General features: G+C 31.7%; 1 protein-coding gene across 2 annotated transcripts; it reads right to left on the bottom strand.

Moving 5' to 3' along the window:
- Nucleotides 1–8,480: 8,480 nt before the first annotated feature.
- On the bottom strand, nt 8,481–64,849 carry Nup54 (nuclear pore complex protein Nup54). 2 transcript variants are annotated; one of them, XM_035370683.2, is made up of 11 exons: nt 64,661–64,849; nt 63,767–63,893; nt 46,380–46,610; nt 43,145–43,228; nt 35,986–36,191; nt 32,149–32,336; nt 27,734–27,930; nt 26,594–26,742; nt 17,971–18,198; nt 17,640–17,750; nt 8,481–9,123 (listed from the first exon to the last, which is right to left on the bottom strand). In XM_035370683.2, exons 2-11 carry the CDS (start codon nt 63,828–63,830, stop codon nt 9,007–9,009), a joined length of 1,575 nt encoding a protein of 524 aa, XP_035226574.1. In that variant the 5' UTR covers nt 63,831–63,893; nt 64,661–64,849; the 3' UTR covers nt 8,481–9,006. The 2 variants fall into 2 exon arrangements, with proteins under 2 accessions (XP_035226574.1, XP_035226573.1); XM_035370682.2 differs by lacking the exon at nt 64,661–64,849 and adding an exon at nt 64,128–64,649.
- Nucleotides 64,850–69,201: the final 4,352 nt, after the last annotated feature.

Below are 69,201 nucleotides of genomic sequence, written 5' to 3'. Positions count from 1 at the left end.
CTTCTTGGAAAATTTTCAAATTGAAATTGGATTGAACTCGCATAACGCATGAGGAAAATTATAAAGACACCAAGCCGCTAACTTGTTTGGTTGCTAGCGACAAATCCAGAACAAACATCAACATCCAGTACTCTTATTCACTCTAGTGAACGTAAATATTTGTTTGTATATTAGTAATAGTATTAAAATAAAAATATTTATTCCAATAAAAGCTGTTGTTCAAAAATACACCCTTGTAAGGCATTTTCTTTGGTTAAGGGACTTCATGTGAATAATTAATTCTACGTTGAAGCAAGACAATTTCTTAGAACTTAATGCTTCAAACAACTGAATGCTGGGATTCCTAGGGAAGAAAATATCCTCAAAAAGTATATTCCACAAAAAACATTGAATTATAATCTTATAATGACTTATTAAATAATTAATAATTGTCATAATTATTAAATATAAAGCTTACTTATTTTTTACAAAATGTACAATAATACCCTTTATTTACAAAAATACCATACTGAACAATTATATTATAAGCTAATAAAATAACAACATGGTATTGTTTCTTATTAACTATGTGACATCTTTCCTTTTCAGCTTTCTATTATAGGATAATGTTTTTAATCCTATTTCAGTCAAAGTGTACTGGTGTTTCAAGGACGGGAAGGCAAGAGTTTTTAAATTTAGTCAATAAATTTATGATCAACTGAAAATGCATAAAGAAAAACTATTTCAGGTTAAAATTCAATTTCAGAATATCTTGAACGTATATAAAAAAGTGAAATGCAAATTTGACACTGATATTATCACCGTTTCAGCCTAATGTTCCATAACTCCTAAATGTTTTGTTTATTGCTATTAAAAACAGATCAGGTGATTAAAAGTTAATACCATAATTTTTTTATTAAAAAAATCTCGAAATTATTGCTAAAGAAAAAGCAGAAACAAAGGCATTATTATTTATTTATACCTAGGGCAAATTTAATTTCTTTGAGATTGAGAAGATATTTAAAACAAACGTTTATGTTATATCCTGAAATCACCTAATTTTTTGTTTTCATAAATCAGATGAAAAAGTCACATTTGAAACCCATCCCTTTTTCAAATCAGCTAGCTATCCAGGTATAATCATGAAAATCTTGTTCCGTTCTTGAAATTAAGAGATTCAGTTACCAAATCTTAGCTCGCTGAATAATTAACTTTACTTAAAAAAACATATTTGGTATACATTACGTACATATTGTTCATTCAAAAAACGAAATCTTTTCAGAAAATAACATCCGTTTTAAAAACTAAGTAAATTTCAACATTAAATATGCTTTAAAAGTTTAAATTTTGAAATCTCCTTAATATTTAACTATAGTTTCTCTAAAAGCAAGTTTAAAAAGTCACATTAAGTTAAGTTGATTAAATTTGCCAGAAATAATAAAACAGATATTTTTCATAGTAATTATTCAAATATTATGCTAAATATCTTAAATTATAGGTAATATTTAAGTAAAAAGAAATTTAAAATAATTATTATCTGCATGTAAATGCATTTCTAATTTATGACAAAAACATGGAAAATCAGAAATAATATCAAATGCAATCGAACTAAACATTGCTTTTCAAATATTTCAGCAATCTCACAGAAGGAATGAATATTGCACCAGATATTTTTTAATATGGATTTTATTAATAGCAGTTTAACCAATCTGCATTGAAATTCTGATGATAATCAATGACCCAGAGATTTAGGTAACTTAGATTAAACATGAAAAATAATAATAAAAGAAAAGCGGGTAAATTTTAAAATCAAGTTATTTCAAAACAAGAGTCTTTTAGGAAAGAAAAACCTTTAAGATAGTATTCGCACCTGTACCCTGCGGCATTCGGACGGTCATCACGGAGAAGCTATTATAGTCATTTGCAACTTTCTTGACAACTCACATCTACAGGTACTAATATTTATGGTAGTAATCCATCTTACTTACAGTCGGAACCCTTGATCTAGTATTCAGGGAGGGGAAAGAAATAACAATAGCAGTAGTTGTCATTTTTCAGAGGTTTAGGGTTATTTTCCCGACATTTTAAGGGAAGCTCGGTACAAAATTAGTGACAGTTTTAAAGGTATTTGTAGAAAATAACTCGACAGGCTAAGGGTTAATCACGGCCCCATGATGGTAAGGGCCGATGCTATTCGCACCAGTGGTGCGATTAGCCGCTTGAGCTATTCGCACCCAAGATCCGTAGAAACGGACCTTGATTCGCACCAACATTAACCACGCATGCGCATTGAGTTTTCGGATCCGTCATTTGAACCCAATCGAAAAGAACGGACCAAGAGTTGTAGTGAATCTTTTTTTTAAAAGGCGGGTTACTACCTTGGTGTAGTTTATCATCTTTTAAGCGTTGGCGACTTTAAAAAGTTTAGAAAGGAAAATGGGTTCTTTTCTTTTATATATTAAAGGAAGGAACACATATCCTTTTATTAAAATATATATAAAAAGAGGCAGATTTTTATGTTCACAATGTTTATCGTTTTCCTGAACGGTTGGAATAGTTTGAATGACTGATTTGGGGAGGGGGAACAAAATCTTGTTTAAATTTTTTGTACTTATTAGACTACATTTAGCTTTAAAGATGTGTTTTGTACAATCAAGACTTTAAATCATATCCTCTGAAAATTGTTTGAGAAAAGATAGTAAAAATTAAACAGAGGATTTCTGTATAGAAAATTTAGACATGAAATAAGTTAAAAGCGATTAAATCAACTATTAAATGAATAATTAATCATATAATACTGGTTATTAAAATTTTGTATGCCTGTTTATATTTTTATGGATATACTTCACAACTTCTTTTTATGGATATACTACTGAAAAGGACACAAAAAGTATTTCAAAGAAGTTTGAAATATTAGTAAATCCACATTAATGAATTAAATTGAAATAAATAATGGGATGTAATTTAAAAGACAGAATAATTTAATGTAAGAGATTTAGATTTAAAAATTTGCACACACAAATGATTTATCAGATTTTATAAGGTTTTATTTCATAAATGAATTTGATTATGAAATATGGCATTTAAACCTATAAACATGTGTGTATACTAAAAAGTGATGAAAATATAAGAATGTTATAACGTTCAGCAAGTTTCGGCGTAAAAGGCTAGTACTTAAGCCGTTCATGCGCACGTGGGAATATAGGTGGTGTGAATAGCCTTTTAGCTATTCGCACCGGTGGTGCGATTAGCCACTGCGTGATGGTAAGGCCAGATTTTTCTTGGAGATATCAAGCAGACTTGTACGTACGTGTTCAGAGGAAGCACTGTGACAACAGAAAGATATTCGCACAAGTTCTTGAACCATTCAAAAAGATTATGTTGCAGTAGTGGATTCAAATTTTCATTTGAGGGACAATGCGCTCATCTAAAACAGGACTAATAGACAGTATTTAATGAACAAAGTTAATACTTGTATGCAATAGTTAGTGTCATTCTCTGGACCTCAATACAATTCAGAATGTTTAGAATGCACAGGGAAACATGCTGCTGCTCGTCAGTACTCTCTAACTGCTTTCCAGGCTGTAAATTGCCCTTCTGTAGAGATTGCCCTGTGCTGAGTTGGATCCATTGATTGGAGATTTGAAATATCAATGCAAAACTTACAACAAAGTCACTGCAGACTGCATCCCATATTACCCATTAATTCTAAAAGCTTTGAAAAGAAATTTTATCAAAATTTACAAATCAAAGTTTGTGTTCCTAGAAATTTGAACGTTTTAAGAAGCTGATTTTACTAACCACTGAATTTAATAAGTGACAGGTTCTGTAGATTCCCCCTTAATTTTTTTATACTCATCATGAATATATAATTGTTGAGTACTTTCTTGTAAAACTTAAGAGTCAAATCAATATATAACTAATGAATAAATTATGAATAATTTACTGCAGTGCACTCAACTTCTGACAGCAGTTCATCATAAGACAAGGCATATTTAGAAAACTGATAACAGTCTTTTAGAATATTATCTAGTAAATGTTTCTTAGAATCTTATCTATTCTTTGCTTCTGAAATAATAAGTGGCTAATCTCTTACTAAGCCTTCTTTCTAACTGTGACAAAAATTTTAGGTAACACAATACAATAACAGAAATGTCTATTAAGGAAGGACATAATTTTCTTCGAAAGTGGATGATTAGGTTCTTTGAATATGGTAAAACATGCAAGGGATATCTCTCTAAGAAGAGGGATGCCTTTGCAAAGGACTTTCTAAAGTGGCTTGTATTCAAGTTACACATGGGGAAAAATCATGAAAACCAAACATGCAGCCAGCCTGTTTGCATGGTGCCAAACTTTCAGTATTCAGTGATCTTAACCACTGGTGGAGCTCTTTGAAGGTAGATATAAATAATAAATATACTTTGACATAAAAAATTCAGACAATCAAGTGGTTTAGATGACATTCTTTTACATCAGAGGCAAAATAAAGTGCTCAATTTCAGATATGTAGACATGAAAATTAAAATGTGAAGCACATTTTGTTCAAATAAATATAAAGATTAAAAATACTATAGGGAGAAAAATTGTAACAGAATAATTTTTTGGGCAACTGATAAACTGTGTTTAGCCGGTAATGCCAGCTTTTACATTTCCTGTTAATTTATTTCAATCTTTAAAATACATAGCAGTTTCAAAGTGATTTTTGAAAATATAACTCATATCCATTAACATAATTACCTGACTATAATGTTTACATAATATACAGCTCAACACCAGTTTACATAATTACTTGAACATAAATTTAAATGATGAACACATTTAAGGATATCAAGTTACACATGGGGAAAAATCATGAAAACCAAACATGCAGCCAGCCTGTTTGCATAGTGCCAAATCTGGATAAGACAAGTTTTATGCAACTCATACAAATATTTCTTAAAGTTAATAAACTACAACAACAAACGTTAGATCTACCAACGTTTGTTATCCATACCTGAAAAAGTATTTGAGATAACATCACAGAATCCTTCTTGGCATGGTCCTTGTAAACATTATTTTTAATGCAGCTGTCACTAACTTAGTCACTGTACCAGCACAGTATACTTTATCAATTGGTAATGTTTATACACTTACTCAGCAAAATTTTACTATCAAGTTTGAAAATTTACATTTTCAAAATGTTTGATCTCATAATTGGACATATTTGCAGGAGGGCATTAAAAGCTAATTCTTGGTACTTTGTATTATCTAATAACATATACACTTTAGTTAAATTATGCATTTAACTCTTTAAATACCAAGCTATTTGTAAAGTTCTGCAGTCAAAATAATCTATCACTTGAAATTTCCTGTAAGAATTCTCTCTATATATTAAAACTCCCCTTTAACCCAATAAAGTGACTTGGCAGTTTATTGGGGTTGATGACAAATGGCCAGTTTCCTACAAGTTCCCTCTTAGCCTTTAAGGAAGCTGAAAGAAATGGTGCTTTTTTTTTTTTTTTTTTTTTATTTATTAAAAAAAAAAAAAGGAACAGAAAAGAATTGCATCTCAAGTTCAAAAGTGAACTGATTAGCAGGATCAATGGAATTCATTGTTGAAAGAACTTTATCTAAATCATTTTTATTACCTTCAAACAGGGTAAAAGTATCGTCTACGTAGCAGAAACATACTGGGAAATTTAAAATTTCAAACAATTTTGATTCATAAGAATGCATTATAAATATCAACCAGAATGGGACTGAGGAGGCTTCCCATATCTAATCCCTCAGTTTGCTTGTAATATTTGTTTCGGAAAACCCTTAGTCGAGGATTCTAGATAACATTTCTCTAAAGAGAACCAGCATGAACATACATATTTCAATGTTTTTCTTATTTCAATATTATGCACCTGTTGGAATTATTTAAAATTTTTCTTCCTTTCAAAATTCTTTCCAAGATAATAATAAATATCAATAATGTACTCATTCACACTTATTGGCAAAGAAGATGCTCCCTTTTCAGTTGCTAAATTTAAGAGGTGACAGGAGCAGCCATAGTTTGGAAATCTATGTTTTTGTTTTATTAACATACTTGCAACACCAGTCTTCCATCCTACCATTACTAGTCCAATGTCGACACCGAGTGCTAAGTGATTATCCAGAGGAATTGTATTTTTTTTTTTAAAGTTTTATTAATTAGCTGTGCTACATTAAAGCCTGTTAAATCTCGTTCTAAAGTGAGGACACAACACTCAATTTCTGAAGACTCTGGATTAAAGAACGAAACAATTTGATACAGTTTTATCTCTGTATTATCCCTTCCATTCACAGACAGGCAAAATGGCACTATTTTAATGCTATCAGTAACTGAAGATTTATTTTTTGTGCACATTTCTTTAACAATTACAGCAATTTTTTTCCTTGCACTTGAGCATTTTTTTTAGCGATTTCGATATCAGAAAACTTTTTTCTAAATAAAGCTGCAATATGATGCAATGCATTCAGTGGCAGGTTGTGTTCCAGTAAAAAGGCAGAAAAAACCAAAAGGTTATTAATGCAGAAAATAACTTTTTGGTCCTTTGTTTCCACAGAAAAAAATTAATCCTCCCCCCCCCAATACAACTCACTTTGTTCTTGTGTTTTTGCGTATGCTTTCTCAAAAGCACATGTAGCTCACAAAGCTCAGCGGTGAGATGAATGAAATAACAACCTCAATCTTGCTTTGTGCTTTATTAGCTAATGTATAGCAGATGATCTGCAGTGGTACTTGATGCTCATTGGAAAACTGGAACATGATATTTTTGGATACATGTGCTGTCATGCACAAAGCAGAAGCAGGCCATAATGTCTCACTGATAATACAACATTGGTTTTCTTTTATATATACTCTAGAGAAAAGTCAAACACTTCCAGAAGACAATTTTTTTTTGGGGGGGGGATACAAACAATGAAGTATTAAGCCAAGTTACATAAAAATTGTAAGAAATTTTAAGAATAAGAGAAAGATGTTATAAATTGGGTTAGTGAGAGTATGGTCTGAATTCAAAAGAGTTGGCAACTCAGGAAAATTACAGCAATGTACCATTACAGATCTGCATCCTTTAGGTGAAAGCAGACATGACAACCTGATCCTAGGTTGCTAGTCAGTTGCTGGATGTTTCTATAATAAATCCTAAGAGCTGTTGAAGTCATAAAGATGTTAATTACAAAAAAGCACTATAAAGCTATTTTTTTCAGATGAGATGAAATTAGAAAATAATTTTTATACAAAAAATACTAAAAAAATTTTTATATATAGAGAAAACCAAAAAATCTCATCTAACTAATGATTTCATTAAGTACAAAACCCAGGATCAATGTAAAGTGTTTTGCAGCTTTAGCTATTTGGTCACTGGTGAATTAGATATATGAAGGAAGATTTTCAACTTAGGTTTTTTGTTTCTGTTTTTTGAAAACCTATTAAATGTCAGCTATTGTCATTCCAAATATACTGCATTCCACTAAAATATTGCTTCATACAGAGAAAGTTTTGTATATTTATTGGGGGGGGGAAGAGAGAAAGGACTAAAGGATAATCTTTGTATGCATATAACATTAATCACAATGGCAAATATTTATAAAAATGTTTAATGATAAAACATGAAGTACATTAGAAAGTAGCATGTCTGTGAAAAACATATAATATACAAATAAAAAAACAGCCAGATTAATCAAAGCTTAATAAGAACTAAATGAAGAAAAAATTTAAAAAAACAAAATTGAAATAAAATTATATATGAAAAATTTCCAACAGAAAGCAAATTTTACTAAAATTAATATTTAATGGTTTTTAGTTTGGAATTTTCCTATTTTTAAATGCTTCTACAATTAATTTAAATTAACTGTTAGTAATATCATTACTATATATATTAAATATATTCACAAATTCGAAAACAAATCTGCGATCGTGTCAAACAATCTTCACTTGATTTTGGTTTGATTTAGCTGATGCATCTTAAAAGGTAATTTTCTCAATGTAATGAAACATCATCCACTTTTCATACATATATTTTTAATGATTTTGGATGAAAACAAGACAAAAAGTTTGCTCCAATTTTATCAAATTTTAGAACGACACTTTATAAAATGATTTTATAATAAAAACTTTCAGCTCATTAAATTTATTTCACATTGCCTTTGTTTTTTAAATGCATTTATATATAAAAATGTTAGGGATTTAAATATTTTATTACTTTGAATTTAAGTCACATGCGAGATTTTAAAATTTGAAAAAATAACTTTGAATTTAAGACACACCATAATTTTATGTCTTAAAAATTTGAATAAAAAGTATGATTTAAAGTCAAAGCAATATAGTAATTACTCTTTAAGATTCAAATTTTTATATGCTCAAATTAAGGAGTTAATGCTTATGCGTCAAATACATATAAATATTTGATGAAATTTTGAGATATAGAAAATAAATAAAAATTAATTTTTTTAAAGAAAACCAACCAGATTTCTGCAGCTACATATGCAAAATGTTCAGTCATATATATTTATTCTTCAGTATTTTGTTATTTTTCAATAATTTACATTTCATGATAAGTTCCATATTATTCCATATCAGTATCACATTTTTAAAACCAACAAAGCACAAATGTGTTCAATAATTTATCAAGTAACAGATAAAAGATTCCCAGCAGTGCAATCAAATGTGTAAATTTGCCATTGGATTACTAACATTTTCAAAATCGCTTCAATGAAAGGAACAGTTGTAAAAAAGTTGACCAGGATGCAACATAATGCATCTGAATATATTTAATTATCTACATTAAATTTCATTCTGTATCTTTCATTCTTTTACAAAACAAAGTAAACAATTTATTTACAACGTGTGTTATTTCACAGACATAGGTGTAATTAATTTTCACCACCATAGTAGGAATAATATGGATTTAAAGGCACTAGTCTTCATGAAATCTCAGCTAGGAAACATATACAAATGAGAATCTCTATTTTATAGCTATTGGTTAAGATTTTTCTTCTTTTATTTATTTTTAAATAAACTCATCGCCTTCTACTTGTTTCTTCTTTCATGATTTCTTCAATTGTTTTCAGATCAGCAGTATCTTCCTTTATAATATTAATTAGAAGTGCTATACCTTCTTGTTGTGCCAGCAATTGCTAAAACAAAAGGAACTCATTAATTGAAATGCAATGAATATATCCACTGAACAGCCAAAACATTATAACCACTTACTCAATAATGCAATGTACGAACTTTAGCCTGCAAAACAGCTACAACTCACCTTGGCATGGATGCCACACATTCTTGAAAGATGACTGGAGGCAGTCATCTACCAACACTGCTTAGACATTTGGTAAAAACCAAATACCTAAGCAGCTATTCAAGCAAAGTCAAGATATTAAGACATGGTGGTGTTTGAGTTTTGAGCTTGCTGCTCCATGACAACCCAAATGTGCTTAAGATCCAGAGAGTTAGGTGGCCTGGCCATTAATTAGAACTTGTGCTTACGCTCCTCGAACCACTCCAACACAATTCAAGCCTTGTGACATGGAGCACTGTTCTGCTGGATGATCATTTCCAGTTGGGAAGACAGACGCTATGTAAGGGTGCAACTGATCTGCAATTATGTTCAGATAGTCCACAACTTTCATGGTCTATTCTAAAACAACTAAGGATTCCACAGCCCCATGAGAAAGTCCGTCCCCCAAAGCATAATACTGCCACCATCCACCCGTATATAACCTGTTGTATGGGTGGGGAGTTTGCCTGTAATATGGTGTACCCTGACATGACCATTGGCATGATGAATGAGAAATCATGGTTCATCCAACCAGGCAACTTTCTTCCACTTATCCATGGTCCAGTTTCAATCTTCTCAGGATCACTGAAGGCATAGTTGATAATGATGCTTAGTCAACAGAAGCATATGAGTGGGACATCTTCTGCACAGTCCCATATCCAACAGTGTCTGCTAAACTGTGTGTTCCTAAACACTTGCACATGGACCTGCGCTGTATTAGGCTGTCAGCCAAACCACTGTCTGGCACCAATTTTGCTGTACCAAGCGCTCTTTGAGTTTTTTTTTTTTTTTTCCCCCTCTGATGATGTGTGGACATCCAAAACATTGGCATCTACTGCTGGTTTCACCATCAGTTATCCACTTTGCATAAATATTAATGGCAGATAGTGACAAACCTACCAGTCATGCAGTTTCAGAGATACTCGTTCCGAGTCTTCAGGCCATTACAATCTGCCCTCTACCAAATTTACTTAGATCAGCAGCCTTTCCCATCCCTTGCGAAAGTAACTGCAAAAATGATTTCTTACCTTCTCCAACAGCAGTTAAATACTATTCTCACTAAATTATGTGCCCTCCAGGTCATCCAGATAAGTTCATTGAAAAATGTGGGGTATGGTCATAATGTTTTGGCTGGTCAGTGCATACTCATTTTGTAAACAATACATATATTTATTTTTGCAAACAATACAACACATACATACTAATTTCATTCAGCAACAAAATTCATTAGTTACTTGACATTAATTTTAATAAAATCAATGCATTTTAAATGATGGCACAAGCACTGTTTATCATGTCCATAAATTATTTACCAACAATACACTATTCCAACATTATAAAACACAAAATGCAATTGATTAAAGACAAATGAGATTTAAAACAAATTTATAAGATACTGTATATAAAAACAATGAAAGGAAAGACTAAAGTTATAAATGATAATTAATGCTAATGGTTTCAAAGAAATTTAACTTACTAATATTAAACTTTTGCCATACTACTGGAAAAAAAAAAAAAAAGAGTTACAAAACCAAGCCTGACCAGAAATGAAAGATTCAAACATTTGATAATAAAACACACTGGCGTTGAACATCTAAATGGCTATAATTCAGATATAATATACAGTCTTTAACAACTGCATCATAAATTCAACTGATGGAAAAAAAAATCTTCAATGAATGAATATAATGAATTTGATGATGAAAAGAAAGGGAGAAAAGATTGCCATCTGTTATGGCAAAGGGAATACTTTCATATGCTTTATCAAAAATGAAAGCAATTTTGCTTCACAAAACAGATAATGAAGAAGCTATTTTTTGTTTTGTAGAAATGGCAGTAATTTGCTTGCATAGTAAGTAAATAGAAAAGATTTCTAACATATTACAGTTTTAAATTTTAATTTAATGCCAGTTGTGCAAATTAAGATCAAATGATTTAAGTTTAAAACAAAACAATAATAAAATATAATGATTTCATTTTGGTATGTCATAAGTTAAATTTTCTCTTGCTAAAGTGTGACCTTAGTGAAGAAATTATATTACCTAAGCATGAGCCAATAAAGATAGCTATACAAATTTTTCTTCAAGTTGTAAAGATAACAGTAACTTATTTCCTTTAAAACAATAATGATTTGAATCAAACTTCAGAGCTACAGTACAAACTCCAAAATCTGGACTCGTCAGGACTTCGTTCATTCCGGATTTGGGATTTTTCCGGATATTAGATAATTGGTTTAAATCTAGTAAGATGACATGTAGAAATTACAAAATTAAAAATATGAAATTGTGATTTATGAAATAATGAATTATTTATCATCTAAAGGGTAACAAAATTAAAAAAAAAAAAAAAAAAAAAAAAGCCTAATATTTATTTGTTTACCTTATTAAGCATTTCTTTCAATTTAAGTTGTTTTGTTTTTTTTTGTGCTCATACTTTCTCTTTAATTCTGTAGACAGACATAATCTCTTGTTTAGTTACATTGTTGAAGTCCTGTAACTGCATTCCGACTAACTTGTCAATGGAAATTTTTTCGTTTTCAGTAACTTCTCCATCACTTTCTTCTGGATCTAAAACCATACTACAGATTTCGCCATTCATTAATTTATTGAGGATTGAGAAGCATTGTCGTCATCACCATGAAAAACTTCTTTTATATCATCTCCATTTATTACCGCTTCTCCAAATTTCTTTACAAATCCATTAATTGGAAAATTTCACCTTTCCTTTGCAACTTCCGAAAACCTTTAAAATTAGGGACTATCATCATCAAATTTAACTATCATTCATTATATACATATTTGGCTATGCATCATGAGCTTGGAGACTAATGACAAGTTGTTCCGGTAAATTTTATCTTGCTTCTATCGTGCACTGAGACAATTAAGCCTGAATTGTATTAATTTAGTTATTTATTATACTTATGTCTGTTTCTTGCACATACTTAAGGCTTATCAGAGTTCTGAATAAATAAATTCCCACATACACTTAAGCCTTATTGAGGGCCAGCGCTAGATATCTTACCGCCTGATGCAGTCTCTGTCGGTCCTAAATTCTGCCGCGCAGTGCAGCCATACAAGCACTGGCATTGGTTCTGGGTTTATGCGAGTAATAAATCAGTTATTCTTAATTCAAATAGCCTTAAATGTAGTCTTTTGGCCTATGAGTATCATTAAAAAATCTATTTTTAGCATATAAAAAAATTTGTTAAAGTTTTCGTCATCAACACTTTTTAGCACATTTAACTTAAATCTGTAATTATCGTCAAGCGTAATGTCAACATAAAAGGTTACCATACTCCTTTATTATTCAATTACTAACATAAAAAAAAATTTTAGGCATTGCTACATGAGTTATTACTCAAGTTGTCATGTGTTGATAAACATGCGTTGACGAAAGGAAAGTATAATAAATAAAGATTCGCCATGTTGGCATCAGGTGAATGGTGAATCTATGTGGAATGTTTCGGTTTGAAATGTGTGCCAATGCAGATACGCAGCAACGGAGCCAATTTACTGATCGTACAAGTTTTTGCTAAAATGATTGTTTCTTTAATAACAAGTTATTTTATTTAGTACCGAAGTGAAATTAAGAATCGGGATTCTGCAGATGTTTTATTATGCACAGAGGGGGGAATCAAATGCGCATGCAATAAAACCTATGAGAAAAATGGTTTTGAGGTCTGTATTTTAGATCATTCCGGATAATGGACGTCTGGGTTTTGGACTTTGTACTGTATTTATAAATTTACGAGGGCCATCCAGGAAGTAGATTACGTTTCCGTCTGTGTCCGCTAGGGGTGGGGCTAGCGCGGCCATCTTGGGGTCAGAGCGTTGCGCAGCTCAGTCTGCATCTAGCCGTGCTAGTGAGAGGTTCGTGCTGTGCTCCGTTCAGATACTGTGACGGTTTGAAATGTCTGCGTTAATTGAAAATCCCGCGAGCTGCGCTCAGTAATAAGGTTTCTGACTGCAAAAAACTGTAAACCGATAGAAATCTATCGGCAGCTTCGTGAAGTGTATGGGGACAACATTATCACTGAAGGTGGAGTGGGTCATAAGATTTCAAAATGGCCGAACCAATGTTCACGACGAAGATCGAAGTGGGAGACCCAGCATATGTGACCGCCGAACTTCTCGAAAAAGTCGATGCTAAAGTCCGTGAAAATCGAAATTTCACAATAACGGAACTTTCTTTGAGTTTTCCACAAATTTCGCAAAGTTTGTTGCACGAAATCATCAGCGAAAAGCTTGGTTACCACAAGTTTTGTGCAAGATGGAAGGCAAGAAGAGGTAACGAAGTGGTTGAAGGCGCAGGCGGCCGAATTTTTCGACGAAGGAATTTCCAAGCTCGTACATCGCTACGATAAATGCCTTAATTTGTACGGTGACTATGTAGAAAAGTAGTATTTGAGTGTGGCTTTCATCTGTATATAATAAAATTTGTTTCCTATACTTTGTTTATTTTTTTATTCCAAAACGTAATCTACTTTCTGGATAGCCCTCGTATAAAATGGCAGCTCACTTAATGAAAGTCATTAAGAACAAAATAGTATGTTTTTAGAAGTGTGATAAGAAAGAACCAAAATTACTACATTTAAGCAACACAAAAATAGTCAAATTATGGAAGAAAAAAAATGACTGCATTTTAAAACTGTATGAAAAGCATGAATATGGTGACAAAAATCAAAATTTTGGAAAAAAAGATTCTACCCCCCCCCTCCAAAAAAAAATCATGGAAATGACTAAAGTTTGTTAAGAAACAAGGCATTTTGATTCATCAAGCTGCTCAAAAACTACAGATATCAGAAACAAGTATTCATTAAATAAAGACAGATATGTATTTAAAATTTCTAAAATGAAAAGCATACGTTTAAGGTAGTTCAGAAAACAAGGGATTATATTTAATTGGAATTGGGTTAAAACTTTGCACTGATGATGATTCGAATGTTATATTTGATTTTAATCTCAGAGATGGCATTAAATGTTATAATTCAATATTTTCTAACTCTATCCACGTACATTTCAGGATAATACTTAAAGAAAAATTCACAAGAAATGGAAGGGTATAGCACGCAATAAATAAAGATTGTAAACATTTCTAAACCAGTCTTTTTTTTTTTTTTTTTTTTAATGAAATTCAATGCACAAAAGAAAATTTTGAATCTTTTCATCAGCTGGATTCAGCTACCTGCCATTGTTCAAAAGATACTGTTAACTATTTGAAACCACCACAAAATCGAATTTGAGTCCAAACCAGATAATACTCCAAACTTAAAATTAAGGCTTTGGGGTAATATTAAAGTCAACTATCCCATGGGATAAAAAGGAAAGGGAATCTATAATTTGACACATTTGAAGAGAATTTACCTTCAGAGTTATCATTTTCTAAAGAAACAGAATTGATGCACACAAGGACAGCTAAATCTTCATAAAGTGTATTAAAAAAGTGATTTATGCAGTAACTTTAAATGTGTAACTCAATGAATTAACTAAATAGTACTCTGATTAAGTTTTAATTTTATAGGAATTATAACTTTCAAAGATCCACGATAGGAAGAGAGAGAGAGACAGAGAGCTTTTACTTGCACATAGAGTCCAAAATTAAGATCGTTTTTCTTTATAATTTGGAATTAAAACAGTATTAGCAATAATAGTATACCGAGAGGATTTCTCATTAATCTTCATATATGACAAAACTAATTATTTTGGGAAACAAAGTGTCTGATTTAGAGAAAGTTTAGGACAGATTATCAACTTCAGAAGAATTACACTGTCAATAATGACTAAAGATTAATAATTTTCTGTACATCAGAAGAAAATTTTGCAATAACTGGTTTTGCTTACTCAAATGGAAGATTTCTCCGCAACAACTCATTAAAGGAAAACATGATTGAACTAGGCAGAAAAATATTATCAACTTCAGGAGGAAAAAGAAAATACAGCACAAGTATGGTTAAAATGCAAAGGAAAAATTAAAATGCCTATATATTTAGTGCACAGAAATACGTGTTAAATTATAAACAATGCAGTAAAGCAGAATGATAAAATGATATTATCTGCTCTTGCAAATCTTGGCAAAGGTGTACACAAATTTACAAAATTAACAATAGGAAGTAATAGGAAGTATTAATGAATTATTTTTAGTGAACTGAAAGAATAAGTGATGTTAAAAAAAATTTTTTTTTTTTTTTAACTACACTAAAAAGAAGTTGAATGATTTTTGGGAATCAAGCAGTATAGCTTTTATTTTAAAGATCTGACATACCAGCATTTAGGATAATGATTTGACAAAGTTTGACTTAGCAATAATTATATCTAGATTTGAATGAATTTCTTATAAAAAATTGTTTTTAACTACACTAAAAAGAAGTTGAATGGTTTTTAGGAATCAAGCAGTATAGCTTTTATTTTAAAGATCTGACATACTAACATTCAGAATAACGATTTGACAAAGTTTGACTTAGCAATAATTATATCTAGATTTGAATGAATTTCTTATAAATGATTCTTCCCTTCTGGATTAAAATTAAGAAACAATTACTAAGTATTGAAGACAGCTATTATGAATAATTAGATAATGGATTGTTTGTTTTCAGATATTTTGTTAAATTTAGAAGCTTTTTTAGCTGAAGCAATTATTTTGTAAAGCAAGATTTTAATACCTGGGGAGGGGACCTGAAAGCTTTCAGATTTTATATTATGCCCAAAGGGGTGTTTTTTTTTTTAACATTTTAAAATAAAATTCAGTTCAACAGCAAATATAAATAAATATCACAAAATATTTAAATATAGCATACCTTTAGAATTTCCTCTCATGTGGTCTATTTTTTTGGGGGGGGGGGCACATGAGAAGAAATAGACAGTCTCCTGCGGTGGAGATAAAAATGCTATTTTCCGTACAGTGTTGCCATTGCTTGCTTTGAAATCGTTGAGTTTGTTAGTCAAAAATTCCTTACAGTTTTACAAAATATGAAATGGAAAATAGAAAAAATTCGAAATTTGGGTGTTCGTGTGGAGGATTATATTATTCAAAACTGATGGCTCAAAGTACTGTCTTTTTTATTCCAATGCGAGAAACATACATTCATACAGATTCTTCATTATTTAATTTCTTTAAATATAACACAGGGCGATAATATTTGGTGGCAACAATTTGAAAAAGAATTTGAAATGGGCATTTACAGTGAAACAATGCAAAATGTCATTTTGAAAGTAATAATCCTGGGGTACCGCCCGTTTGGATTAAAATGAGGAACGGGAAAAGAGATTTCAATATTTTATTTTGATCTTCTGATTAATATGAATTAAGAGATTTACCTACATACATATATTAACTAGGAATTAATATTTAATATCATTAAAATTTTAAAATAATGACAAAAATGACTTTAGAATGAGGATTTGAAATTTGAAAGCAAAAATTGCATTTTTAGTTTCTTGGCATTTGGTTGTTCCAACACATTTTCATTACATTTATTACACTTTTTTATTATACATATATTTTTTACAAGAGTGTGTAAAAGAGAGCAAACTGAAAATTAAATGCAACAGCTTCAATTTATTTTCAGATTTTTTGAAGAAATTGATGGCACTGGACATTTTATGATTCCATTGGCAGCAGCAGCTGAATCATTTTCAAAGCAATATAATTTTTGCTCCATGAAATCTAAATTCATTCTTAATTTTTTTTTTTTTTTTTTTTTCTGTTTTAAATATGCTTAGGTACTTGGTACTGATTTTGTCTTAATTTTTTTTAAAATTATCATGTATTATTTCTGCATTAAAATTCTTTTTTCTCTTTATCTATGCAATGAAAAGTGGTAGAATTAGGAAAGACATCTTTATCCATCATTGATGAAGATTAATTATACTGCACAAAACACACTTTATTGTATAATGAATGATTAATGTTTGAAATTAAATTAGGAAGCATGCAGAAAACAACAATGGTGTTCAAGGCACCTATATTAGGTACATTATTTTATTTCTGATTATATTATTGCGATATAAATGTTGGTTTAAATCTCACTAGTTTCATCTGCTTTCATGTTTTTGTTGCTGAATAATTCTGATACTTGGCAATTTAAAACTAATGTTCATTATTTTTTACCATTTCCATTTATTATTATTAAAAAAGGAACTCAATAATAACATGATGATATATAGGATGAAATAGACATATTATAAATGATGAATAAAGAATTTTCATGCAAATAATTTGCACAAATTTTACTAGTTTTACTTTTTTCTTAAAAGACAATCTTTTTGTTCCTTTTCTTTTCCTTTTTGGGTATGTGTGTGTACGAGTGACAGAAAAAGAGAAATCAGCTAAGCCTTTCAATAAAAATATTATTCACATAAAATATAAAATTATTACTTCTTTTATTTCTTCTCTAGAAACTTCATCCATACTATATCGCTCTCCCTCAAATGTTGATGTTTGATAATTCTGCATCCGAATCTGTGATGTGAGTTCTTTTAAATGACCCTATGAAATTAACAACATATACTTACATTTAGTGAAAATAATAACACCACAGAATAATGAACTTACATTATGAATTTTATTAATTGCATCATTCAAGTTTTTTGCAGGAACTTTTTAGATGAATTTTATTAATTGCATCATTCAAGTTTTTTGCAGGAACTTTTTAGAGTTAAAAAAAAAAATAGATTTGATACTTTTATTCCAAGATATATTTCAATACCTTAAACTGAGTAGGTGCACTAAGTTCTGCTTGAATAGCTTCTAATTTAATTCGTAATTGTTCCTCATCTGCTTGAATAGCATAACCCATTTTCCTTATAACTTCTTGGTGAACTAAAACTTTAAGAACTCTATGCTGTAACTCTAAAAGTTTTCTCTTGTGCTCAGCAATCTTGGCAACTGTTGTTGTGTGATTACGATTCAATTCTGCAATGTCATCAGAAATAATCTGAAATGCAAAATTAGTTTGATACATGCAATATACTTACTTATGATCTTACAATTATGTGCATTTATACCAGAAACATTTCATTATATTCTGCTTGAATAGGCAAATAGTAATAATCTACCTCAGTAAAGCAAATGGGAGCTATTTGATTTAAAAAGGTACCTTACTGAAGGATGTTTTATGATGAACTGACTTGCATGCACATTACTGAATAATAATAATAAAATGAAAATCCAATACAGCTAACTTATTCAGATACCAAGAATCAAATTTGGAATAAACTATCAATATTCAAAGGTTTTATATATTCAACTACACTGAATACCAATAAGTATTTGGACACCTATGCAAATGACGATATCTGCGATCCCAAGGTACGTCACGGACTCCGCCGGTGTATATCGTGTAGGAAACAGCATCGCATGCAAGCTGCCTCACAGTTCGGAGCTCTCTGATTTCGAGAAAGGTATAATTATCAGGCATCACAAATGTGGCCGATCCTTAAGGGACATATCTAGCGATCTGAAGTACCCAATATCGACAGTGGCCTATGTGATTAAGAAGTGGAAGGTGAGCGGTGATTGTCGGAATGTGCCCCCGAATTGGCAGACCAATGAAACTGGAGGATAGAGACCGACGAGTGCTCTTCAGAGAAATTCGGAAGAACCGCACCCAACCGATAGCCCTCATCCGTGAGGAGTTTCAACAGGCATCCGGGAATATTGTTTCAATGCATACCATCCGTAAGGAAGCACATGTGCTTGGTTTTCATGGTCGTGCTGCTACCCATAAGCCTTTGATCACAAAGCCCAACCGCGCTACTCGGTTAATGTGGTGCAAAGCACATCCAAATTGGACCATAGATCAGTGGAAACGGGTTCTTTGGAGTGACAAATCAAGGTTCACCCTTTACCGTTCTGATGGCAGGGTCTGGGTCTTGCGTCTACCTGGAGAACGTCTCCTGCCAGAATGCATTGTGCCAACAGTCAAGTTCGGCGGAGGTGGAATTATGGTCTGGGGGTGTTTCTCCTGGTATGGGCTGGGACCCTTGGTCCCTATTCATGGTAAGCTCAACTCCGATGCCTACTGCACTATTTTGGATGACAATGTGCTTCCTACATTGTGGCAGTTTTACGGGTTGGACACCTGTTACTTTCAGGACGATAATGCCAGTTGTCATGTTTTGACGTTAACCAAGGCTTGGTATGGTGCCAACGGAGTTCATTGAATGGACTGGCCTGCTCAGAGTCCAGACCTGAACCCTAACGAGAACCTCTGGGACGAGTTGCATCGCCGAATTAAGGGGTGCACTATCCGTGCAAAATCGGTGAAGGAACTTCTATGTCTTCTCCAAGCTGAATGGAAGAAAATACCAAAAAGACTGTGGAAAAAGACAAAGACTTGTGGAAAGTATGCCCCAGAGGGTCCATGCTGTAATTACCTCTCGTGGAGGCTCTACCAACTATTGATTTTGAATATAGTTTTTCTTTTCTATCACAGGTGTCCAAATACTTATTGGTAGTCAGTGTATTAGATAGATTCTAACACAGTTTAAAGTTTTACAATCCATACAATTAACTTAATTTTAGCTTATTGCAGAATCAATGCAAAAAATTTTAAATTACATATATCAAAGAGAGAAAAAATTATTACTGAATATATTTAAAATTAGGAAGATAAAAAAGGGGGGGGGGAACTTTGTTATAAATTTTAAATAAAACTCTATTGATTTTGATGATGACTAGGCCCAAGTCCTCTTCTTTAGTGGGTAATAAATTAAAGTGGTGCAACCAGCAATGGGTGAAGCAAAGTGAAAATGAACATAGTGCCATCTGTTGAGGAAAACATGGGATATTACGATTTTATAATTCTAAAATCGAATTAAAGAAGTCTATTAAAGGAGATAAATTTTTGAAATGTGAAAAACTTCACGAAAATCCAATTCACCAACTGAAAAAGCTTTATGAATAATTTTGGCAGAACTAAAATCAAAATTGTGATTTAATGCCCAACTATGATCATCTATTGAAGATTTGTTTATTTTACCTTTTTGAACATACAATTCATGTTCCACAATATAAAATTTTAATGCTCTTTAGTATCGCCATTATATCTCAAACCACACTGATAAGATGTACTCTAAATTACCCAAGAATTTAAGTAAGATCTGGAATCGAATAATACATTTTAGTAACTACTAAATCAAACAACAAATTTTAATGAATTTTAGGGAAAAAAATTGGGTTTTGATGGATTGATTCTTATGGTTTTATTAGCCCCTAGATTCACAGTTTTTAAATTAACCCAATATATATATATATATATATATATATATATACATATAATTGAAATAATAACAGTTTAAAGAATTTCTCCCATACAACAATTTTACAGTGTGCTGTTCTGCTTGTAGCATCTAGAAAGTCTCTGGTTTGAACCCTAGCTAGCACACGGATTTATTTTTCAAATTTCTTCCTTCTACAAAAATAATACTTCTAAACTGATAAAAATAGAAACAACAGTCTAATGCTCTTGATGCTTATTTTATCTTATTTAACTTAATTATAATAAAGCAACTGAGGGCTATCTGCTTAAAATGAGGGATGCCTTCATTGAGGACTTTCTATATGAAATAGCTCATACACATGTTACAGATGGGAAAACCTTGAAAATACCCATGTGCTAGAATTCTAAACCCAGACCAAGTTACCAGTATTCAGCTATTTTACCGCTCAGCCACTGGTGCTCTTGATGTATTATAAGAACATGAGTTTTGTACTTGCAGTTGGAAAATTGAACATATTTTTCCAATTACAGTGAAAAGTCGTTAATCCGGACTTGTCGGGACTTTGGCGATTCCGGATTATCGATTTTTCCGGATTATAGATCATCAGTTTAAATCGTGTAAGATAGCATGCAGAAATTCTAAAATTAAAAATATGAAACCATAATTTATGAAATAAAGAACAATTATGATCTAAAGGGTATCAAAATTTACAAAAAAAAAAAAAAAAAAAAAAAAAAAAAAAAAAAAAAAAAAAAAAGCTTAATATTTATTTGTTTATTTTATTAAACATTTCTTTCAATGTAAGTTGTTTTAGTTGCTTCGTTTCATGTGATAATACTTTCTCTTTAATTCTATAAACAGACATCATTTTTTGTTCACTTACAAAGTTCTGCTGTTCAAGTCCTGTTAATTGCTGTGCCGAGAATACTGACTAACTTGTCAATCGAAATTTTTTCGTTTTCACTAACCTCTCTTCTGTCACATTCTTCATGTCTTTATCCATTTTTTGCAGCAATTCCACTTTTTGTTTGATGGACATCTAAACATACTTTTGTTTTGTACGATCCTTTGGCAGCTCCAGAATCAAAAATTCTATTTGACATAATCGAAAGTTCAAGTTTACTTGTTTAGTATTGCTCTTACAGTCTGCAAAAAATAATAAGCCGGATCCAATTCGAAAATTAAGGAACAACACAATCAACAACATTAACTGAAATAGATAATTAGATAATTTTAGCTTACACCGTCCGTTATACATAAAACGCGCACGTGAAAACGTATTCTGCGCTTGCGCACACGCAAATGCGCAGTCGTAAGAGGTCTTACGCGCACGCGTAAACGCCTATGCACATGTGTCAACGCGGAGCATGCGCAGAAAGTTTTTAGCTTTGAGGTCCGGATTATAGATCATTCCGAATTATGGGTGTCCGAATTAACGACTTTTGACTGTATTATATTTATATAGAGGTATTGTACACTTTTTCATATAATATTTTCAGTCAGTGTTACTTTTAGAGTAGTTACCTAATAAAAAAATAAAGTTTTATAAGTATTTACATACATAAGTTAGTTTTCAGTATTAAAAAAAATTTCGTTTTTCTTTGATTAGAATAGTTAAGCATGTATATATTGATTTCATACTTCACTGAATTAAGATTATTTCCCATAATTCATTGCAATCTTAAATTTTATTATTTTATTATTCAGTGTAATAATACGAAATTATTTTTGAAGGATAGAATTGGTAAAAGTTTTGAAATTTGAAAAAAAAAAAAAAAAAAAAAAAAATAATGGTAAAGAATTTTTAAATAAAATTGTGCAGAACAGTTCACAATTACATTCATATTTACTCAGCTATATTTTCTCAAGAATGTTTATGGATCAATAGACATGCTTAAAAAGGCAAATATTAGAAATCATATAAGAAATTACTTTAAAGTAGAAATAAGCTTTTTAATAGAACTTTGAATATCTGGAATGATCTGATCACAGTCTGGGCAACAAGTTTGCTAATTCATTTATTGTTATGCTCACATGAGACCATTATTTTTTTATTCACAGAATGTTTTTTCATCTACGGTTTTACAGCTATGAAATTTAAAGATTTTAATCTCTGTAAAATAAAATACAAAACAGATATTCTGTGGAAAAATTGAAATGTAAAATTCTTTTTATTTACCAAAATGCACAACCTATTTCTACTTCAACTAAAAAAAATATTAATTTTTGTTCATATGGCTGGCTCAGTCAAAAATAAACATAAACTTCTCCCTCCCCCAGGAATAAAAATTAAACAGTATACTTTTTTGCATAAAACAAAACATTTATTTTTCTGAGTTCAGTCAAAAATAGTTAGCCTATTTGAACATTCCAAAGCAAACGAGGGATAGTTTCATGAAAGGCTTTTTAAGGGAAATTGGCTTGTGTTCCCTTTGCACATGGAAGAAAGCTTTCAAAACACCTATGATGCAGCTAGGCTGTTCACTTATATTCAAACCTAAACTAAACTATTAGTATTCAACTGTCTTCACCATTTGGCTATTAGCAAAGGTTCGAAAAATTGCGAACACATAAATGAATAAATAAGTTTAATTTTCAATATTAGGTTTGAGAGAAGATCAAACAGTTCAGATAACTGGAGCTTTTAATATCTGCAGTAAGACAGCCCTTACTATAGTTCTTGCGTTCTGCAGTTTTAGTTTCCCATTTAAAAATATACTTGATCGGTTTTTAGAAACAGACATAAAATGTTTCTCAGTATCGTTGGAGAAAGTCGTTCAATGGAATGTAACAATACATTCTGTGCAAAATTATATGGGGGGGGGGATCTTCTCTTACAAAATGCTTCAATTTTATGATACATATGTGCATAATATATACAAAATTTAAATTTAAGCATGGCTTTTATAATTTATTGATATTGTGATTTTTTTTTTTTTTTTTTTTTTTAATACTGAACCCAAGTTTTACATAACTTTGCAATCAAATGGTTTATGCTTACACAATTTTGTCACATTTTAGAAAAGTACTTAAAATAAATAGATGATATATCAGGCTAAAGAAAGTGGATAACTCTCATAAGAAAAACTAAAGGAGAAAGAAAAAAAAAAAAAAAAATTCACAGATCACATTTTTAAAATACTCTAATTAGCTTATTATAAACTAAATACTATTAGTTCTCTTTTTTTTAAAAAAAAATTTATGGTTATTATAATAGAAAAATAAGAGGAATAAAGATGTGATTATAGACCATCTATTTCAACGTTCTGTACATACAGTATTATATTTATATTAAAATAAATTTCGCAATCCTTAATTTTACCAAAAAATAATTATATTCGTATGAGTTTTGCATACTTCATAAAAAAAGCATGCACATATTGATATTCCCTAAAATAATTTGTTAAAATTTTAAAAGGTGTTTAATGAGCTCCAGATACTTCATTTCATAAAATAACAAGCACACACTTATATTGTATACAACAATGTCTTCAAAGTTTACGTTACTTCACCAAATGCAAATTATAAGAATATTCTGTTTTCAGAGCTTTTATAAAAGGGGAGTTCCATTTAGTATAAATGAAACATTTATTGCTTTTGTTTACATTCAACTGATTTTATAATGATGAATTCTGCTGCAATTTCCAATTCTTCATGTACAAATGAATTCTAAAAAATAATTATTTTTTCTCTTAAATTTATTTCACAGCTCTAAAACTATTTTCGATTACGTTTTCATTAAATAAACAGTTTGTTTTAAGAAGGAAAATTTATATCCCAATTGAACTTAGTATTTCTACTTTTCTAATCTAAAAATTGGTATGTTATTTCAGAAGAATACCTATTTCTCCATGAAAATGTTAATAACCAATTATCACTTTTTCTTAATGACTTAATAAAATATCTTATACAGACAATTCTACTTAATGTTTTAATTATTTTATGCTTTTTCACAAATTATATTATTGAATGGGCATTCAGTCATACAAAAAGCAAAATTACAGAGCTCAGAAGAAAAAAATGGTCGCTAATGGGCACAATAGTACCTTTTTGTGCTTTCTCTTTTCATTCCCAGCTCAAAATAGTGCCATTTCGTCCGCTGCTTTCTCCCATGATTCTTTTTTTCCTGTTTTATCTGCTCTTCAAAAAGGCCTTTTACAATAAAGCCAATACCTGTTTTTGTTGATTTAAATGCTTTAGACGAGATGACCATTACTATTTTGATCTTGCATAACTTTTGATTTCTAATATTTATTAGATATTTTTTTTCAAATTATTCTGAACAGAATAATAAATTTCAGGCATGTTAAAAATGAATATCTGAATCTAGTTATATTTTTGGTATATAATAATTTTTAAATTTCACATACTTCTACAACAAACATGCAAGCAATACAAGCAACAGAACCATGAATACTGCTTTGAAAGAAATTAAAAATGTAACAAATGTACACTGCGCAAAAAAAAGGGGGAGACAGTTCTATATCTCCCGTTCTACTGGGCCGATTGACAAAATTCAACTTGCGTTTTTCATGTCTCGAAAACGTGACTTAGGATATGTATTAGATTTATATATAGCATTATTCTAATATAGGTATTTTGACAAAAATTGGGCTCTTTCTGAAATGACATGCCAATTTTTTTCCTATTTTGATTCTAAGACTTAAATTATGGCAAACCGCCAAATTTTGTAAAAATCGCACATGTAGTTTTAAAAAAATTATCTCTCAAGATTTTAACTCCTCCTTGTTAAATGAATTTGCTATAATCTTTTTTTTATTAAACTTATTTAATTCTTCCTTTTACATTTCGAAATTTAAGTTCATTCCAAATAAATTTACCCATTTTTTACGATTTATTTTTAAAATTTGTATTTTTAAATAATTTTTTTAAAGTTTTAAAAAAAATGAATTAAAAATCTATAAAATTTTTACCATCATCTGAAAGTAGATGTATTTCTAAGCATACCTGCGAAAAATTAGTTTTTTATTTAAAATTTCCGAAGATATACATGAATTTATATACTGGTGCATTTTGAAATTTGGCATATTTGTTGAAAGCGATAAAACATCAAATGTGGTTTAGACACTTTGCTAAAATTATTTGAAAGTAGGAAAGCTGTAACTTTTTTCTTCTCATGCACAATGTGAAAATGTAGGAAAGAGTTGCTTTTTCTGTAAATTTCACACCTAATTTTACAAATTTAATATCTTTAATTAAATTTAATATAATTTGAGTCATAGAATCAAAACATGGAAAAAAATTGGTATGTTATTTCAGAAAAAGTCCGATTTTGTGTCAAAATACCTATGTTAGAACAATGCTATATATAAATCTCATATACATTTTAAGTCGTGCTTTCGAGATATGAAAAATGCAATTTAAATTTTGTCAATTAGCTCAGTAGAATGGGAGATACAGAACTGTCCAATTCCCCCCTTTCGCAGTTGCCACTGCCATTACTTATTTACATTCTCAGAAATACAGGGTCTATTTTAGAAAGTGACCTCTTTACAAGGTCATCTTCTGAAAGTCGTAATACAGGATGCAGTTATTTTCTAACAGATAATGGAATTATTTGAATCCAATGTCAGTTAAATAAAAAGGGTGGGTCTTCATACTAAGAGCAAAATAACTAATTTTTATTTCACAATAAACTATTATATAAACTTACCTGTTTTCTTAATATTTGTGAATGTGGTTTTCTTTAAAACTGCACTGAATTTTCAATATGTTTTACAGCAAATATATAAATATTATATTTCAAATAAAATATTCAAATGAAACAGGCTATTTTTATACCTTCCAAATATATTTAAAATCATCAAAACTTGAGAAAGAATAGAAATCAAAATATGTAATTCGAGAATGCAGTTATCACTGTTAGTTAGTGCATGTATAAGTTTATAAGCATATGAGAAACATCTGTGCATCGCTTCAATTTACTATCACATACTACTTTTTTTTTTTTGGTAGTTAAATAATACTCTACTAAATAGAATTTTAATTTTAAAAAAGGACTTTTTTTAAGATATATGCCCCACTGCAGTAACAGTATAACTCAGTTATTATACTATATCAGTCAAGTGTCAAAAATAAAACAATTACATCCAGTCTTTTTTGGTGCTGCTTTGTTTCATATTCTTGGCATTTCATTCGTCGAGAAAGCTCTTGAAATCCAATTAATGGCACAGGAATCAGTTTTTCTGGATCTGGATTATCAAGTTTGGATTGTTTCCATACTATTGGTTCAATGCCTAAAATAATAATATATTTTACATTTGGTTCACATAATACATTTAGTCCCTTTTTATACAGTATTAAGATAGAAATATCAGCAGGTTTCAAATATTTTAATTTGTACAGTAAGATTAAACTTTATTTTTGAATAAAGTAAAGGTTAAAAGTATTAAAGATCACTTCTTATGACACTCTTTTAATATAATGAGAACCTTAAAAAAATTAAATTTGACTTATTAATAATTTTCAATCATTCAAAATATTTAAATGATTTTGTGAAAGAAATCAAATACAGTTTTACATTTGAAGAAAAGTAATTAAAAGAGAAAGCAGGTGGAGAGGGGAGATCTGATTTCATTTTATCATTATTCTGCAATCAGCTCAAATGAATCAAGATCAGTTTTATGCATTTAACCATCAGTCATGATGTGAAACATGATGATTACCACTGACAAATGTAATCAGTCATAATGACGAAATTCTTAATTATTCCAAAATAAACTAAACAATTTTTCCAGCAATAAAAAATAAAGAGACTTAGAATGAGTTTTACAGCTAAGAAGCTTCATAATTTTTTTTTCCCCCTCTACCATGATACAGTTATATTTTATTTGGTAGAGAAAACGGATATTTACTTCCATGTCAGTATGCACTAATATACCAGCTCATATGGCTCTGAGAAAGCAAAATTGAGAATTTATTATACTTTTTACTGTTACTCAAAATAATGCAATTTCATGCAAAACTGATACACTGAGCAAAAAATAATACTAAAATAACATCATTTGGATTAGAGAATAACAAAATTCAAAGACTTTTACTTAACAACTGAGCTAGTATAATACATATTTTTTTCTTTATAATTTAACAGTAAAGACTTTGCAAATACAAGCAATTCAATGAACAATAGAAAATGTCTTAAATAAATAAATTTTCTTTTTAGTTATTTGTAAATTAATATATCATTATGTAATGAACTAAAAGAAAAATTTAAACATATAAACTCACCAGCAGGAGGATTATCAAGATAATGCTGAAGTTGTTCTTTAGTTGGCATTATTTTGGGAGCAGCACTCACAACTCCCATATTAGATATTTGAGGTTTAACCGTAGGCTGTTCCATATAACTACAGACCTCAGCTGATGGAATGCGTCTTGTTAAGCCAGTTGGTAAACGTTCCAGCAAATAGAATACAACTTCAGTTCTGAATCATACATAGATGGGGGTAAAAAATCATATTTACATCTGTATTTAATAACTATCTCATTACTAAAGTAAAGCCAATACAAATATGGGCAACTGGCAGAGTAAAACAAATAAATAAAATTAAATTAAAAAAAAATCTGAAAGCTTTTAGACTTTATATTATGTCCAAAGGGGCGTTTTTCATTTTTCAAGAGGATTTGGGCTAACCCCCATTTGGACTAAAAATTCTTTAAAACAGCATGCCTTTAGAATTTTCAATAGACAGTCTCGCGTGCTGGAGATAAAAATAATTTATTCCGTACAATGTGTTGCCAGTGCTCGCTTTGAAACTGTTGAGTTTCTTAACCAAAAATTCATAACAAAAAATATGAAATAGAACAAATTCAGGCTTATAGATGCCTATTTTCGGGTGGAGGACTATGTTATTCAAAAGTTGATGGCTCTAGGTGTCATTTCTTCACAATGCAAGACACCTACACACATGCATGCAGATTCTTCCTTATTTAATGTTTTTAAATATCATACAGGGTGATAATATTTGATGGCAACAATTTGAAAAAAAAAGACAAGATACAGAATGAGGGGTAAAATATATAATTACTGATATTATGTAATTTTTATATAAATAGATTTGAATATAAAAACAAAGGATACTTGTTGGTTACACGGCATCTACCAAAACACTATGAACACTTATTGACACTTTTTAGAAATTAATTGCCTTTCCCCCCCTTTCCGAACATCAAACAGATTACTATTCTTGGTATTATTTTTATATTTTAAACTCTCATTTCCTGAGATGCAATGATTAATGTTTTTTATTCCCTTATGGATGCCTGCATAGAGATCTCCATAAGTATATGCATTTTTTGGTTTTCTGCCAACACCTGCTTTACATTTTGTTTGAATAAAGTAACTGCTGAAGTAAAATGCACCCTGCTTTTCTCATAATAAATGCTATATTTTCATCCAAAACCCCTAAATTTATGCTTCAAGCTATGGGCCCAGAAGGAGTCTTTTGAAATATATATAGCAATTCTATTTTCTGTGTGATTAAAAACATTAAGAAGCTACGGCTGCTAATCTCAACTCATACGCTTATTGAAAACTGAGCAATTAGAATTATTAAGAAATTCAAGGTTGAACCTCCATCCCCATTTACAGCAAAGATTTTAAAAAGACAAAAAAGCTAACCAACTACAGGGCTTTTATTAGAAGATAACTAACTAGGATATATATTAAAAGAGTGTATGACTGCTAAGAAGACACTTAATCATCATTTCAACAAAAGTGACAAGGTGTGCTTATGGAATCCAATTTGATGGAAAGGACTCTCCTAAACTATAGTCACTACACAGTCCTAAACATGCTGAATAACACTGTAGTTTGGATCCGTAAGTCAACGAATTCTAAGCTTGAAGTCACTCATTACTACAAGTTAGCCTCTTACTTTGGCCATAGTAAGTAGTTCCCAGAGTGCAGCGGTTCTCAAGCGGTGGTACACACGAGAAAAATAAAATATTTTCAAGTACTAAATTAAAAAATCTCATGAAGAAGAACAACTGACAGACATTTCCTATGATCGAACTCTAACTGAATATTTCAAAAATAACACACTTATTAACTTTTGGCTGAACCTCAAAAAAGAATTTAAAGGCATTTTCAAATAAAGCTATTAAATTTTTATTGCCTTTTCGCACAACCTATTTGTGTGAATAAGGATTTTCTTCCATGTTATATTTGAAAAATAAATACAGAATTAAATTAAAAATGGATTCTAATTTACAGTTAAAACTAAGTGAAATAAGACCAGACATACGTTAAGAAATTGATCTCTCTTAAACAGGTCCAAATTTTGCAATAAAGTTTAGAATTATGTTATTATAACTTAAAATTTGATAGTAAAAATGGTAATCAATTTTTAATCTTAATATTTTTTACGTGTGCAAATGTAATATAAATAGCCAATAGGTTGTGCAAATGGCAAAATATGCTTTTTAATATTTCTATTGTGAAAATTGAAAAATAATCGTTACCTAATGTAGTAGTGGTACTAAAGTTTCTCAATTTTTGTTTAGATGGTACGCGTTATTAGGTTGAGAACCACTGCCATAGTGTATATAATGTAAATAGTATAACACAATGGTCTCATTTGTTTCTAAATTTGTAAGTTTATGCATTCATTTATTGAATTTAGTATTTGACTTGTCGTTTACTGAAATTATCATTTTAGTATTACATTGATTTGCTTTAACTGTAAGTATGGCTTTCTGTCCAGGGATTGTACTGCCTGGGATGTGCAGTCCTTGGAAAAGGGGCAATGCTATGAATTTTGTACATAGATAAATATTTTAGTGCAACTGCATATGAAACTGCTGTATCTCTTTTGTATAATGTAAAATCAAAATCTAAAGGAGTGAAGCTTGCTGGAAAAGTAAGAATATAGGGAGGGGCAAGTCTATTTAACACTGAGTAAATGGCTAGCTCGCTAATTTGGCAAGATATTGCCAAGCTGGCAATGGTTTTGGCAAGTAATTTTTGTCATCAAATTTGGGGAAAAATCATCAAAAGTTGCAAAACTTGGTGTCATTTTGATCCAGTCCCTGTATTACCATAATAGGTATTGTAATTGAATAACTGTAATTGATTTCACATGTAACTGTGATTGTATCCAGCCCTTATATGCCTCCCAGTAATTTTGAGAAGCAGTAAAGAAATATTTTGGCCTATATATGTATGTTCATGATCAAGCTTCAGCTGTAGAGAATTGTTTTGTTATGTCTAAAAGAAATACAGTCAAAAGTCATTAATCCGGACTCGTCGAGACTTCGGCAATTCCGGATTATCGATTTTTCCGGATTATACATCATCAGTTTAAATCTGGTAAGATGGCATGCAGAAATTATAAAATTAAAAATATGAAACAGCAATTTATGAAATAAAGAACAATTATGATCTAAAGGGTATCAAAATTTACAAAAAGAAAAAGCTTAATATTTATTTGTTTACTTTATTAAATATTTCTTTCAATGTAAGTTGCTTCATTTCATGTGATAATACTTTCTCTTTAAGTTTATTAAACAGACATAATTTCTTGTTTAGTTACAATGTTCCGCTGTTCAAGTCCTATAATTGCTGTGTCGAGAATACCGACTAATTTGTCAATTGAAATTTTTTCGTTTTCAATAACCTCTGTGTCACTTTCTTCACTATCGGAAGTGAATTATAATGATGAGGAATTTGATTTAAATCATATCAAAGACGGAGTACATTGAGATGAAATACTACATTTAATAAGGAATTATAAGCCAAATAAAATAAAAACATCTGCCCTGAAGATAAGGATAGTGCTGACAGATCAACTTCCAATTCATTGCGCGCCACAGCGTTTCCCCCCCTCCCAGCGCAGAGCAGCGTGAAATTGATAAACAGATTTCGGAATGGTTAAGAAACAAAGGATATGCCTTTATCCATTTTTTTGCAGCAATTCCACTTTTTGTTTAATGGACTTCGAAACACTTTCGCTTTGTAGATCCTTTACATATTAGTCAATATATATCGGAAATTCTATTTGACATAATCAAAAGTTCAAGCTTACTTTTATAAAATTGATCTAACAGTCTGCAAAAAATAATAAGCCAGATCCAATTCGAAGCTTAAGGAACAACGCAATCTGCAACATTAACAGCTTAGCTTATACCCTCCGTTATACATTAAACACGCATGCGTAAACGTATTATGCGCATGCGCACACGCATATTCGCAGCCGTGCACAGAAAGTTTGTAGCTTTGAAGTCTGGATTATAGGTGTCTGAATTAACGACTTTTTGACTGTATAATTTAAACTTCACTTTCTTGAATTATCTCGTATAGAATCCACATATTTATCTTGCCATAATATAGATAATATTAAAATCTCATAAAGCGTCTTTTAAAGTTATAATAACCCCGCATGCTCTAAAGAAAAATGATGTTAAAAATGAATGGTCACTATAACCTTCTGGATTTAACAAATTTTCACCATTTGTTGCCTTTTTAAGTTGTAATGGGGTGGTTGCTACAATGACTAATCATTGTGATGAGCACCTATTGTATATGCATTAAGAATCGTTTAAAATAAGAAGGTAATATATTTTGGGGGTTAAGTGGGATATGCTATTGCATAATTTGTTCCAATTTCATACTTCCAATTTATTTATTTTTAAAGGATAAATACCTGTCTTCTGATAAAGCTTTGATTCCATCAATAACAACAGATATTGCTGGCTTGCTTCCAAAACATTTATGCAAGGTATCAGTTAACTGCTGTTGTTGGGACAGTATTTCTTGATCTTTTTTGTTAAAGATAATGCCAATTAAACATTCCTCAGGTTTAGATGTTGGCAAACAACTATAGCCAACTGCCTAAAATTGAAAGAGAAAAAAAATAATGAATTTAATGTTGGATTTCTCTAATAAATTACTGATGCTGAAATTAATAATAAATTTCTCAGATGACACTACAAAACTATGCTATAATTATATATAATTTAATAGCTTGGGTAATAGATTAGACAGAATAAAAAAACATCTTCAGAATTCGGATTTAATTTTTCATCACATACACAACATAAATGTTTGATAATTTAGAAGTTGATGGCACAAAACAACATTCATGAGCGACTGAACATATTTTATTTCTATGCAAGCCCTAAGATAGTGGTACACAGCTTAATAAGAACAATCTGAATGCCCATTCTTGGTCATATTTGTGCTCTTGTACACCATCATGATAATAATTTATGAAAGAGAAGTAAGCAGTGACATGTTAGGTAGTTAGCATTTCTAAGATGAACACTCGATTCAAAAGATTAGTTAAGATTCATTCGGCTAATATTAAGTTTTGGTTCCCAAATTTGAAATTATTATTGGTTAAACAGTTACAAGCATCTGTGTGATTAGCATTATGCAAGAATCACACAATATGGATTAATTTTGAAATGCTGCAGATTAAAGCGATTTATGATAAGAATTACTGTTTTAGGACAGAAAGGGGAATAATAATAATAATAAATAGAAAAGCTAAGGGATTATTGTAAACTAAAGTTAAAATTCTGATGTACATTTTTATCTCATACATCTGACACTATATGCATGTATACAGAGACCTACATATCTCTAAATATGGTAATATAAACATATATATATATATATATATATATATATAAGCTATGTAACACCTCATTAATTCTACCTGTTACCTATAACTCAAATTTAACCTTGAAATAAAATAAATTCTGACAACAATCAAATGTACAATAGTCCCTTAAATTACCAAACTCGCTCATCAGATAACATATATTTATTTTTTTTATCAATTTGCATGAAAGTTAAGTTGAAAATTTAACAAGATTACTAATTATTCATATTTCAAAGATTAAAACAAAAACTGATGTACTTATTTGTTCTGATGGGTACCTCTTTTCCTATAGTGGCTCCTGAGATTGAATCGGCAATCAACTGAGTTATCTCACCAAAATCTGGCTGTGTGTTTTTATACCTCACCATGTGATAGTACATTAGCACTGACTGCGTGGTCTTATACCTCACCACATAATTGTATATTAGCACAATGTTGCATTCTTGCTTTCACTACATGTTCTTATATTATTCATTTTTTGACGATGTTTTAGAATTCACATTGTTTATTTAAAAACACATTAATTTCTTTCTTTTTTTCTTTTTTTTTTTTTTTTTTTTTGTGAACATGAGGTCAATCCTTAATTAGCCAAGTAATGAGGTGGACGTCATACCATTTTTTCGAAAGAGAGGTCTTTCACCTGAAAAATGAGTAAGTGAAAACAGCCACAACATGAAACTTTATATTAACGGCAAAGTGTTTGGGAGGTGCAATGTAAAAAACTGCAAAACAAAGAAGGGCCCCCATGTAGGAAATTGGTTATGTGGTTCCAGAATATCGTTCGCCACTATTAGATTTATGTATTCCTGGGGAAAGAAAATGTCGTCCATGAAATGGTGTAGCAAACACTTTAATATATGTGAAACTGCTGCAGTTGACTGGAACAATTACAATGACGAGCCAAAACATTATGACCTTCCCCACATTTTTCAATGAACTTGGCTGGATGATGTGCAGGGCACGTGATTAAGTGCGAATGGTATTTAACTGCTGCTGGAGAAAGGTAATCCTTGCAATTACTTTCGCAAGTGATGGGAAAGGCTCCTGATCTAAGCAAATTTCACAGAGGACAGACTGTAATGACCTGAAGACTTGGAACAAATATCTCTAAAACTGAATGACTGGTAGGTTGGTCACGATCTGATGTTGTTAGTATTTAAGCAAAGTGGATAAATGGTGGTGAAACTAGCAGTAAGTGGCAAGTTGTTGGACGTCCATGCATCATCAATGAAAAAAAACATCGCAGATTGTCCCACTTGGCACAGCAAAACTGGTGCCAGACTGTGGCTCAGCTGACAGCCCAACACGATGCAAGTCCAAGTGTTTTGGAACACCTCAGAATTTCGGCATGGGAACATCCAGACTCGACCACATGGATAAGTGGAAGACAATAGCCTGGTCGGATGAATCACAATTTTTGATTCAACTTGTTGATAGTCACGTCAGAGTATCCATTTTCCAGGCAAATAGTTGCTCAGGTCTTACTCAGGCTGCTGGTGGTGGTGGTATTTTGTTTTGGGGACATTCTCACAAGGCTCAAATTGTGTTGGAGTGGTTCGAAGAACATAAGGATTAATTTCAATCAATTTCCTGGTCACCTAGCTCCCAAGATTTTAACTCAATAGAGAACATTTAGGATACCATAGAATGGCAGCTCAAAGCTCAAACACCACCATGTCGGAATATCTGACTTTGCGTGGCTGCTGCTTAGAAATTTGGTACAACCTGTCTCCAGTCATCTACCAAGAACTTGTTGCATCCATGCAGAGGCAAAATGACTTTTGATTCTTCACTATACATGCGATAAAACAACAATAATAATAATACAGATTCTTAAAAATATTCTTAAGAAATGATATGTCAGTATTATTGTTATTATTATACAGTACAAAGTCCGAGATCCGGATTCGTCAGGACTTCAGCGATTCCAGATTTGGGATTCATCTGGATATTAAATCATCAATTTAAATCTAGTGAGATGGCATACAAAAAAATTTTTAATTAAAAACATGAAATCGTGATTTATGAAACAATGAAGCGTCTATGATCTAAAAGGTATCAAAATTTACGCCCTTCCCAAAAGAAGCTTAATATTTGTTTACTTTATTAAACATTTTTTTGAATGTAACTTCTTTAAGTTGCTTCATTTTTTGTGCTTATACTTTCTCTTCAACTCTATAGAGAGACATAATTTCTTGTTCAATTACAAAGTTCCACTGCTCAAGTTTCTAGTTGCTGCGTCAAGAATTCCGACTAACTTGTCAATCGAAATTTTTCCATTTGCAATAATAACCTCTCTGTCACTTTCTTCACTACTGGTAGTGGCATTTTCTGGATCTAGAACCATACTACAGATTTCGCCATTTATTAATTTATTGATGATTGGAAGATTGCCATTGCAATGAAAAACTCCTTTATATCATCTTCACTTGCTTTTCCACATTTCTTTACAAAATCCTTTAATTGTAAAAGCAGATACACAACCACGGAGCCAAATTATTGATCACACAAATTTATGCTAAAATGATTATTTCTTCAATAACGAGGTATTTTATTCAATACTAAAGTGAAATTAAGAATCGGGATTTTACACATGCTTTCTTATGGGGGAAAAAATCAAATGCTCATGCATAAAGCATTAAAAAAAATTCCTAACAAAATTTTTGTTGGTGGCTTTAAGGTTCGGATTTTAGACCATTCCAGATATTGGACGTCCGGATCTTGGACTTTGTACTGTATATTTATTTCTACATTCACGGTTCACGAATTTGGTGAAATTATAGCTGAGATCTTGGTGAAAATGTAAATTGCCTAATATGGTTGGAGGATGCTATAACAAAGAAGTATCTGCCATTGTAATCTGTAATCACTTACTTTGAATACACAAAATGGATTTTCTGGAGTAAATTCAACAGGAGGAGCATTAGGAGAAAAATAGCCTTTCCCAGTACCCCATGAGGCTTGTAACTGGTTCCATTTTGCAATAATTGTATCACGCTCATCACCATACAGCATAGGACATGTTAAAGCAGTCACAAGACTTGTGACATTGTCTACAGCTGGAACTTGCCCCATTGCACCTTAAAAATTATAAAATAATAATCAAAACACACTACATAAAAATTTTAAATTAGTGCAAAATTCTCTACAGCTCCACAGCTGAACACAGTAAATTCTCTCATAACTACGTCTAAAAGTGACCACTATTTTTGAGAACATAAACATTAACATTTGTAATAATAATATTCCTCTTTAAGAAGACTTCTTCTTGACTCGACTGAGAACATCAAATACATTTATTTGCGATCACTAAAAACAACATCTTAGTTTCAATACCAGCCTAAAATATTTCCAAGCACTATTGGTACTTTCTGATTATCAGTATGAATACCAAAAAGTTGCAAACTTCTTGGTGACTTACTTTTATGCCAAACTAATGCACAAAAGGTAACAACTATTTTAAAAATGATGATGTATAAGGAATTCCATACAAGAGCATTCAATCAATAAAACTGAAAAGGAAAAAACATTGATAATAAAACTCTTGCCTTTTTCCAAGAGAAAATTTTGACTTTTTCATGCTGTTTTGCCATGCACAGCAATCTGTTTTCTCTTAAAACAAAAACCACAGATAATTGCACAAACTTGGTATTGCTGACCTGGCAAAACAGGCACAAACTATGTGCCTGGGTTGCAAGCACATAAATACAGGGTAAGTCAAAATGAATGCTAGGATTTTAAACGTTACTATGCAAAATATAATTAATGTATTTATTCAAAATATATACAGATTACAAATATGAGTTTGTATTTTATACTTCACAAATAAATGGCACCATAAGTGCAATTGTTATAAGCATCTATGATCCGAACATAAAGGAGGAAAACATTGTATTTAGTTAATTACCCACATAAGTTACCACATTAAATATTTAGTTAATTACCACACTTTTGTAGCATACTGATGCAACTGCAGAAAGCATTTCATGTGCTTGAGTGTTACGTAAGGAAGACTATTATCATTGTTTGGCACCGTATCCAAAAGAAATACAGGCATACAGTGCTGAATGATAATGCAAGTCATTGTTCGTATTCACAATTTCAAGAAAAAGGCTGTATTTGCAATGGAAAATCAACAGGTTGTCCTTCAATGGGAGAAGATGTGGTTCATTGCATTCAGAACAGCTAGGTGAGAAGCCCTAAAATATGCTGGACAAGAACTGCACGTACTGCAGAAAACTATGTGGAGAGTTCTTAGGAAGCGTTTGCAATGAAACTGTATAGTTTGCAGTTGGTGCAGCAACTGAAAACAAGATACACTTCCATCAATGGAAAATGATGAATTTTCTGAAAAGTTCTGAACTGTTCAGTGATGAATCAACATTTCAAATTTCTGGATTAGTGAACAAGCATAACCTAAGTAAAAATTTGGGGTACTGAACATTCACATGGAATAGTAAAAATGAATATGATTCCTTGGATGTTCATGTATTTTATGCAGTATCCTCTGAAAAGACCTACGAACCATTCTTTTTCGCTGAAACCACAGTGACAGGAGTAGCGTATTTAGATATGCTCTAATAGTGGCATCACCCACAGCTACAAGATAACTTGCCTAGTTTTATTCTGCAACAGGATGGCATATCACTACACTTTTTTAATGAAGTGTGGAACAGCATGTTACTACATTATTGGTGGACTGGTGACGTAGCACTATTAGACAAAGCACTGTTACTTTGGCCACAATGATCTGCAGATTTCAGCCTACCTGACTTTTTGGGGGTTCAAACAGGGATGCATATATATGCCTCTAGGTCAAATGACCATGACTGATTATTTCTACATGGAAGTATCTCTAGAATAAATACATTGATTACATTTTGCATGTTAAAATTTTGAAATCTCAGCATTCATTTTGATAACATTGTAAATTACTACATAACTATTTTTGCAACACATTGCTTTGCCTCATTAATCTTCTCAGCGAGGATGTGGACAATCAGAAAGTACCAAAATATTTTTTATGGGAAATCATCTTTTTATACATTTTTAAATACAAATTTTATCCTTATCTTAAGGGAAAATAATTTATATTATAAACGAGAGTGTGTCACATTGCACTTCAAACGAGTCATTATATCACTGAAGTATTTACACCAGGAGTGGACAACTGTTTTGGTTTGGAGCCACTTTGAGGAAAAGGAAGTTAACAGAGGGCCACATCTTTTTAAATGATTGCATTCATTAGTTAAGTTTATACATTTTCAGAAAAGGTATAAATTATACAATGAAAATCAATAAACATAAATTAAACAAAATAGAACCAGTTTTATTAAATTTATTTATTGTGCAATTTTCATATCATCTATCGCTACAAGCGCATTTAATTTTAGAATCAGTTTAATGAGACAAATGTCCACAACTTTTCTTTTTTTAAATCAGGACTGAGACTGCTTGCTGATATTCTTATCATAGCCTGCACGTTAATGTCTGTCAAAGAGCATCTATATTTACTCTTCATCTTTAAGCATGAAAAGCTTCCCTCACAAATATACGCATACCCAAATACAGTGAAATATGTTTAACATGAAAACACATAAGACAAAATATAGGTTAACACGAAATAATACAACGGTCCCGGTAAACCACTACGTATTTTCATGCATTTTGTTTCTCTTAACCCTTTCCGGCACGCTACCTTTTAAAGTTGGAATTTTGATTTAAAAAAAAAAAAAAAAGGTAGGCAGTCTAAGAAGGCCTAGAGGAGCACACAAGTAAAATTTTGTAAAGATAGCACTTATCATTTTAATTCTGTGGGTGTGCCCCACACTGATTGAATAGAGCTTCAAAAAGAGTGCTGAAACGAGCATTGCTGTCAATGAACTGACCGATGAGATGCGGAGAAACAAAGAATACAGACTCTCAGTTGTCCTAGATTATCAGTGAGCCCGGTCTGGGTGCACCTAGGGTTCGCCATTTAATTTTAAGTAAAATTTCAAGGTAAAAATTTAAAACTAATATAGAATAAGGAGATTAGCATACAGCCAAAAAAAAAATAACATAGAAATTTCTTTTCAAACAATTCCTTTTATACCCTAAAAAAAAGTCTGGAATATTTCTTTGAAAAATGAGGGCCTTAAAAAACTAAACATGGCTAAAATATATGGACTGGAGCTGCCATCTACTATAAATAAAGAAGGTTCAGAGCAACTTATAGTAACCTATAAATCCTTTTTCATTCAATTTTTCTGTGTGTACAGAAGGGAATTTTTAGGTGTCTCCACACCGGACACACTGTGCCGCAAAGAGTTCACACAAAACAAAAAATCACTTAACACGAAAAGATTTCCTTTCTGAGAATGAACAAAATACAGAAAACACCAGCCTCACAGGAGGGATTTAAGAGGACGTGAAATGAAAGATAGGTGACTTCACATGTTTCTTAAAAAGGAGGTTAACATGGCTTTGAAATACCCTCGGTATAGCCTGTGACACGAGCCAGTTCTGTTTATATAAGCTACTTTCACCCTCCACCCCTACAAACATCTCATCAGTTGGCTTTGGAATTCGGTGATAAGTACATTGCAGTGTGAGTAAAAAGTCAGCAAGTTTGGTTCATATGTTGCATTGTGCATGTCTCTGTCTCTTTATATGCTGCACTCTGTATGGAATTCAGCGACTCCAAGGACAATTGAAAATTGTTTTTGTCATGCACGATTCTCAAAAGAATCAGATTCTTTGGCACCAAAAGAAATGGAGAAGGAGGATATTGAAACTGAGACGATATAAGATTACAATTTTAAGAACCTTTCTAACCTCTATCAAACAAGTCACTATTATTGCTCAACATCCATTAAATCAATGACTACAAAGATTCAAAAGAATATGACAATAAAAAATAAATAAATGATGCTGATAATGCAGTATGTCAAAGCTTCAGGTAAAAAATTAAATATTAGCAATAAATAGTTTGTTATGACTTAAGGCCTGCCCACACGAGTACGCTCGAAACGTAGCTGCGCTTTTACGTTACCAGCATAAAAGCATCCAACCGAGTACGCTTGAGAAGAGTGCGTTTAACCAATAGAATTATTTTGCGCAAAAGTCACGTGACGCTGTAATATAGCGTCAACAGAGCTGTATCTTATTATTTCGCTGTGCTTCTGTATGTTTGCGGCAAGTTGTCCGAATCAGATGATTTTTTTAAAGCTGAAACTTTACTATTAAGTACAATTATTAAGCACAGGGAAAACCGCAAAAAAATGGTAAGAATGGGTCCAAAAGATTTATTTAGAGCGAGCTGTTCAAAGAGATTTTTTTTCTTTTTTTTTTACTGCCTCGTTTGTGAAATGAATATCCAGAATTATTAAATTCCTACTATTAGCTCACACTCTCCCTATATCCTGTTCAAATTTTCAGTACATAAAATGCTTTTATTCATCCACTCAAGTTCAAATACAATTTTTAAAATTTTTAATTTTAAAAAATTCTGTTTGTATTTTTATTTATTTATTTTTGTATTTTTTAAATTTTTCTTTATGGCTCTAAGTAGGAATTGATTCTTTTTTTTTGTTTTGCTTTGTATATTACTTGTTTTTTTAATTACTTCAGGATGAGTATCAACCAGTTAGACAGACTTGCAGATTCTATATTGTATGAAAATTAGGATTTATAAAATTGGTTTGGAATACAGTATATAAGCATCCACCATATAATAAAACCAACTTCATACTTTTTTAACTCCCCCTCCCTTGGTCTTTTGTTTTTCTTTTTATTTATTTTTGAATTTAGAATGAGGTTCAAACTTTGGACAGTTTATGAGAAATTATGTGCATGATAAAATATGCAATAAAGTAAAAATAAAGAGAGAATTTGTAGATGATATATGATAAAGAGGTGCAGACATATCATTACATAAGGATTTCTATTTGCAATGTACATTTTTAAACTAAATTAAAAACAATAATAATAATGAATAAACTAAGAAATGAAAACAATAATGATAGGTAAAATAAGAATATAATGATTCAGGATTAAATATAAGAAACACGTTTCAAAATGAGAAAAGCTAATTGAATTATATACTGCCTGCGGGTGAGGTTCGAACTCGACACCTTTCCATTTGCAAGGCAGCGCGCTGACCACTCAGCTATCTGTGATACCAGCGTTTGTGAAAAATAATGTAACAAGTAGAAGTCGCCGCAAAGGTAATTTAATTAAACTTCAATAAATGATTGCTGTATGACACAAGTTGTAACTTTCCTCCAAAATTTCGTAATTGTATTTTATTGAATACTCTTTCACAGTCAACTGCTTTATTTTAGAAGTTGTTATATATATATAAGTTAGTTTTGGTGTATTTAATATTGGGATATTTATAGAGCTTTTTATTACACATGATGTAGCTAATATTTATAATAATTAAGGAGAATTTTTTAAGGCAGAAACTTTGATTTCGTAGAAACTGTAATTTATTTAGGCTCCTATTACTTCTATTACAGCAAAATAAAAAGAATTAGGTTCATAATTTAAGAAATAAGATGGTTGACTTTCCTACATAATTGAAAACTCTTTTAGAAAAACAGTGGTTAAACAAATCAGATAATGAAGCAAGCAAATTTCATTGTATTCCTGAAATTACAGAACAAAATTTATATCATTATTACAATTATTTTGAAGTGTGTGCCGATTTTACACACATAACCTGTTTTCTATATTTAAAAATATTATTCTCATACATATTTGAGAAAATTAAAAAGCCATATCCTAAGATTTTTGTTTTGTTACATTATTCTTTGTGAATAATCTGTAATTTTATTTAAAAAAACCCAATATACTGCATTTGAACTTCAGTATTTCTCTTTGATAGATCCCAGGAGCAGCTCTGACTTAAACCCTTTGCCTCCTAATACTGCTGGGTTACAGAATTAAAACCATAAAATGAAAAACATGTTAAATGTTCTTTTTCTGGTAGTTTTCCTTTAAGACACACTATGCATTTCCAGTGTCATAGTGGCACATTTTAGCTTATTTTTGTCTCAATGTTTTGACCTTAATACTAGACAAAACAAATAGAAAGATTGCAGAAAGCAACTACGAACATTTTCTAATTTCATGAAACAATCCTCCAAAAATCCATTTTGAGGTGGGGGGTGGGGTGAGAAAAAAAAATCTACATTATTTTCTTTCTTTTTCTGAATAAGTTTTCAGCAGTATTGAAAGTTAACCCGTGTCCTTCACGTATAAGATGCAGGTAACTTTTTTGAGACTAAATTTAGGAAAAAAAGTGCGTCTTATATGCCGTCAAATACGGTATTTTTTGGTTTCTTTGAACATGTTCATTTGAATTTTTAAGTATGTTATTAACATTTGTTTCATTAAACTTTTATCTTTATCAAAATACTCAGCAAAATTCATCAATGGTAGTTTTATTGCCACTGTAGTACTCAATATCATTTTGAATAACTACAATTTCTCCATAGTTCCTCATTAGCATCAATTTTGAAATATATTGAAAATAAGGAGTTTTATAATATTTAGCCACTGAAAATATTAAATACATAAAAGGAGGCATTTCGTTTATATGGAAAGAAACATGGATTCTGAATTAAGATTGTTTACTTTCACTGTATGCAAGTAAATAATATGCAGTCTTAATCGTAGCCAAATTTTCCACTGGATTTTTGTTCTTTTCAAGTTGTTGAAAATTATACATTCAATCTAGATCCATTTTACAGATTAGGCTTTATTACATTAAAAAAATGTGAGCTTAGTTCTAAAAAAAAAAAAAAAAAAAAAAAAGGACGACTCAATTGTGAATTCAATTCAAGGAAAATAAAATCAAACCTTTGTTAACAGACACTCTCTTTAATGATCAGTTCTTGAATCTCCAGCTCTCCAGTTAGAAACCAATGCATTTCCATTTAAAACATATTTTCTGATAACGAATATTGGTCTCATGAGTGTCCATTAACAAGATATTCAACTGTGTATTGTAAAGAATACTTTTAGATAATGGAGTAAACTGAATTACCTGCCATATTACCAAATGATGACTGCATACCCATACCAGATGAAAATATTCCACCACCTATACCTAAAGAACCTGATGGCTGACCTAGAATATAAAAATTTATTAGGCTTAGTCATAAATAAAATACAAAGCTTACATGTTATAATGTGCAATATATAAAGAGGCATTAACATCCACAAACAATAAACTCTTAATAATTTTACAATTTAAGTATGTAAGCAAAATCCTTAAACAAGAACCATACATATGTACAATCAGAAAAGCTTAAGAACACATGAAAGCAAAAGCAGTAACCAGTTTTACTCAACATTTGTTTCTTGCAGAATATCTGTCTTATTATATATATAATAAAGTGGATAATAAATATGAAAATTAAGTGATAATTGGTAGAGATAGAAAGAACACAACAATACTTGAATTCAGACTGTTTTATTACAGTGTAATGCACATTTTTAAGCCAGCTTACAGGTACAGATAGAAGTGGGAAGAATACCAGAAATTCACCATTGGTCATATAAGTATAGTTCCAGAGTGTAAACTACGCAGTTCCATCCCTCTTTTCAGGGATAACACCTCAGGGGGCAGTCTGAAGGTTTTCCACTCATATTTTTACATCAACCTATTGACAGGGCTTTCATTGACCATGTATTTTGATTGCCCTCTTGCAGCACTGACATTATACACTTACAAATACCCATGCTTTCTCTGTAATTCAAAACCAGGTCGCGGTGTTCAATAACCAACTATCTGTAAGATTTCGCAATGGCATCTAGAACTGAATCCACACTGTTTGCAGATGATGCAACATTTAGAGTCAAATTTTGTAGTCACATGCAAGAGACATTTCAAGATGCTGATTCTGGCATCGCCTAATATTAGGTGATGTAAAGTCATTTATTTGAGAGTAAGATAAATTATTACAATGCCCAGGTACACAGCATACAAAACTGTCATGCTCTAGCTAACAGAAATGGGATTTATTAAAATTAAATGTCTTCTGTGGTATATCAGAGATGAAGTCCTTTCTTTTTTTTGTGTCTTTACACTGTCATGGGTATCACGTATCTTGCTATATCGCAATTGTAGTATTCCTTCATGAAAGATGTTTCAGAATTTCATATTCCAACAAGAGAGGACTTTGCTTTGTTGACAAACTAAAATATGTGACTACTTGAGTTACGAACTCTGGTACCGTTGGATCGATCAATATGGAGAAGACAACTCAGTCTGATGGGCACAAAGGTTTCCTTTATGCTTAGTGATTTTTATTCCTTTTGGGATACATGCTAAAACTGATATTTATGTTTCTCCACTGACAGCAACATTATTGGAGTCCCAATACTGCACTGGAGTTGCTTTGGTGACTATCAGTGAGGAAATGTTGCAATATGGATGGGTAGCAATGGATCTTTCCGTAGATAAGAGTTTCTTAAACTGTGGGTTGCGGGACCTGCAGCAGGGGGTCACGAAACATTTTAGCATTTTTGTAATTTCTTTAACATATTATAATAATTTTACAATCACCAAATATTTTTACACAATGTATCTGAAAATAGATAAAGATAAGAGAATATAGACCAAGATAAAATGTAAACATTTTCAACGCATTCTTTTTATAATATAAACGTTCATTTTACTTGCTTCGCATGTGACACCGTCATTTTGTCTGTTACTTATTTTAAATTTTCACATTGTTCTATGTCTTAAAATTAAAGTTAATGACCTAAAACTGCTATAGTATATTACAGTACAAGAGAAAAAATTGACGGCTTCACTCACAGGCGTGTCGGATTTGCGCTATGCTTATAGGGTCCCACAAAATTTCCCTAAATAAATGGGGGCCAGGGGTCACAAAAAAATTTCAGTTATAAAAAGGGGTCGCGACTAAAAAAGTTTAAGAAGCCCTGCCTTAGATACACATATCATGTAAAAAGAACACACACTGAACATTTACAGTGGTATAAGAAAACTTTGGAGGAAATTTCCATCATTCCACATAGTACTTTTTTTTTTTTTAATTTTTTTATTTGCAGTACTTTATTACATTCAACAATTTGAAATTGAGTCATTTGTAAAAATCCAGTACAGTCAAAAGTCGTTAATCCGGACTCGTTGGGACTTCGGCGATTACAGATTATCGATTTTTCTGGATTATAGATCATCAGTTTAAATCTCGTAAGATCGCATGCACAAATTCTAAAATTAAAAATATGAAACCGTATTTTAGGAAATAAAGAACAATTATGATCTAAAGGGTATCAAAATTTACAAAAAAAGAAGCTTAATATTTATTTGTTTACTTTATTAAACATTTCTTTCAATGTAAGTTGTTTCGTTTTATGTGATAATACTTTCTCTTTAATTCTATAAACAGACATAATTTCTTGTTCAGTTAAAAAGCTCCGCTGTTCAAGTCCCGTAACTGCTGTGCCGAGAATACCGACTAACTTGTCAATCGAAATTTTTTCGTTTTCACTAACCTCTCTGTCACCTTCTTCATGTCTTTATCCATTTTTTGCAGCAATTCCACTTTTTGTTTGACGGACATCGAGACATACTCTCGTTTTGTAGATCCTTTGGGAGCTCCAGAATCGGAAATTGACATAATCGAAAGTTCAAGTTTACTTTTATAAAATTGCTCTTACAGTCTGCAAAATATAATAAGCTGCATCCAATTCGAAGATTAAGGAATAATGCAATCATCAACATTAACTGAAATAGATAATTGTATAATTTTAGCTTATACCGTCCGTTATACGTTAAACGCGCATGCGAAAACGTATTCTGCACTTGCGCACACGCATATGCGCGTGCGCGTAAAGGTCTTACGCGCACGCGTAAATGCCTATGCGCATGTGTCAACGCGGCGCATGCGCAGAAAGTTTTTAGCTTTGAGGTCCGGATTATGGGTGTCCGAATTAACGACTTTTGACTGTATATTAATTTCACTTTTAACTAAAAGTATATTTATGATATAGCTAATATCTTATTTTAAGCATCTGCTAACTAAAATTAGATGTATTTAGAATTTTAATACCCCTTCTTCCATTATTCTTTTTAATATAATTTTGAAATAAGCAAAATTTATAAATTTTCTTAGATTTCAAAATTTATAAAGTAAAATTTAGTATCTTTTTTGTTGGAATATTTAACTGGCTAGTTTTCAGCAGAATATGAAAAAATTCAGAATAAAAAAACTAAAAATCCAATCAAAATTCAACTAATGGGAAATTACCAAATGAAAACCCAGATGTTGTAGTTGTAGCTGTAGCTCCAAAGCCTCCAAAACTAAATGAAGGAGCTGTTGTTGTTGTTGCACCAATACCAGTGAAAGAAAATGGAGCAGATGAAGATGCTGGTGCACCAAATGAAAAACCTGAATCAGATGTAGTAGTAGTAGTTCCAATACCACCAAAAGAGAAGCCTGTGGTACTGGCAGGAGCAGTGTTACTTCCAAAACTAAATCCTAATTTAAAGAGAAAGACAGATATTAATCATAATGAGAAAGATAGCATGTAAAAGACAACTGGAATTAAATCAATAAAAAAATGACACTTCAACTTACTATACTTACTTGCATACTTTTTTTCTCTAATGTACTCTTCCCAAACCTTTTAGTGTTTTAACCTTTTGCTTACTTAACCTTTCTGACACTTTCAATTCACTTACCTCGTCTCATAAAAATGAGCAATTTTGGGGGCTTTCTCAGAATGGAATTATTTACAAACGTATTTCAACTTCATTCATTCAAATCTCAAAGGCCTAAACAAATCCATTATCTTCCCCTTTCCATTAACATACACAGAGCTTTAAAAGACATCACATACTCTATCCTAATCCAAACTGGCAAAACACAAACTCTATCCTAATCCACTATATTAGATATTAATGAATAATATAATAACAAGAACGTTCAACTGTTCAGTGGAGGTGGAAAAAAAAAAAAAAATGGAGTGGACACAGAAAATAATGACAATACAAGTAGAGATCCAGTCCTCAAGATCTGTTCATAAAGACAGAAGTATAAGAGATCTTTATAATCTGTGAGAGTGGATGCCTCTTCCTTTCCTAAAAGCACAAAGAAGTTGCAAAATTTAAATGTTTTCTACTGTTTTCTTCCTGGGCTTCATGTTTAGCCATTAATAACAAAACAATACTATGGACACTGATGATGCATTCTAGAGTTGATTTAGGACCTGTTCTACTTTCCATGGTTGAGAATTTTGACACGAGGTATTTAAATTAGTCTGTATAATATTTGTGAAAATGTCAAAGTCAGTTCAAATAAGTAAATGTATTTTCAAGCTTTTAAATAGCAATGATATATGAAGGTAATCATAGTCACACTGCTAAATTTAAATTGGTAGTGTTAAAACATGTCAGAATAAAGAATGTCAAACCCATAATAAGGCAATTTGAAGTTGAACTAGGTATGTATAAATACACGAGAAAAAATTATAAGAATTTAAAAACAAGAATCTAAACCATAATGTGTACAGATACTGAAGGTAAAATGTAATTTTTATGGAGCATTGTAAAATATAGAATGATAATACAAAAATAATGTTGATATTCATATAATTATTCATGTAAGCTTTTTAACACCATTAGTTTTTTATTTCTTTCTTTAAAACTGACTAGATCATGTAATTTTCTCCTTTTTATTTTTAGGTTGTAAAATGAATGTAAAAGAAAGGGATTTGCAACTAAATATGGATGATAAGGATAACTTTTTAATTAAGTTCATCAAGCAGCATTCATTAAAAGTCTGAGGCAGAATAAATTTTAGGATCATTGGTGTCAAATGACAGTTTTTTATTACCATAATTAACTGCATAACATTTTATATAACTAAGGCTAAGCTTAAGAATGAAAGGCAACAGCAAGATCAACAGTAATATTAAAAAAATTATAGCTACCTGTGTTACATGCACAATTAATAATGTTGAATATAAAAAAATACAAGACAATGGTTGCATGAAGAACAAATGTATTGCTGTAAAATTAAGACAAGCAGTAGTTTAATAATAACAATTTAGAAAGCAAACGGATACAGGGTCCCTGTTTCCAGAAACTTTCCTTTTCTGAAGAAAAGGATGAAATTGACAAATTTTACTTAAAATCTTATGTCAGTTGTTTATCTCAGCATCTGCTATAAAACAGCACTTGACATTTTCTGATTATCTGCAATTCCCTCCAAAAAAATTATGAATTCATTGATCACTAATTTTTTACCAAGCTAATGACTGAACGGCAAAAGCCATTTTTAAAATGGAGGTGCATTAAGAATTCTACACAATATTAATAATATTGAATTATATTAAAAAATGGGGGGGGACAATAATAAAAAACTTACCTTTCTCAAGAAATCCTTTTTTGCGCTAGTGTTCTCTCCATGCACACAGCGATTTGTTTTCACTAAAAAAGATATCGGAGAATTGCTCCAACTTGGCATCTGCCAAAGCAAGTATTACATACGGTAAAAACAGATGAGTGCTATAATGTGTATCTGGGTTGTCTCATAAATACATTTTCATGACATACTTTGTCTCATGAACACTATTTTACAACTTTTCAACGAGGGTGCAGATAATTAAAAAAAACACAGCACTCATTAAATAGTTTATTAAATTTCCTTTCGGGCATTCTTTCCTTCACCTTTACATTTTCCTTCGTCACCAGCACTTAAATGTATCATTTCTAGACATACATCATATAACAAAATAATACTTATTTATACCTCTACTACCTTTTAACCCTTTGAGGGGCGGTATATAAAATAATTTAAATTGTGGTAAAATTTGGCATGAATTATAACTTATGGACCCTAAGGACACAAAATTGAGACTTAAAAAAATCTAAAGCAAAATCCTGAATTTTGGTAGCTGCCAATTCTTAACTTTTGTTTGTTAAATTAATTTTGCATACTTTTGAAGTGCATCTATACAGATGGGTACTTGAATATAGTATGTAAGTCTGAAGGCAAAAACTTTTAAAATTTCAGTAGAAATTTAAAATTTTAAAAATAAAATTTATGTTTTTATGCACTTCGATGATGCAACCCAGCTGAAGATACTTATGTTAAAATATGGGTAAAAAGCTTTTGAATTTGATTTAAATTCAATATTATTATTTTATTAAAAAAATTAGCAAATATAACACTGTGTAAATCATATCATGCTGTAACTGAACTAGTATAACTAGAAACATATAAATGAACTAGTATTACAAGCAGATGTAACTCAGCTGAAAAATAAAAAAAAATTGAAAAATGAAACACTGCAGCTCAGCTGAGAAAGTATGAAACATTTTTTAAGTTATATTTTATGCTTTAGATAATATGCAAAAAAACCATGCTTCATGGTATGATACCGAAAATCACTCCCCCCTCACTCCTCCACGCACACATACTTTAAATTATCAAGGATCGTAAGGGTCCCTTTTTTATTTTTTGTAAATACAGGTTGTAATATATCTTTTTGTTCGGGATGAAATGCCGTTAAACAATTTTATTATTTGATACACCTCAAAGCTTTTATTCCGATTTTCAACCCCTTTACCTTCCTAGGGGCTGCTTTTCAACTTTTGGACAAATTTTAGTTTGGATCTAAAACGTGCCTTAGAAATATTTTTCCTCTTTGCACCAACTGTGAAAATTTATTTTGGAAACAATCTATTTGTATCCTAACCCAGAGGGCAAATTTCTCTTACGTTCCCTAGTCTTTCATCTGAAATTAACAAAGAATGAAAAAGAATTTCCCTAAAGAATAAAAGCATGCTTTCAAATCAGCAGTTTTTATGATTACACTAAGAGATGGACCTTAAGTGCATTTCCATTTTAGGCGAGTTTTCCTTTTTTGTGATCTCATTACACCACACAAAGGGAAGAAGGCGTGACTCCCGAATGGCAAATTAGTTGTCAATCACCTCTTTTCATTTTCGTCGCATTCTAGGATTTTGGAAAACACAAAGCAACGGATGATGTCTTTTGGAGGCTAACATGCCACATTTAACCCCTACAATTGTGTAAAGTTTTGACCCCAGACGGCAATTTTGAAATTGATGATTCTTTTGGAAAAGGGTGAAGTGCTGAAATAGAAATTTTAGCTAAACAAAGACGAATGAAACTCAAGTGGAGTAAAAAAAGAATAAAAAGAAACTAGTATACTTGTATTCAGTCTTAATGCAGGGTCAGTAAACTCCCCCTCCCTTCATGAACATAATACAGTACAAAGTCTGTAATCTGAACGTCCATTATCTGGAATGATATATAATCTGGACCTCAAAGCCATAATTTTTTTTTTTTTTTTTTGTATGCTTTCCATATGTGCGTTGGGAGGACGTGTCTCCAGGTATGTTAAAAAATGCTTGGCATAATTTATGGCCAGCTAAAATATTTCATGGTGAGGAAGATGAAGATGATAACCCCGAATTTGAAGGTTTTCGGACATCGCAAACTAAAAGTGAAATTTTCCAGTTATTGGATTTTGTAAAGAAATGTGGAGAAGCAGTAATAAATGAAGATGATATAACAGAAGTTTTTCATTGTGACGACAATGCCCCAATCATCAATCAACGGATGGCGAAATTTTCCAGTTATTGGATTTTGTAAAGAAATGTGGAGAAGCAGTAATAAATGAAGATGATATAATAGAAGTTTTTCATTGTGACGACAATGCCCCAATCATCAATCAACAGATGGCAAAATTTGTAGTATGGTTTTAGATCCAGAAAATACCGCTTCCGATATTGAAGAAAATGACAGAGAGGTTATTATTGCAAACGGGAAAATTTCGATTGACAATTTAGTCGGTATTCTCGACACAACAATTACAGGACTCGAGCAGTGGAACTCTGCAACTGAACAAGAAATTATGTCTGTTTATAGAATTAAAGAGAAAGTATTAGCATAAAAAACAAAGCAACTTACATTGAAAGAAATGTTTAATAAAGTAAACAAAAAATATTATTATTATATTTTTTTTGTGAACCCTTTAGATCATAATTGCTCTTTATTTCATAAATTACGGTTTCATATTTTTAATTTTGTAATTTCTGCATGCCATCTTACCAGATTTAAATTGATAATCTATAATCCAGAAAAACCCCTAATCCGGAATCATTGAAGTCCCAATGAATCTGGATTGCGGACTTTGTACTGTATTGAATCCTAAACAATTTATAAATTAATCATAAAAAATTATTACATCATAAACTGTTATAATATAAAGAAATTCTGTCATGTCCCAGAGTTGAAAAGGAGAAGACTGGTGCTGCCGTCTATTGGCATGGTACCCTAGTGTGGGTGCCAGTATATATTATATACCGATTTTAAAACCGTAAAAATAATCTTCTGTCAGTTATTACTTCTGACTGCAATGAAGTAAATATACAGTAGAAGTCTAGCAACCTGCAAAGCTTGGGACCAGAGGTTGTGCAGATTTCAGGACAGAAAGGATAAATCACAATATTCAGACTAAAAGTGCAAAATAAATAAGGCATATTAGATACATTTAATTAAATTATTATATACATTATTGCAATAACTTATTATATGCATTAAATTATTATTACATATATAAATTGATTATATTATTCATTGTATTATATGTACACAGCAACGAGTTTTGCTGATTTCGCCTGATGCAAAGATTTCTAGTTTCGGATTCCGGTGTTAAAATCACTGTTGTTGTAAAATTTCAACAGCTTTTCTTTATTTTTCCGTATGTCATGCAATTTCATACGATTCTGCTCTAAACCTAGGAGTAGCACCTGCCTCTATCTTTTGCAGAATTTGCACTTTTTGCATTACGGTCAATGCAACATGTTTAGGTGTTTTAACGTTGAAAGTAGTAAAATCATGAATGCATTTCTTATCTGTCATTGTATTAAAAAGGGCTGGAAATTAAAATATTCTTAATTCTTCTTAATATCCACAAAATATCCAAATAAAAAAAAAAGGCAGTACTAAATAATCTCGTGAAATAACAAAGCGGCAACGCGGATTTCAGGTCGGCAGATTTTCGGTATTTGACTGTATAAGATTCAGCATGTGCCCTTCAAAGGGTTAAAATGTTCTCAAATATTTTATGAGCACTCTGTATAATGTATAATAAATTGTTAAACCTAACTATTTATTATCAAATAAATAAACAAACAGTTCAAAGTTTTGATTTGGTTTGGTTTATGTGATTACAGCAAAGCCTCAGGGACTATCTGCCAAAGGGGAGATGCCTTCATGAAGTATTTTCTAAAGGAAACTATGTTATAAATGTTACACAAGGGGAAAACCATGAAAACGCCCACGCAGCCAAACCATGCAGGATTCGAAACTCAGACCGAACTACCAGTGCTAAACAACTTTAACGCTCAGCTGCTGATGGGCCCTTCAAAATTTTAAATGTTGTTATGGAAGAATCATAACAAATCATTGAAACTGACACTTATGTGACTGGTATTAAGACTGCAAAAGTACCAATATTTGGTAACAGTAATTAAAAAAAATTCTAACACCAGTAATGATGGTAGCAATGAACATTGCTTTATCAAAGAAACTATAATAAAAAATAAATAGTTTTTTAATTAACATTTTTGTTTAAATATTAACGAGTTAGAAATGGTTGTAATGCATTGTAATAACAAAGGTTCTCAGGGAATAATTGTAATAAAACACTGATCTATCCACCAGTAAATAAACCCGCTGACACCAGCTCTAATCCAAGCAAATAGATGGCTGCGCAAGTAACTTTCTTGTTTTTACTCATATGTAACATAAATATGAGCCAATGTTCTTTAAAAAGGTCTTTCAAAAAGAGCACTTTATTTTTTTTTAAACTGCACTCGCCTATTTTGTCTTAATCAATTAGCTGAACATCCATTATCTGGAATGATCTATAATCTGGACCTCAAAGCCATAAACTTTTTTTTGTATACTTTACATATGCGTGTTGGGAGGACGTGTCTCCAGATATGTTAAAAAATGCTTGGCATAATTTATGGCCAGCTACCATATTTCATGGTGACGAAGATGAAGATGATAACCACGAATTTGAAGGTTTTCGGACATCGCAAACTAAAGGTTCACGCAAATCAAAAACATACTTAATTACTGATAATTTAAAATTCTTTAATGTTTAAACTGTGACAGTAAACTCAACATATCATTTTATGTGCAGTTTTGGTTCATTATTATTACTTAACTATTACATTAATGCATCAGATTTATATCAGACATCAAATGTACGCATGTTATCTGCATCAAATTTAATACTGAAAGCAAACAAAACTCTGCAGCCAAAAAAATATAACTATACATAAACCTGCATAATATAGTGATTAACTTAATTCAAATTCTGGTGAAGAGCTTGCTGCAGGGGTATTTCCATGGTTTTCCATATATGTAATGTAAGTATGAACCAATTCTCCCAAAACGTTCCTGATAAAGATATCTTTTCTTAAGTAGATAACACTTGTATGAATTAGGCAAACACATATACAGTCAAAAGTCGTTAATTCGGACACCCATAATCCAGACCTCAAAGCTAAAAACTTTCTGCGCATACGCCGAGTTGACACATGCGCATAGGCGTTTACGCGTGTGCGTAAAACCTTTACAACTGCGCATATGCATGTGCGCAAGTGCAGAATACGTTTTTGCGTGCGCGTTTAATGTATAATGGACGGTATAAGCTAAAATTATCTAATTATCTATTTCAGTTAATGCTGATGATTGCGTTGTTCCTTAATCTTCGAACTGGATCCGGCTTATTACTTTTTTTTATTACTTTTTTCAGACTGTAAGAGCAATTTTATAAAAGTAAACTTGAACTTTCGATTATGTCAAATAGAATTTCCGATGCTGGAGCTCTCAAAGGATCTACAAAACGAAAGTATGTTTCGATGCCCATCAAACAAAAAGTGGAATTGCTGCAAAAAATGGATAAAGACATGAAGAAGGTGACAAAGAGAATTAAAGAGAAAGTATTATCACATAAAATGAAGCAACTTAAACAACTTACATTGAAAGAAATGTTTAATAAAGTAAACAAATAAATATTAAGCTTTTTTTTTTTTATAAATTTTGATACCCTTTAGATCATAATTGTTCTTTATTTCATAAATTACGGTTTCATATTTTTAATTTTAGAATTTCTGCATGCCATCTTACGAGATTTAAACTGATGATCTATAATCCGGAAAAATCGATAATCTGGAATCGCCGAAGTCCCGACGAGTCCAGATTAACGACTTTTGACTGTAATAGAGGAATTATCACTTTCTTTTTAATTTTTAAAAATTATGATATTTTTAACATTCAACATCCATAAGTTCAGATCTTTCAAAGATAATTCAGGAACATAGTGTAATTAAACAATATTGGAAGTTGGATAAAAATATGTTTACATGTGCCCCTTGGCCAAAATTCGCGATTTTTGGCGGTACATGGACACAGAGTTTGTGCGATTCTTTCTTTGACTTATTTGGCTTTGTGTGTGTTGTATTTGGCTTGTTGTTTTTGGTCAAAAATCGTCACAACACAAAGCCAAAATATAAAGTCAAACAACCGTGGAAACTCGGTATCTATGTGCACATCGACCTATTTTCACTTTAAAAAACATTAGAGAAATGCACAAACTTGGCATTGCACACTCCCTTGATTTTGTCCATGTACATATCGATTTATTTTCCCTTAAAAAGTCAAAGCAGCAGCCAATTCTACGCTACAGCCAAACAAAAATATATAATCTCAATAAACTACATTTTAAATCAATGAAATAACATAAAAAAGGGTATTCATCTTAGCACTACACAAAGGAAATATCCACTTAGCTTATGTAGAAATTATGTGTCTTCAGTCAAACAAAATTCCTTAACTTCATCCAAAAACTTTCTAAAATTATCTGAACTAGAATCTGTATACTGGCATCATTACATAAATTCACAAAAATAAGAGTACAAAATGTCCTCCATAGTGGCGATATCCTTCAACGTTAGACCATACGTATTTCCTTCGTACAAACAGGACACTTACAATGGCTACTAAAGAAACCTTCATCATGTTTTGTAGTGGCCGAAACCACTACGCAAACTCTGGGTTGTAGCACAAGGTTGAAATGAACTTAAACTCAAGTTGTAACAATAACATGAATTTTAATAAGATGAAAACCTTAATAGTGCATATCTTGACAATATGGGACTTGGATATATTTAGTACCGAAATTTCAGAATTTTGTTACAGGAAAAAATACTCTAACGCATTATACACGAGGAATGATCGTTCTTAGCAGGCCAACATGCCCATAGCTCTAAACAGGAAAATTGTTCTCTCTTCTCAGGAAACCACCTTATATATCTCCCTGTGTTTACTTGCGCTGAACTCCCGGGGAGGGGGGGAGATTCTTTCACTCATACATAGCAAAGTGTCCATCTCATGACCCTGATGAAAAGACTTCTTTTACCTCTTTGTGCACTGGAGCGACCTTCGAGGCTGCAACTGGAATCGTTAACAAAGGCAGAGGATTTCACCACAGATATGAAACTATTGCACTCTGAAATCACTCACCCTTGACAAAGAACCTTTATGCCACCTTATCACAACTCCTTCCATCATAAAAGAATTATCCTAGACTAAATTCAAGGGAAAATTCAAAGTACTTTTCACAACTTTCAGAACAAAATTGGTAACCATTTAAGTGATAATAGAGAAGCCAGTTACTTTAACCTGCACTTATTTCTAGATAACATTACCTTGAGACAGATAACCATAAAAGCAATAATACAACAAAAATTTTAAACTACTCCTATTGTCTACCTTACACAAAGTACAGTACAAAGTCTGTAATCCGGACGTCCATCATCTGGAATGATCAATAATCCGGACCTCAAAGCCACAAACTTTTTTTTGTATGCTTTACGCATGTGCGTAATGCATTTACGCATGCACGTTTAATGTTACACATGCCCGTTAAATGTTTATGCATGCGCGTTTAGCACAAAAAACAAAGCAACTTAAACAACTTACATTGAAAGAAATGCTTAATAAATTAAACAAACAAATACTAAGCTTTCTTTATAAATTTTGATACCCTTTAGATAATAATTGTTCTTTATTTCATAAATTATGGTATCATATTTTTAATTGCATAATTTCTGCATGCCATCTTACCAGATTTAAATTGATGATCTATGATCCGGAAAAACCCTTAATCTGGAATCGCCGAAGTCCCGACGAGTCCGGATTACGGACTTTGTACTGTATATTTCTCAAATTTTACAAAAGGTCAATACTTAAGATAAAATACTTAATTCTAACCATTTTGATATAGAAACACAGGATGCCAACAATTTTGAATCTACAAAAGTATAATTCCAAAACGCTACAAAAACCTTTTACGACAACTATCATTTTCCTAGAAACAATCTGCGTTGAATCAGCAAAAAGATAAGGAATATCAACTTCTCCCTCGATATCCTCCACCATGAGATTTACAAACTCAGGGCATTGATAATAAGGTTTAATCAAAGTCCCCTGACAAATGGTATTACTGTTATGCTTACCAGGAATCTCTACGGTATGGTTGGTTTCAGAACTCGCACTAGTTATATAGGGTTTCCATAACATTGAACTACTTAGGTTACCATAAATGAAAGAACTACTTAGCGATAATCCAAGGGGCAGCCTCGAATATACTCTAACCGAAAGGTGGCGTTAAGAATATTCGGTACTTTTCCGTTTTGCCGGCGCCAATAATGGTACAACTGATGCCAAACGGAATACCTTCGCTGTAACCTTTTACGCCTCATTTTCAAAACAAGTCGCAGCCATTTCTTATCAGATTGATTATTTTTCAATACTGGCATACAATTACATAGAATTTTACAAGATAGTTAAATTTTATACCCTAAGACCATTCGCGATAATTAAGCCAATTAGGATGCAATCAAACCGCTCACCTGAAGGCGGAAATATAGAAAAGGCAAAATCAAGGGTTAAATTCATCAATTCTAATGAGAATTTATTAGCGAAGTAAAGCACTGCGGTTTTTACATAATTTCTGAGTAAACTATTCGTACGAATTGAAATAATTCTTGCAGTTAAACTTGTATTCCAAATTTACATTTAACTTGAAATTAATGTAGATAATTACTGAGAGAATTAGATTTTTGTAGCGTAGTTTACGTGAGATCACTTGGAGTCACATGATATGAGACGGCGAATCAGGATGTTGAACCATGAAAAGCATAGTAAATTCTTAAATTAATGTATTTTTCCTCATGGACTGGAGGAAACGGCGTTCGCCAAAGTCCTCATCTCCTTTCTTCTTGCTTAAAAGCAAGATTGCTAGTGTTGCTAATATCTTTTTACAAATTTATTATCTTTATTTATTGGCTTTTTTCAAAATTTTAAATCATATTAAAATGTTTATGCATTCAAAATAAAAAATTCTTAGACCTAACATTTGTCAACATTTTTTACGTGCATACTGTATGTTGTCGCCAATAAAGTCTGCTTGGTGAGATTTGTGCCAAAGAAATGGAAAAGTACCGAATACTGCCAATTACTGTTGCTATTGGTGATAAAAGCTATGTGTGTGTATATACACACATACATACATAGGTACATATATACATGAACACATACATCCATACCCACATTTCTGAATCTGGTCTTGATAACAACAGAGTACCAATAATTAAAAAATACGTAAAAATTTCACTTAGTGAAAAATAAATTTCAAACATGGCTATTCAATATAAAGAATAATTAAAAAATTAGGTGGATTTTTAAAGAATTATTGATGATTTTGCTTTGTTAAGAATATAAAATTAAATTTTAAAAAATGCCCTTGAACGCATAACACTATTAACTTTTAGTTTCATTACTATTTACGCTATTTTACTATTATATACTATTCATCAAAAACGTTTTTAGCTTTTTTTTTTTATTATTTAAAAAAGATTATTTAAAAAATCATTATTTGCATCGTTTTCCTGAATATTTAATATTATGGCTAGAAATAATTTATGAGCGAGTATTATTTTTAATACAGTTGCTTTTGATGAAGATAAAAGTGTATAGGTATAACAGATAGTTTGGCTTTATGTAGGGGCATGAATTTACCTCTTTGCTTCATGTGGTTTGGTACTTTTCCAATTTGCCCCAGCAAGCGATAAAGTTGCCAAAAATAGTACAACCGATGCCAAACGGAATATCCTCGCTGGAAACCTGCTATGCCTCATTTTCAAAAACAAGTGGCAGCCATTTCTTATCAGATTGATTGTTTCTTTCAATACTGGCATACAGTTAAGTAGAATTTTTAACCAGATAGTTCAATTTTATGTTCTAAGTCCATTTGTGGTAATTAAAACGATGCAATCACACTGCTCACCTGATGGTAAAAATACAGAAAAGGCAATGTCAAGGGTTAACTTCATGAATTCTAATGAGAATGCACTAGCGAAGTAAAGCACTGCAGTTTTGCAAAATTTCTGAGTAAGCTATTCGTACGAATTGAAATAATTCTTTCATTTAAACTTTTATTCCAGATTAAGATTTAACTTGAAATTAATGTAGATAATTACTGAGAGAATTAGATTTTTGTAGCGTAGTTTACGTGAGATGAGATCACTTGGGATCACGTGATATGAAATGGCAAGTCAGAATGTTCTACCATGAAAGCATAGTAAATTCTTAAATTAATTTCTTTTTGCAAATTTATCGTCTTTATTTATTGTCTTTTTACAAAATTTTAAATGATATTAAAATGTTTATGCCTTCAAAATAAAAATTTCTCAGACCTAACATTTGTTAACATTTTTTATGTGTATACTGTGTGTTGTCACCAATAAAGTCTGCTTGGCGAGATTTGTGCCGGCAAAACAGAAAAGTACCCAAATTTTTAGTTAAATAGTTATCACCAAATTATTTTTCATGACAGATGGTCTGCTACTATGCTTTTCATCATTAAAAATTATCATCTGCTTTCACCAAAACATACATCACGGTGCATGAATTTTGTGAATTCGACAGTAAATGCTTCAATGGTAAAAAGCTTCCTACTTTCAAAAAATGAATGATAGACCATATTTCACATTTGACAGAACTTTCTTAAAGTAACAAGAAAATATTTTTGTAGTTTTGAAAGAAAAAAAAAAGATAATACTTGAAATTGCAGTCTAAAATCACTGTGAATACATATTTTATGGTACAATATTTTTTTTTAAATAACTGACAAATGAAAATGGAAAATAATCATGCCAAAGTAAAACTAACAAAGCAACAATTTTGCATTTGGCATAGATCTTTAATGTAGGCTCTATAAAATTTCGAGAGTGAACAGGTACCGGATCCTTTTCAAGAGTAACAAAGAAACCTAGAATGAGGTACCCATGGTGGTATTTATATCTGAAAGGAATAAAGGGAACAAGATGATAGCACCATCAGTAGTCAAAAATAGTAATGAAAATTGAAAAATTAAGTTAATAGAACTTAAAAAGCATTAAGAAGGACTGGATTGTAATTAAAGTCATTAGCTGAACAAGATAAATCGGTACTATTTGGTTTTGAGGGCCGTAAAAAAATTGCAGCGAAAATGTATGCGCAAAAGCACCAAATCTAGCAAACGCGCCCATTTAACAGCACGCCAAATCTAGCGGACATGTTGATTTCGGATTATGTAAGCTTAAATAGTTCTATATTTCTTAAGACGCCATTGACATACTACTTTAATTTTTAAATCCTTTTTTGATATCCTATGGATTTAACAATTTGGGAATTGCCCATGACGAAAAGTCGGCAATAGAATTTTGGGTAAAGTCCAGAATCACCCACCGCTTGATGCGTTTTTAAGAATTGCACAAACTCAGTATCCATGTGCACATCGACTTATTTTCACTTAAAAAAAATCCTAGAATTGCACAAAAATGGCACTGCACACACCCTTGACTTTATCTATGTACACATCGACCTATTTTCACTTAAAAAGTAAAAGAAAATTGACAAAAATTCAATTGTTTTTACTCTTGTAAAAAGCGGCAAACAAATACATGAGTGATTCTGCACTTTACCGAGAATATTTTCAAAGAAAAGGCATCATTCATCATAGAAAATTACGTTTGAACAACCAACAAGATGAAATTATGCTTTAGCGATAAGCGTGGTGTGGTCAGGTTTATGACAGCTGAAGGTGTTTCCCAACATGAATTTAGTCGCCGTATCATTGCTGTGTACAGTGAACATTGCATCGTATTGGCCACTGTGAAGCGTTGGAGGAAACGGTTCAGAGAAGGACGTGAAAGTTGCAAAGACGATCCAAGACCGGGCCAAAGCAATCACCCCCGACACAATTGCACAGGTTGATGAGCTGATTAGACAAGAACGGAGGATAAGCATCGATGAACTGGCAGAGCGTGTGAACATCAGTCACGGTTCGGTTCACCATAATTCATGATCATCTCGCTTATCGGCTTTTGTGTGCTCAATGGATGCCCAAGATTTTGAACGACCGCCAGAAGACGGAGAGGTTCGGCGCTGCTTTGACTCATCTCATCCGGTATCACAATGAGGGTGAAGACTTCTTGTCTGCAATTGTGACCGGAGACGAATCATGGTGCCACCACTACGAACCTGAAACATGCCGGCAAAGCTTACAGTGGAAACATTTGAATTCACCCCCCCCCCCGAAGAAAGCAAAGGCTGTCATTTCCTCGGGAAAGGTGCTATTGACTTTTTTTTTTCGATCGTCAGGGGCCATTACTGATTGAATTTGCTAAACGTGGAGAGACCATCAATAGTTCGCGGTATTGTGCAACGCTGGATCGGCTGTGTGTCGCAATCAAGAACAAACGACCTGGAAGATTGACGAATGGTGTAATCTTGCTACACGACAATGCTCGTCCCCACGTCGCTGATGTGGTTAAGACACAACTGGCAAAGTTTAAGTGAGACACGCTGCAACATCCTCCATACAGCCCAGATTTGTCGCCATGCGACTTTCACATTTTCGGGAAACTGAAAAAACATCTCAAGGGTACCAGATTCGTGTCGGACACCGCCGTGAAGGAGTCGGTTACAGACTTTTTGAATCGACAGCCCAAGGAGTTTTATGAGACGGGGATCACGCGGCTCATTTGTCAATGGGATAAATGTCTCAATGTTCATGAAGACTACCTTTAAATAAAGTACTCTGTTTGTCATATATTCGCATTGGCTCACTTTCATTTGACTTGCCCTTGTACTTTGGCCAAATATTTAGTTTCCACATTTTCTCCTTCACTTTCCAACAATATTCACACTAAAAAAAATTCTTTTGGAGTTTTCAATATACTTAAAGGTTCCCTGTGTACAACATTATGGTTTCTTTTGATGTCAACCCACTATATACTAACGTTCCAATCAAAGGAGCACTAAAATGTTTGGAAAAGAGGCTTCGAGAATTGCATTTCACATATACTGAAATTAAAGACTTATTTTCTTTTACTGAAACCTCTTTGAGTCAAACTCCCTTTTTTCCCCATATTTCTACCAAATTGAACAATTAGCTATATGTAATCTCCTTGCCCTGTATTTGCTCAAATGCAAAATTTTGAGGTCAAATTACTCTAGAAACCATCTTTTTATCTCTGGATTTGCTATGTAGACGATACTTTCATGCTTTTAGATGGTAATAAAGAAGCTTTATCCCTGATTTTATCTGCTATAAATCAGATTTCCATCTAGTTCACTTTTCAAACTGAATCTGACAATCTCCTCCCTTTCCTTGATATTCTTGTAATCTGCAATGAATCTGATTTAAGCATTATAGTTTACCATAAACCTTTTTTTTTCCCTCCCCATGCAATGTCATGTCAATTGGCTAAGCAAAAAATAGTTTCTTTTTCAATTAGAAGATATTCCGCTGTTAGAAATATTAATAACCTTTTCTTGCTTCCATTTTGCTCTACTGTCCGACATCCTTCGCAAGAATCTGTACAAAAGTGCACGGATTCTCCCAAAGTTCAATTTTCAACTTATTTTGTCGCCTATCAAAATTCCATGGTTCGATTATTAGATTACATTTCCGACCTTAATTCTTGGGGAATTTATAGCATATCTTGTTGGTTGGAAATATATCAAACTAAATGAGCGTTAAAATTTTGCACCAAGGGAAATGAACCTTATGTCTGAAAAGGCAAAATTAACAACTTTCTGATAACTCATCATTGTTAGAAATTTAATCAGAAATTTTGACTTCGGGTGTTCAAAAACTATCCCCCCCCCAAAAAAAAAGCTTCTTCCTTTGGTGAATTGGATTTTCTGAAGCTTTTCACATTCACAAAGATTTATCTTGTTTAATTAATGACTAATGCCAATCCAGTACTTTCTAATGTTTTTTTAAACAAAATGTTCTACCCAAAACAAATTATCTGTTTTTGTTTTTTATTAAAAAAAATAATAATAATCGGATGGTTAGAGTAGACTGAAGTGTACCCCTTGTATTATCCCGAAGTTGTTGTTTCATTTATGGTAACCTGAGTAGTTCAATGTTATGGAAACCCTATTATGATGTAATCGGTTGCATTGCGGTACATTTTAAATTATGGGATGTTTGTAACGGCTTGTGCAGTGTGTTGGATAGGAAATACATTGCTTGTTTTGTTGTTTAGACGGTAGAATGGCTGAATGTAGTATGATTAATTTGACGTTTTTGTAAGATTTGGAACGGAAAGGGAAAAGAACATTAATTGACTGGTGTGTAAATGCAGATTTACTTAGTAGCCATTTTCCGGACAGTCCGGAACTGTGAATTTATGTGGCAACGCCAATATACGGATTCAATTTCAGATAATTTTAGAAGTTTTCGGATGCTGTTACGGAATTTTGTGTGCCGCAGACTGAAGATGAAAAAATTTCTAAATAAGGTAAGTAGACATTTGCTTTGTATAGGGCTTAGATGCATAACATGTTTTATTGATATTATGTACTTTTTGTTTGCCTCTACTGTAGAAATGGGTGCTCCTTTGACTTTTTACATGAAAATATATCGATCTGTACATGGATAAAGTCAAGGGAGTGAACGATGCAAAGTTTGTGCAATTCCCCGATTTTTTTTCAAGTGAAAATAGGTCGACGTCTACACGGATAAAGAGAGTGCACAATGTTTAGTTTGTGCAATTATGTGATTTTTTTTTTAAGTGAAAATAGGTTAATGTGTACATGGATACCGAGTTTGTGCAATTCTTTTGACTTTATATTTTGGCTTTGTGTATCGGCAATCTTATCGCCAAAAATCGGCACTACACAAAGCCAAAATAGCAAGTCAAAAATTGCAAATATCCATGTACCGCCAAAAATTGCCAATTTTCGATAAGGGGTACCCGTAAATATACTGTTACCAATCGCACTTTTGTAGCTTTAAAAGCTTGCTTTTTTTTTTTTTTTTAACCATTATATTTCCACCAAATGTTAAATGAAGACATGAAAAATATCTTATTTCATACAGAAACTGATATATAACCTATACAACAGAAAAAAAATTAAAGCATATTGTAAACTTTTTCATACTTACCGCTATTAAAAAAAACATATATGATGATGCAAAATTAAAAAAAAAAATCAATATTAGAAAATAAATAATTTCTTACCAGTAGAAGATCCAAATGTAGGAGCAGCAGTAGTCTGAGTTCCAAACGGTGTTCCAAAAGACATATTTTAGCTTCTTCAGATGCAATGATTAAGAGATACACACTAATCAATATTTAATGAAGGTTCCTAAAATTATAAATTCAGGCATAAACAAGCAAAATATTCATTCAGAACAATAGCAGTTTTTTTTTTTTTTTTTTAATAAGAATTCAAATCGTTTTCTTTTCAGACAAAAGTAAACAAATCCCCCCCCAAAAAAATATATAACTGAAAATGTTGATTTTTTATCTGAGAATTCCTCTAGAGATGAAACAGCATAGAAAAAAAAAAATAATAATAACTTCTAAAAAGAAAGCATACCTTTTAAGTAAATATGCTACTTGAATATCCAAAAGAAATATGACTACACATCAAACACGCAGAACCCATAATAGCCAGATATCAAACTATCACAATGTTACCAAATTAAGCCCTAAATAGTTAAAATTAATTTTGCTCCTGGAAACCAAATTACGATGTACACTTTGAAAAATGGAACTAATGTATCCAATATTTGTCACATTCCATTCTGATAGACTCAATACCAGCACGATATTTCTTGTTTTTCCCGGTTAACTCTAAAAATCTGTCAGCTAATCATATAAATTAAGAAGTGATTTTACACAAATAGTCGGTATAAATTCTTTTTACAACAGGTACTAGGCAAGGATAGACATTTTTAAAACGTAAATACTTTCTTTAATTAAATACAGGCAAGCTTTATAAATTATTGCACAGATTTTAGAGATGCTCATGAAGAAATTTCACTGCTTTTTGAAATTTTCATAAAAGAGCAAACACAAGCACATCTTCAATTATTTAATAACTGTTTTACAGAAAAGGTTAATATTTACCACGATGTAACCGCCAATGGATTTTTCTAAAAGCAATACACGTAACATAAAGATGTGCAAATAAATGCAGTTTATTTAATGATTTTATTTTAAAGTTATCAAATTAAGGCTATTTATGTGGAACATTAAGTGGTTCCTTTGCTCCAATCACCTACAGAAACATGCGCGCAGTTCAAAACACAAATTTACTTCACTTCTTTACCTTTCTACAATGAAAATAACCGACCATTATAGGGGGAACAAAATTTAAAACCGGACATGAAAGTAAATAGTTCTGTTTTCTATATTAAAGCAGTTAAAACTTTGACATATTTGCTGAATTTAGACAAGTACTTCTGATTGGTCTCTAATGGTATTGGATGATCATTCTGTCTTCCGTCTCGTGGATAAAGGTGCTCTCTCCTACTAGCTCAAAATGAGCAAGGTTCATGAAACGCAATTCCCGTCGCATGTTCCTAAAACGTATTGGCTGTAATCCCTGCTGTGATAGTAGCTTCCCTGCGTTAGAAGAGTAAAGACGTAACATAAAGTTTTCTGCGCCATTTGTTTTGTCACCTGGTAAAACTTACGATACTTAAGATTCTCTTTCAGCTGCTCAAGCAGGATAGTGGTAAGCGGCGCTGACTGCCGTACCGAAAGCCCCGGGTTTGAATCTCGAAAAATGCATGGATATTTGTAAATTTATAGTGTTTGGGCCAGTGCTTAAATTAAGCCGGAGCCCACAGGAGCCCGGCTTCGGTACTTCTCAATTTTTAAGATAAATTACAATTATAGCCAGAGCCCCCCCCCTACCATCAGAACTTAAATTGGACCGGAGCCCAACTGATCTCGGCTCCGGTGCTTCTTAGTTTTAATAAATCAAAATTTTAGTCAGAACGCACCGGAGCCCTAAATAAGATGAGCTCTGGTACTTCTTTTTATAAAACTGAATTTAAAGGGAAAAAAATTAGAATTCCTAACGTTTTAGCTTAACAATAAGCAGACCTTGCAATACTCTATTTCCCTAGAAATACGAACTCATGAGAACACGAGGCGTTCAAGTAAAGTCCCCTCACTCACATGCAGAAACCTTTCCCTTTAAGAAGGGCAATAAATTTAGGGGAGTTTGTTTAGGAACGCGTAAATCTCTCGCCAATGCCATCGTATCTAGTGTATTGCGTTAAGTGACAGCGAGTACAATGAGAATGTTTACTGAGATAAACTGCTCAAGCACGTCCTATACATCGTCTTCCCAATGTTTCCACTAATGGGAGGGGAAAGCGTAACCAGCATTTTTTAGGAGTCACATTAAGGATTCATTTTAACCCTGACACACATCTGCTTGATGGCTATAATTATATCAGCAGAGAGCCGCGGTCAAAGAGAACGTTCTCTCTCACCAAGATTCCCTCATTTTTTGTTTCCACCCGCTCATACTCTCATTCTGTTTCGCCCTGGAATTTCTATCAGCTCTACTTTAAGTATACTTAATTTTTGCGATGATAAAAGAACTCCCCCCTACCATCAGAACTTAAATTGGACCGGAGCCCAACTGATCTTGGCTCCGGTGCTTCTTAGTTTTAATAAATCATAATTTTAGTCAGAACGCACCGGAGCCCTAAATAAGAGGGCTGCGGCACTTCTTTTATGTAACTGAATTGTTATTCAGTTACATAAAAGAAATTGTTATTTCAGTAGAAATTTATCTCGAAAATTTTATTTTAACAATAAAATTATATTAAAAATCGCTCATTAAATTTCAATTTATATCTTTACATTTTATTTAATTACTTCATTCTTTAATTATTTCAATAAATAATAATTAATTACCTAATAATTATCAATTATAATTAATTAATTATATAATAATCATTGATTAAATAACAATTTATAACCATTAATTAAGTAGCTATTAATTAATTGATAATAATTAACTATTTAATTTTAAAATTATTAATGAGTTTAATAGTCATTTTATTTATTTATTTACTCTTGTTCCTCTTTGCTGAAGGTCTTCCATAGGGCTCCGGCACTTCTAATCTTAGAAATTAAACCCTGGTTTGGACGACATGGACGCACTCTAAATACAAAATACAGAAAACAGAAACTCCTCTCGAGAGGTTAGTGGTAAGGGAGTGAAAGACCCTCAGGCTCATTCCCCGGGGTACTCTGCATCAAAACTGATGAAGCAATTTTGAAGCAAAATGATGAGTAAACTCTTACTGTCACCTGTATGGTGCTCTAAGCTCTTGCCAACTACAGGGCGCAATCTTGCACTCCTTGCCACCATGAATATCGTGGCTTTGTTCTGATGTAATTGTCATAGATATCTATAGTTATTGTCAGAGCTTAAATTGCGTCGGAGCCCGGCTTCGGTACTTCTTTTATGTAAGTGAACAACAGGTTCAGGAAAAATTTGATCTCGAAAATTTTATTTTTTGCAATAAAATTATATTAAAAATCGCTTATTGATTTTTAGTTTATCTCTTTACATTTTATTAATTTTAATTGTTTAATTACTTATCTTGAATTATTTAAATAAATATTAAGCATTAAGTTTTTATTTAATTAAATAATAATCGATAAATATTAATTATTAATATTGATTAAATAATTAATAATTATTTTGATGATAATTAACTATTTAATTTTTAAATTATTAATAATTTTAATAGTCATTTTATTTATTTATTTACTTTTGTTCCCCTTTGCTGAAGGTTTTCCATAGGGCTCCGGTACTTCTAATTTTAGAAATTAAGCCATGGTTATTGTCAGATCAGTCAGATAAGTCAAGCAACCAAGATTCTCCTTCAAAAGCAGCATGCCTAGCTCCGTAATAAAACAGCTATACTATTAAGGGTAAGGCACCTCTAGGATAGGAGGCTCAACTACGTTTCTAACTACGTTTTCGTATTCATTGCGTAAAAATAAACACCGTAGCGTTAACCCGGCGAAGTGGATTTTTATTTTATCAGGGCCATTTCACTACATTTTGGCGACATTTTGAGACTTTTAAATAAAAGTCACTCATAAATTAAACTACGGTGTTAAGTTTCATTTCTGATTCAAAACTGTGCATTAAGATTATGGATACGACTGAATGACGGGTTCTTTGGCGGTTGATCACAGTTAAAGTAAATAGTGTAGAAGAACTTATCTCCAGTAGAGGGGATAAAATAGAACTGAAAGCAAGGTTTGAAGCATTAAAAATAAAATATGAAAGGATTAATGCTCTAAATTCCACTCATTTAGAAGAACTTCTGAAAGATAAAAAATGTGACAGAAGATAACGTGGAAGGAGAAATGGCGAAATGCGTTGATTACGAATTAAGATTTCTTAAAATTAAAGAAACAATTTTTACTGAAACAGTACTCTTAGATGTTGAAGCTGTATCTCAGACTGGGTTCAAAACTCAGATAAAATTACCTAAGATAGAATTAAGGAAATTTGATGGAGATTTAAGAAACTGTATTGGTTACTGGGGACAGTTTACCAAAATTCATAATGATCATTCTTTATCAGATGAAGATAAATCTGAATATTTGAGATTCAGTATGAAACCAGGGTCATCAGCGCAAAAATTAATCGAAGGTTTCCCACCGCCAAAAGAAAATTATGAGAAAGCTATAGAGCTTTTAAAATCCAGATATGGGAAGGAAGAATTTTTAATAGAATTCTATGTTCGTGAATTATTGTCTCTAATTCTACTAAAAGGGAAAATATTCCAATTTCGCAACTCTATGACAAACTAGAAACACAGTTACGTGCTTAAGAATCTTTAGGCGTAACTAAAGAAAAATATGCAGTGATTCGTTTCCCGTTAGTTGAGTCAGCTATTCCTCAAAACATTTTTAAGATCTGGGAAAGACATCGGGTAACTAAAAAGGCTTCGACTAAAAATCCTGATGATTGTTAAGCGAGTTATTGGAATTTTTAAAAATAGAAGTAGAAGGTGAGGAATGATTAAAACTTAGGGCACAGCTTCAATATAGCCCACCCGGAATTTTAAACAAAAAAATATCGGCAAGAGCGGCGATAAATGATATGATCTGGTAACCCATACTAATCGCCAAACGTAATGTAAACAAGAGGATGGAATTACGATTACAGCTAATATAGTAGTCAGTTACATTTATTCAATTCCAATACAAATTACCGAAATATCCGTTTACTCAAAGTTTAATGCATGTGCCCTGTATTCTTACTTTTCCGGTATAGATTTCTCTTAAAATTTGTCTCATGCTGCTTTCCAGGGGTAAATACAATATTTTAAATTAGAATTCAACTAAAATTAATATCTAAATACACAAATCGTAAGACTGTTGTTGGCGATTGTTTAATGCTCAGATACCGTGAATACTATTTTGTATATATTTTTTTGGCTACTTTGGAGGTGATATTTTTGCGTTTAGTTATTGCTTGTTCTAAAACTGCTGTTAGTGATGTTGTAATTAAGTATCAGGAGATTATAAAGGCAAATTTAAGGTGGGAGTTTTCAAACAAGCGTAAAATTTTGGAAACAGATATTTTATGTATGAATTAACAAGAGAATATGAACTTT

Source organism: Stegodyphus dumicola, chromosome 8 (genome assembly GCF_044657685.1).
Source record: "Stegodyphus dumicola isolate Sdum_Otavi_A_Nest chromosome 8, ASM4465768v1".
NCBI lineage: Eukaryota > Metazoa > Arthropoda > Arachnida > Araneae > Eresidae > Stegodyphus > Stegodyphus dumicola.
Note: the sequence above shows the minus strand (reverse complement) of the source record. Positions and strands in the feature narration are given on the sequence as shown.

Coding starts and splice junctions, on each gene's coding strand:
- Nup54 (XM_035370683.2), bottom strand. CDS start 63,830: ATGTCTTTTGGAACACCGTTTGGAACTCAGACTACTGCTGCTCCTACA. Junction 46,611..63,766: donor TACATTTGGATCTTCTACTG/GTAAGAAATTAT, acceptor TCTTTAAATTAG/GATTTAGTTTTGGAAGTAAC. Junction 17,751..17,970: donor GTGCACCTACTCAGTTTAAG/GTATTGAAATAT, acceptor TTAATTTCATAG/GGTCATTTAAAAGAACTCAC.